Here is a 72,089-nt window from a genome sequence, read left to right on the forward strand (position 1 = left end):
AGGCTGGCCTGCTGTAACAGCATTATGCCAGCCTGTTTTATCTGTGCTCCTAATACAATATAACATGACAGCCTCTGTCTGTCAGCAGGCAGCCAAAACTGTGAAAACCTCTTCATGCCAGCTGCTCACGAGACAAATGCGCGCGACAGCGCGCACTGACCCAACAGCGTCATGCTAGCCGCTCACGAGACAAATGCGCGCGACAGCGCGCACTGACCCAACAGCGTCATGCTAGCGCTCACGAAACAAATGCGCGCGATAGCGCGCACTGACTCATATGTTTTCCACTATGATCAACACATCAGCTATCATAACAGCGAGACAAATGCGCGCGACAGCGCGCACTGACTCATATGTTTTCCATTATGATCAACACATCAGCTGTGATAACAGGTCCGTGCCACTCACGAGACAAATGCGCGCGATAGCGCGCACGGACTCATATGTTTTCCATTATGATCAACACATCAGCTGTGATAACAGGTCCGTGCCACTCACGAGACAAATGCGCGCGATAGCGCGCACGGACTCATATGTTTTCCATTATGATCAACACATCAGCTATCAACAGCGTCATGCTAGCCCTCACGAGACAAATGCGCGCGACAGCGCGCACGGACTCATATGTTTTCCATTATGATCAACACATCAGCTATCAACAGCGTCATGCTAGTCCTCACGAGACAAATGCGCGCGACAGCGCGCACGGACTCATATGTTTTCCATTACGATCAACACATCAGCTGTGATAACAGGTTCGTGCCACTCACGAGACAAATGCGCGCGACAGCGCGCACGGACTCATATGTTTTCCATTATGATCAACACATCAGCTGTTTTAACAGCTTCATACCAGACGCCGACGACATACGTCAGCAATTCCACTGTTTTCATTGGTTGTTGGATCGTCACTTCGCCCCTGGTTCTTCGAATATTCTTGAGTAGTCTTTCTGTCTGGCGAGCTTTGTTCAGGTAAGACCTATTTTTTGCTTGGTTTGGTTATATTGAACATTATCTGTCGTTGATCGTGGCGGAAATATGACCGTCTTCCAGTTAAATAAAGACGAGGTATTTGCTAATTTTCCTTCCGCCGATGTTTCGGTGTGACTGCCTTGTTTAGCATGCTACACTATTAGCCCGCTGTCTGGCGTGGAATGCTGTGAAAGCTATGAATTTACGTTGTGGTTATATTGAACATTATCTGTCGTTGATCGTGGCGGAAATACGACCGTCTTCGAGTTAAATAAAGACGAGGTATTTGCTAATTTTCCTTCCGCCGATGTTTCGGTGTGACTGCCTTGTTTAGCATGCTACACTATTAGCCCGCTGTCTGGCGTGGAATGCTGTGAAAGCTATGAATTTACGTTGTGGTTATATTGAACATTATCTGTCGTTGATCGTGGCGGAAATACGACCGTCTTCGAGTTAAATAAAGACGAGCTATTTGCTAATTTTCCTTCCGCCGATGTTTCGGTGTGACTGCCTTGTTTAGCATGCTACACTATAAACCCGCTGTTTGGCGTGGAATGCTATGAAGGCTATGAATTTACGTTGAGTGGTTATATTGAACATTATCTGTCGTTGATCGTGGCGGAAATATGATCGTCTTCGAGTTAAATATAGACGAGGTATTTGCTAATTTTCCTTCCGCCGATGTTTCGGTGTGACTGCCTTGTTTAGCATGCTACACTATAAACCCGCTGTCTGGCGTGGAATGCTATGAAGGCTATGAATTTACGTTGAGTGCTTATATTGAACATTATCTGTCGTTGATCGTGGCGGAAATATGACCGTCTTCCAGTTAAATAAAGACAACGTATTTGCTAATTTTCCTTCCGCCGATGTTTCTGTGTGCCTGCCTTAGCTTAGCATGCTACATTGTTAGCCCGCAGCCTGAACTTGAACGCTCTCGACGGCAAAAGCTATGTGCTGGTGTCGAATGAGTCAGAATGTGAATGCATTGTGATTTGAACAGAATATGGCTTGTGTTCAGTGCTCATTTAGCTTATTTATCCATTTTTATGTCTATTTATTCATCTATTTATTCGTCTATATATTCTCAAATCATGAGCACTTTTGAATTATAATCATGGTATTTTATTTGACAGTTGGCAATTATGTTAATTATTGTACATATCTTCCAATCAGTGAAATATGAACTTTGAGGATCATGGCTTAACTAGTAGAGTGTGATTCCTCCTGATTGCTGTACCGTGCTGGCACGGTGATGCTTTGACAATTAGTTTATCATCCTTGACCATGTTTTTGTGAGAAGAGTATCATGAGTTTGTTCAGTCGGAGAGCTACACCACCAGTGATGAGAAGCTCAGAGAAGGCAGACAGGACAGAGACGGAGCAGCTTCAGTCAGACAGAGAAAAAGATGAAACTGAGGTAAATGTTGGAGTCAAAGGTTCAGAGTTACACCTCACACTTCACTCTGTTTAACGTGAATCCTTAACTCATAACATCACCAGATTGTTCCATTTATTCATTAGAAGTTATCATGCTTTTGTTTTTCTTCTGTCAGAGAAACCAAACACCCCCCCCCCCCCACCAGAAAACACTGATGCAGCATCTTTGTTTGGAGAAGCAGGACCTCATTAGATGTAACGCTGCACTTACAGGTGAGACTTCTACATGTATGAAGACAGTTTCAGTGCTTTTCATCATGTGTGCTTGGTGCTAATTTCATGATTGTTGTCTCCAGCTTTTAAAATATGAGCAACCAGATGGAAACCAGCATGAATCCAGACTACAGTCATCATGCAGATGCTGCAGAGACAGACAAAAAGGTCTAAAGTAAGTACTGACACTTCCCCTCACAGCTCACATACAGTAAGGATGTCTGTTTATGATTAATGCTGTTAATGATTGTGTGTCCAGCTTTCCATCTGAGGTCCTGCTGAACCGAACACCTGCGCTTCCACAGGAGGATTCAAAGCAGAATGAAGCAGAGAAAGACTCCCATCAGCTGCAGCGACCCAAACAACCTTCAGCAAACACAGATATCACCGAGGACTCCGATGAAGACTGGAGTTTCTATCACCATAGGACAGAGGTAAGATTTGAATGTTGTTGGGTTTAATGTCCTCATGTCTTCCTCTTACTGTGATGGTGAATGCTTACAGATATTTCTCTACACAGGGACCCCTATTATAGACTGTGACATGTTAAAGTTTATCAAAACTGCCTGAATTATAATGAGCTGTTGTTGCTAAATAAACACATTTAAACTGTCAGTATGTCTGAACATTACTTTCTGTCCTCCTCCTCTGGGATCTCTGCTTCAACCCCCCCAAAAGGGGACTCGGTTGGCTAAAAGACCAGTAACTGAGCAGGTGATTGGCTGTTTAAACTCTCCTCCTTAATCAGGTAAACATAATGGCTGCCACCATGTAAAGTGTAAAGTGGTTCATTGTGTGATTAAGACATTAAAAACCTTGTTTAAGCCATCTATTAAGCCAGCCGTCTGTCCCTCATGCTGCCCAAAGCAGGCAGGTTTCACCACAGCAGGCCAGGATCTGAAATGTTAAACTATGTTTCAGCTTATCTCTGTACCTTAGTTTAATACTGAAATACCTAATGCTTGACTGGCAACTAGCAGGTCTCTCAGCACAGCACAGCTCTCATCTGTGTGTGTGTGTGTGTGGACGGGCAGAAGACGGGCAGCAGCTGGGCACCCATCAAAATTTCTTCAGAAATTTTCTAGTTATTATGGGTGCCCCATGCCAAAGGCAGGGCACACATATTACTATTGCTCATACTTATTATTATTCTTCCGTTTCCGCCCGTTTTTCGGCGCGCTACTCGTCCCACAGCGAAGGTCCGACTGAAATAAAAAATACATGGCTGCGTGCGCGCCGATCGGGAGAGGTGTGCTTGTATTTTTCTCTCTCATTACTCGACCGGAATAGCGGATAAATGGGAAAAAGCGGGCAAATTGTCAATGGGAAAATGAATGGAGAAGGCCTTAACGAGGCAGTTTTGGGCTCGAAGAGCCCAAAACTGCCTCCCCTTGGAGGCCTCTGAACTCAGCCATACAAGGTCATACACACATCATTCAAAGTTTGTGTGTGACAGGAAAGACTCAGCTTTAACTGGTGTAAAGGGCTTGTTAATAGCTTATACGGCTTTGACACAACGGCAGTTTACGTTTTAGGTGTCCAGAGGAGCTCATTTTGTGCCTCTGCACTCTACCTCTCACTCTAAAAATCTTTAAAAAATTATTTTTCAAACAAATGCCTCTCACGTCCAAAATATCTGCCTGATCTGGATAAATTATACATCAAAACGTAGGTATTTTAGTTGTCTTTCACCCAATGTGACTGTCATTGAGCTGGGCCTCACAGATTTCTCACAAATCCCCTCTGAGCGCAGAGAGGGAACATTAAATCCCATTATAAAACGGGCGAGGCCTGAAATCAGTCGGAAAAATCATTTTAAAACTGCCATAATAAAGGAGCCACGGGGGTTAGAACAATAAAAATTACACCGCTGGCTTCCCCCGGGCCTTCTGGCGCTCACGGTCAAAGAATTATTCGGATACGACTTCTACTTTTCGAACAGCGAGCGTTTGTTCCAGATTTCCTGCTCAAAATGAAAACCCCATGATTTTAAGGGGACAAAGTGAGGTGCAGAATGGCAGTTGGCAGGCACAGCTGTTGCCCATAGCAACTAATTGGGAGCTCACTCAAGATGTCTGCCCTGTTCTATCACAGCTGATGAAGCCAGAGCCAAGCAGGCTGGCCTGCTGTAACAGCATTATGCCAGCCTGTTTTATCTGTGCTCCTATTACAATATAACATGACAGCCTCTGTCTGTCAGCAGGCAGCCAAAACTGTGAAAACAGCTTCATGCCAGCTGCTCACGAGACAAATGCGCGCGACAGCGCGCACTGACCCAACAGCGTCATGCTAGCCGCTCACGAGACAAATGCGCGCGATAGCGCGCACTGACCCAACAGCGTCATGCTAGCGCTCACGAAACAAATGCGCGCGATAGCGCGCACTGACTCATATGTTTTCCACTATGATCAACACATCAGCTATCATAACAGCGAGACAAATGCGCGCGACAGCGCGCACTGACTCATATGTTTTCCATTATGATCAACACATCAGCTGTGATAACAGGTTCGTGCCACTCACGAGACAAATGCGCGCGACAGCGCGCACGGACTCATATGTTTTCCATTATGATCAACACATCAGCTATCAACAGCGTCATGCTAGCCCTCACGAGACAAATGCGCGCGATAGCGCGCACTGACTCATATGTTTTCCATTATGATCAACACATCAGCTGTGATAACAGGTACGTGCCACTCACGAGACAAATGCGCGCGACAGCGCGCACGGACTCATATGTTTTCCATTATGATCAACACATCAGCTGTGATAACAGGTTCGTGCCACTCACGAGACAAATGCGCGCGACAGCGCGCACGGACTCATATGTTTTCCATTATGATCAACACATCAGCTGTGACAACAGGTTCGTGCCACTCACGAGACAAATGCGCGCGACAGCGCGCACGGACTCATATGTTTTCCATTATGATCAACACATCAGCTGTTTTAACAGCTTCATACCAGACGCTGACGACATACGTCAGCAATTCCACTGTTTTCATTGGTTGTTGGATCGTCACTTCCCCCTGGTTCTTCGAATATTCTTCAGTAGTCTTTCTGTCTGGCGAGCTTTGTTCAGGTAAGATCTATTTTTTGCTTGGTTTGGTTATATTGAACATTATCTGTCGTTGATCGTGGCGGAAATATGACCGTCTTCCAGTTAAATAAAGACGAGGTATTTGCTAATTTTCCGTCCGCCGATGTTTCGGTGTGACTGCCTTGTTTAGCATGCTACACTATTAGCCCGCTGTCTGCCGTTGAATGCTGTGAAAGCTATGAATTTACGTTGTGGTTATATTGAACATTATCTGTCGTTGATCGTGGCGGAAATACGACCGTCTTCGAGTTAAATAAAGACGAGCTATTTGCTAATTTTCCTTCCGCCGATGTTTCGGTGTGACTGCCTTGTTTAGCATGCTACACTATTAGCCCGCTGTCTGGCGTGGAATGCTGTGAAAGCTATGAATTTACGTTGTGGTTATATTGAACATTATCTGCCGTTGATCGTGGCGGAAATACGACCGTCTTCGAGTTAAATAAAGACGAGCTATTTGCTAATTTTCCTTCCGCCGATGTTTCGGTGTGACTGCCTTGTTTAGCATGCTACACTATAAACCCGCTGTCTGGCGTGGAATGCTATGAAGGCTATGAATTTACGTTGAGTGGTTATATTGAACATTATCTGTCGTTGATCGTGGCGGAAATATGATCGTCTTCGAGTTAAATATAGACGAGGTATTTGCTAATTTTCCTTCCGCCGATGTTTCGGTGTGACTGCCTTGTTTAGCATGCTACACTATAAACCCGCTGTTTGGCGTGGAATGCTGTGAAAGCTATGAATTTACGTTGTGGTTATATTGAACATTATCTGCCGTTGATCGTGGCGGAAATACGACCGTCTTCGAGTTAAATAAAGACGAGCTATTTGCTAATTTTCCTTCCGCCGATGTTTCGGTGTGACTGCCTTGTTTAGCATGCTACACTATAAACCCGCTGTCTGGCGTGGAATGCTATGAAGGCTATGAATTTACGTTGAGTGGTTATATTGAACATTATCTGTCGTTGATCGTGGCGGAAATATGACCGTCTTCCAGTTAAATAAAGATAAGGTATTTGCTCATTTTCCTTCCGCCGATGTTTCTGTGTGACTGCCGCAGCCTGAACTTGAACGCTCTCGACGGCAAAAGCTATGTGCTGGTGTCGAATGAGTCAGAATGTGAATGCATTGTGATTTGAACAGAATATGGCTTGTTTTGACTGCTCATTTTGCTATGTGCTGGTGTTGAATGAGTCAGAATGTGAATGCATTGTGATTTGAACAGAATATGGCTTGTTTTGACTGCTCATTTTGCTATGTGCTGGTGTTGAATGAGTCAGAATGTGAATGCATTGTGATTTGAACAGAATATGGCTTGTGTTCAGTGCTCATTTAGCTTATTTATCCATTTTTATGTCTATTTATTCATCTATTTATTCGTCTATATATTCTCAAATCATGAGCACTTTTGAATTATAATCATGGTATTTTATTTGACAGTTGGCAATTATGTTAATTATTGTACATATCTTCCAATCAGTGAAATATGAACTTTGAGGATCATGGCTTAACTAGTAGAGTGTGATTCCTCCTGATTGCTGTACCGTGCTGGCACGGTGATGCTTTGACAATTAGTTTATCATCCTTGACCATGTTTTTGTGAGAAGAGCATCATGAGTTTGTTCAGTCGGAGAGCTACACCACCAGTGATGAGAAGCTCAGAGAAGGCAGACAGGACAGAGACGGAGCAGCTTCAGTCAGACAGAGAAAAAGATGAAACTGAGGTAAATGTTGGAGTCAAAGGTTCAGAGTTACACCTCACACTTCACTCTGTTTAACGTGAATCCTTAACTCATAACATCACCAGATTGTTCCATTTATTCATTAGAAGTTATCATGCTTTTGTTTTTCTTCTGTCAGAGAAACCAAACACACACCCCCCCCCAGAAAACACTGATGCAGCATCTTCGGTTGGAGAAGCAGGACCTCATTAGATGTAACGCTGCACTTACAGGTGAGACTTCTACATGTATGAAGACAGTGTCAGTGCTTTTCATCATGTGTGCTTGGTGCTAATTTCATGATTGTTGTCTCCAGCTTTTAAAACATGAGCAACCAGATGGAAAGCAGCATGAATCCAGACTACAGTCATCATGCAGATGCTGCAGAGACAGACAAAAAGGTCTAAAGTAAGTACTGACACTTCCCCTCACAGCTCACATACAGTAAGGATGTCTGTTTATGATTAATGCTGTTAATGATTGTGTGTCCAGCTTTCCATCTGAGGTCCTGCTGAACCGAACACCTGCGCTTCCACAGGAGGATTCAAAGCAGAATGAAGCAGAGAAAGACTCCCATCAGCTGCAGCGACCCAAACAACCTTCAGCAAACACAGATATCACCGAGGACTCCGATGAAGACTGGAGTTTCTATCACCATAGGACAGAGGTAAGATTTGAATGTTGTTGGGTTTAATGTCCTCATGTCTTCCTCTTACTGTGATGGTGAATTCTTACAGATATTTCTCTACACAGGGACCCCTATTATAGACTGTGACATGTTAAAGTTTATCAAAACTGACTGAATTATAATGAGCTGTTGTTGCTAAATAAACACATTTAAACTGTCAGTATGTCTGAACATTACTTTCTGTCCTCCTCCTCTGGGATCTCTGCTTCAACCCCCCCAAAAGGGGACTTGGTTGGCTAAAAGACCAGTAACTGAGCAGGTGATTGGCTGTTTAAACTCTCCTCCTTAATCAGGTAAACATAATGGCTGCCACCATGTAAAGTGTAAAGTGGTTCATTGTGTGATTAAGACATTAAAAACCTTGTTTAAGCCATCTATTAAGCCAGCCGTCTCTCCCTCATGCTGCCCAAAGCAGGCAGGTTTCACCACAGCAGGCCAGGATCTGAAATGTTAAACTATGTTTGAGCTTATCTCTGTACCTTAGTTTAGTACTGGATTTGAAATACCTAATGCTTGACTGGCAACTAGCAGGTCTCTCAGCACAGCACAGCACAGCTCTCATCTGTGTGTGTGTGTGGACGGGCAGAAGACGGGCAGCAGCTGGGCACCCATCAAAATTTCTTCAGAAATTTTCTAGTATTACCATTACAACTGAAAGTTCCATCACGTGTCACCACGGTCGACGCGCTTCTCCTCCCACAGTTTTCGCCAAACCCATACACATCATACATCAAAACGTGCGTCTGGGTCTGCAGAAGTGTGCTTGTATCTTTCTCTCTCATTACTAAAATGGTTTTTGAGAAATTGACCTTAGAATCAGCACTGTCCCTCTCCATTAGAAATACAGGGAAATCCACAGAAACCACACTAATCACAGGCCCAAACCTCCCTAGCATCCACTATTTTTGTTAAAACTGGATAAATTCTTGCTCAAAATGAAGCTATTTATGTCTTCTTTCCACATTTGTGCTATAAATTATGCTTTTTCTTTCAAATCACCTCAGATTCAGAGCAAAGTCACACATTTTCATTAAAAACAGGCCCTCTCCATTAGAAATCCACAGAAACCACACTAATCACAGCCTAAAACCTCCATAACATCCACAATTTCTCTTAAAACTGGATAAATTCTAGCTTAACATGAAGCTATTTATGTCTTCTTTCCATATTTGTGCTTTAACTTATGCTTTTTCTCTCAAATCACCTCTGATTCAGAGCAAAATCACACATTTCCATGATAAACAGGCCCTCCTTCACTCATTTAAAGTGACAGTGAGGGCTGCATTCAAACTGCTATAAAACCTATATTTTACACAGGACCTTGATATAAATCACATCAGTGTCTTCAGCAGACCTTTCTCTTACTGAAAAGTTAATTTTTTTTTAAATTTTGACTTATAAATCCATTGAAACAGCTGTTTGTTCTCAGGGGACACAGCCTGTCCTCCTCTGTCTCTCTCTGGCTCCTGTGTGGTTAACCTCACTCATGCTGTATAAAGCAGGCAGGTTTCACCAGAACAAGCCAAAATCTCATTTTTCAGACTGGATTTGAAATATCTGGCAACTAGTAGGTCTCAGCTCTCATCTGTGTGTGTGTGTGGACGGGCAGAAGACGGGCAGCAGCTGGGCACCCATCAAAATTTCTTCAGAAATTTTCTAGTTATGGGTGCCCCATGCCAAAGGCAGGGCACACATATTACTATTGCTCATACTTATTATTATTCTTCCGTTTCCGCCCGTTTTTCGGCGCGCTACTCGTCCCACAGCGAAGGTCCGACTCAAATAAAAAATACATGGCTGCGTGCGCGCCGATCGGGAGAGGTGTGCTTGTATTTTTCTCTCTCATTACTCGACCGGAATAGCGGATAAATGGGAAAAAGCGGGCAAATTGTCAATGGGAAAATGAATGGAGAAGGCCTTAACGAGGCAGTTTTGGGCTCGAAGAGCCCAAAACTGCCTCCCCTTGGAGGCCTCTGAACTCAGCCATACAAGGTCATACACACATCATTCAAAGTTTGTGTGTGACAGGAAAGACTCAGCTTTAACTGGTGTAAAGGGCTTGTTAATAGCTTATATGGCTTTGACACAACGGCAGTTTACGTTTTAGGTGTCCAGAGGAGCTCATTTTGTGCCTCTGCACTCTACCTCTCACTCTAAAAATCTTTAAAAAATTATTTTTCAAACAAATGCCTCTCACGTCCAAAATATCTGCCTGATTTGAATAAATTATACATCAAAACGTAGGTATTTTAGTTGTCTTTCACCCGATGTGACTGTCATTGAGCTGGGCCTCACAGATTTCTCACAAATCCCCTCTGAGCGCAGAGAGGGAACATTAAATCCCATTATAAAACGGGCGAGGCCTGAAATCAGTCGGAAAAATCATTTTAAAACTGCCATAATAAAGGAGCCACGGGGGTTAGAAGAATAAAAATGACACCGCTGGCTTCCCCCGGGCCTTCTGGCGCTCACGGTGAAAGAATTATTCGGATACGACTTCTACTTTTCGAACAGCGAGCGTTTGTTCCAGATTTCCTGCTCAAAATGAAAACCCCATGATTTTAAGGGGACAAAGTGAGGTGCAGAATGGCAGTTGGCAGGCACAGCTGTTGCCCATAGCAACTAATTGGGAGCTCACTCAAGATGTCTGCCCTGTTCTATCACAGCTGATGAAGCCAGAGCCAAGCAGGCTGGCCTGCTGTAACAGCATTATGCCAGCCTGTTTTATCTGTGCTCCTAATACAATATAACATGACAGCCTCTGTCTGTCAGCAGGCAGCCAAAACTGTGAAAACAGCTTCATGCCAGCTGCTCACGAGACAAATGCGCGCGACAGCGCGCACTGACCCAACAGCGTCATGCTAGCCGCTCAGGAGACAAATGCGCGCGATAGCGCGCACTGACCCAACAGCGTCATGCTAGCCGCTCACGAAACAAATGCGCGCGATAGCGCGCACTGACTCATATGTTTTCCATTATGATCAACACATCAGCTATCATAACAGCCCTCACGAGACAAATGCGCGCGACAGCGCGCACTGACTCATATGTTTTCCATTATGATCAACACATCAGCTGTGATAACAGGTTCGTGCCACTCACGAGACAAATGCGCGCGACAGCGCGCACGGACTCATATGTTTTCCATTATGATCAACACATCAGCGATCATAACAGCGAGACAAATGCGCGCGACAGCGCGCACTGACTCATATGTTTTCCATTATGATCAACACATCAGCTGTGATAACAGGTTCGTGCCACTCACGAGACAAATGCGCGCGACAGCGCGCACGGACTCATATGTTTTCCATTATGATCAACACATCAGCTGTTTTAACAGCTTCATACCAGACGCTGACGACATACGTCAGCAATTCCACTGTTTTCATTGGTTGTTGGATCGTCACTTCGCCCCTGGTTCTTCGAATATTCTTGAGTAGTCTTTCTGTCTGGCGAGCTTTGTTCAGGTAAGATCTATTTTTTGCTTGGTTTGGTTATATTGAACATTATCTGTCGTTGATCGTGGCGGAAATATGACCGTCTTCCAGTTAAATAAAGACGAGGTATTTGCTAATTTCCCTTCCGCCGATGTTTCGGTGTGACTGCCTTGTTTAGCATGCTACACTATTAGCCCGCTGTCTGGCGTGGAATGCTGTGAAAGCTATGAATTTACGTTGTGGTTATATTGAACATTATCTGTCGTTGATCGTGGCGGAAATACGACCGTCTTCGAGTTAAATAAAGACGAGGTATTTGCTAATTTTCCTTCCGCCGATGTTTCGGTGTGACTGCCTTGTTTAGCATGCTACACTATTAGCCCGCATTCTGGCGTGGAATGCTGTGAAAGCTATGAATTTACGTTGTGGTTATATTGAACATTATCTGTCGTTGATCGTGGCGGAAATATGACCGTCTTCCAGTTAAATAAAGACGAGGTATTTGCTAATTTTCCTTCCGCCGATGTTTCGGTGTGACTGCCTTGTTTAGCATGCTACACTATTAGCCCGCTGTCTGGCGTGGAATGCTGTGAAAGCTATGAATTTACGTTGTGGTTACATTGAACATTATCTGTCGTTGATCGTGGCGGAAATACGACCGTCTTCGAGTTAAATAAAGACGAGCTATTTGCTAATTTTCCTTCCGCCGATGTTTCGGTGTGACTGCCTTGTTTAGCATGCTACACTATAAACCCGCTGTTTGGCGTGGAATGCTATGAAGGCTATGAATTTACGTTGAGTGGTTATATTGAACATTATCTGTCGTTGATCGTGGCGGAAATATGATCGTCTTCCAGTTAAATAAAGACAAGGTATTTGCTCATTTTCCTTCCGCCGATGTTTCGGTGTGACTGCCTTGTTTAGCATGCTACATTGTTAGCCCGCAGCCTGAACTTGAACGCTCTCGATGGCAAAAGCTATGTGCTGGTGTCGAATGAGTCAGAATGTGAATGCATTGTGATTTGAACAGAATATGGCTTGTTTTGACTGCTCATTTTGCTATGTGCTGGTGTTGAATGAGTCAGAATGTGAATGCATTGTGATTTGAACAGAATATGGCTTGTGTTCAGTGCTCATTTTGCTTATTTATCCATTTTTATGTCTATTTATTCATCTATTTATTCGTCTATATATTCTCAAATCATGAGCACTTTTGAATTATAATCATGGTATTTTATTTGACAGTTGGCAATTATGTTAATTATTGTACATATCTTCCAATCAGTGAAATATGAACTTTGAGGATCATGGCTTAACTAGTAGAGTGTGATTCCTCCTGATTGCTGTACCGTGCTGGCACGGTGATGCTTTGACAATTAGTTTATCATCCTTGACCATGTTTTTGTGAGAAGAGCATCATGAGTTTGTTCAGTCGGAGAGCTACACCACCAGTGATGAGAAGCTCAGAGAAGGCAGACAGGACAGAGACGGAGAAGCTTCAGTCAGACAGAGAAAAAGATGAAACTGAGGTAAATGTTGGAGTCAAAGGTTCAGAGTTACACCTCACACTTCACTCTGTTTAACGTGAATCCTTAACTCATAACATCACCAGATTGTTCCATTTATTCATTACAAGTTATCATGCTTTTGTTTTTCTTCTGTCAGAGAAACCAAACACCCCCCCCCCCCCACCAGAAAACACTGATGCAGCATCTTCAGTTGGAGAAGCAGGACCTCGTTAGATGTAACGCTGCACTTACAGGTGAGACTTCTACATGTATGAAGACAGTTTCAGTGCTTTTCATCATGTGTGCTTGGTGCTAATTTCATGATTGTTGTCTCCAGCTTTTAAAACATGGGCAACCAGATGGAAACCAGCATGAATGCAGACTACAGTCATCATGCAGATGCTGCAGAGACAGACAAAAAGGTCTAAAGTAAGTACTGACACTTCCCCTCACAGCTCACATACAGTAAGGATGTCTGTTTATGATTAATGCTGTTAATGATTGTGTGTCCAGCTTTCCATCTGAGGTCCTGCTGAACCGAACACCTGCGCTTCCACAGGAGGATTCAAAGCAGAATGAAGCAGAGAAAGACTCCCATCAGCTGCAGTGACCCAAACAACCTTGAGCAAACACAGATGTGACCGAGGACTCCGATGAAGACTGGAGTTTCTATCACCATAGGACAGAGGTAAGATTTGAATGTTGTTGGGTTTAATGTCCTCATGTCTTCCTCTTACTGTGATGGTGAATGCTTACAGATATTTCTCTACACAGGGACCCCTATTATAGACTGTGACATGTTAAAGTTTATCAAAACTGACTGAATTATAATGAGCTGTTGTTGCTAAATAAACACATTTAAACTGTCAGTATGTCTGAACATTACTTTCTGTCCTCCTCCTCTGGGATCTCTGCTTCAACCCCCCCAAAAGGGGACTCGGTTGGCTAAAAGACCAGTAACTGAGCAGGTGATTGGCTGTTTAAACTCTCCTCCTTAATCAGGTAAACATAATGGCTGCCACCATTTAAAGTGTAAAGTGGTTCATTGTGTGATTAAGACATTAAAAACCTTGTTTAAGCCATCTATTAAGCCAGCCGTCTCTCCCTCATGCTGCCCAAAGCAGGCAGGTTTCACCACAGCAGGCCAGGATCTCAAATGTTAAACTATGTTTCAGCTTATCTCTGTACCTTAGTTTAATACTGGATTTGAAATACCTAATGCTTGACTGGCAACCAGCAGGTCTCTCAGCACAGCACAGCTCTCATCTGTGTGTGTGTGTGGACGGGCAGAAGATGGGCAGCAAAACCCATACACATCATACATCAAAACGTGCGTCTGGGTCTGCAGAGGTGTGCTTGTATCTTTCTCTCTCATTACTAAAATGGTTTTTGAGAAATTGACCTTAGAATCAGCACTGTCCCTCTCCATTAGAAATACAGGGAAATCCACAGAAACCACACTAATCACAGCCTAAAACCTCCTTAAGATCCACAATTTCTCTTAAAACTGGATAAATTCTAGCTTAACATGAAGCTATTTATGTCTTCTTTCCATATTTGTGCTTTAACTTATGCTTTTTCTCTCAAATCACCTCAGATTCAGAGCAAAGTCACACATTTTCATTAAAAACAGGCCCTCTCCATTAGAAATCCACAGAAACCACACTAATCACATCCTAAAACCTCCTTAACATCCACAATTTCTCTTAAAACTGGATAAATTCTAGCTTAACGTGAAGCTATTTATGTCTTCTTTCCATATTTGTGCTTTAACTTATGCTTTTTCTCTCAAATCACCTCAGATTCAGAGCAAAATCACACATTTCCATGTGAAACAGGCCCTCCTTCACTCATTTAAAGTGACAGTGAGGGCTGCATTCAAACTGCTATAAAACCTATATTTTACACAGGACCTTGATATAAATCACATCGGTGTCTTCAGCAGAGCTTTCTCTTACTGAAAAGTTAATTTTTTTTAAATTTTGACTTTTAAATCCATTGAAACAGCTGTTTGTGTTCAGGGGACACAGCCTGTCCTCCTCTGTCTCTCTCTGGCTCCTGTGTGGTTAACCTCACTCATGCTGTATAAAGCAGGCAGGTTTCACCAGAACAAGCCAAAAGCTCATTTTTCAGACTGGATTTGAAATATCTGGCAACTAGTAGCTCTCAGCTCTCATCTGTGTGTGTGTGTGTGTGGACGGGCAGAAGACGGGCAGCAGCTGGGCACCCATCAAAATTTCTTCAGAAATTTTCTAGTTATGGGTGCCCCATGCCATAGGCAGGGCACACATATTACTATTGCTCATACTTATTATTATTATTCTTCCGTTTCCGCCCGTTTTTCGGCGCGCTACTCGTCCCACAGCGAAGGTCCGACTAAAATAAAAAACACATGGCTGCGTGCGCGCCGATGGGCAGAAGTGTGCTATTACTTTTCTCTCTCATTACTCGACCGGAATAGCGGATAAATGGGAAAAAGCGGGCAAATTGTCAATGGGAAAATGAATGGAGAAGGCCTTAACGAGGCAGTTTTGGGCTCGAAGAGCCCAAAACTGCCTCCCCTTGGAGGCCTCTGAACTCAGCCATACAAGGTCATACACACATCATTCAAAGTTTGTGTGTGACAGGAAAGACTCAGCTTTAACTGGTGTAAAGGGCTTGTTAATAGCTTATACGGCTTTGACACAACGGCAGTTTACGTTTTAGGTGTCCAGAGGAGCTCATTTTGTGCCTCTGCACTCTACCTCTCACTCTAAAAATCTTTAAAAAATTATTTTTCAAACAAATGCCTCTCACGTCCAAAATATCTGCCTGATCTGGATAAATTATACATCAAAACGTAGGTATTTTAGTTGTCTTTCACCCAATGTGACTGTCATTGAGCTGGGCCTCACAGATTTCTCACAAATCCCCTCTGAGCGCAGAGAGGGAACATTAAATCCCATTATAAAACGGGCGAGGCCTGAAATCAGTCGGAAAAATCATTTTAAAACTGCCATAATAAAGGAGCCACGGGGGTTAGAAGAATAAAAATTACACCGCTGGCTTCCCCCGGGCCTTCTGGCGCTCACGGTCAAAGAATTATTCGGATACGACTTCTACTTTTCGAACAGCGAGCGTTTGTTCCAGATTTCCTGCTCAAAATGAAAACCCCATGATTTTAAGGGGACAAAGTGAGGTGCAGAATGGCAGTTGGCAGGCACAGCTGTTGCCCATAGCAACTAATTGGGAGCTCACTCAAGATGTCTGCCCTGTTCTATCACAGCTGATGAAGCCAGAGCCAAGCAGGCTGGCCTGCTGTAACAGCATTATGCCAGCCTGTTTTATCTGTGCTCCTAATACAATATAACATGACAGCCTCTGTCTGTCAGCAGGCAGCCAAAACTGTGAAAACCTCTTCATGCCAGCTGCTCACGAGACAAATGCGCGCGACAGCGCGCACTGACCCAACAGCGTCATGCTAGCCGCTCACGAGACAAATGCGCGCGACAGCGCGCACTGACCCAACAGCGTCATGCTAGCGCTCACGAAACAAATGCGCGCGATAGCGCGCACTGACTCATATGTTTTCCACTATGATCAACACATCAGCTATCATAACAGCGAGACAAATGCGCGCGACAGCGCGCACTGACTCATATGTTTTCCATTATGATCAACACATCAGCTGTGATAACAGGTCCGTGCCACTCACGAGACAAATGCGCGCGATAGCGCGCACGGACTCATATGTTTTCCATTATGATCAACACATCAGCTGTGATAACAGGTCCGTGCCACTCACGAGACAAATGCGCGCGATAGCGCGCACGGACTCATATGTTTTCCATTATGATCAACACATCAGCTATCAACAGCGTCATGCTAGCCCTCACGAGACAAATGCGCGCGACAGCGCGCACGGACTCATATGTTTTCCATTATGATCAACACATCAGCTATCAACAGCGTCATGCTAGTCCTCACGAGACAAATGCGCGCGACAGCGCGCACGGACTCATATGTTTTCCATTACGATCAACACATCAGCTGTGATAACAGGTTCGTGCCACTCACGAGACAAATGCGCGCGACAGCGCGCACGGACTCATATGTTTTCCATTATGATCAACACATCAGCTGTTTTAACAGCTTCATACCAGACGCCGACGACATACGTCAGCAATTCCACTGTTTTCATTGGTTGTTGGATCGTCACTTCGCCCCTGGTTCTTCGAATATTCTTGAGTAGTCTTTCTGTCTGGCGAGCTTTGTTCAGGTAAGACCTATTTTTTGCTTGGTTTGGTTATATTGAACATTATCTGTCGTTGATCGTGGCGGAAATATGACCGTCTTCCAGTTAAATAAAGACGAGGTATTTGCTAATTTTCCTTCCGCCGATGTTTCGGTGTGACTGCCTTGTTTAGCATGCTACACTATTAGCCCGCTGTCTGGCGTGGAATGCTGTGAAAGCTATGAATTTACGTTGTGGTTATATTGAACATTATCTGTCGTTGATCGTGGCGGAAATACGACCGTCTTCGAGTTAAATAAAGACGAGGTATTTGCTAATTTTCCTTCCGCCGATGTTTCGGTGTGACTGCCTTGTTTAGCATGCTACACTATTAGCCCGCTGTCTGGCGTGGAATGCTGTGAAAGCTATGAATTTACGTTGTGGTTATATTGAACATTATCTGTCGTTGATCGTGGCGGAAATACGACCGTCTTCGAGTTAAATAAAGACGAGCTATTTGCTAATTTTCCTTCCGCCGATGTTTCGGTGTGACTGCCTTGTTTAGCATGCTACACTATAAACCCGCTGTTTGGCGTGGAATGCTATGAAGGCTATGAATTTACGTTGAGTGGTTATATTGAACATTATCTGTCGTTGATCGTGGCGGAAATATGATCGTCTTCGAGTTAAATATAGACGAGGTATTTGCTAATTTTCCTTCCGCCGATGTTTCGGTGTGACTGCCTTGTTTAGCATGCTACACTATAAACCCGCTGTCTGGCGTGGAATGCTATGAAGGCTATGAATTTACGTTGAGTGCTTATATTGAACATTATCTGTCGTTGATCGTGGCGGAAATATGACCGTCTTCCAGTTAAATAAAGACAACGTATTTGCTAATTTTCCTTCCGCCGATGTTTCTGTGTGCCTGCCTTAGCTTAGCATGCTACATTGTTAGCCCGCAGCCTGAACTTGAACGCTCTCGACGGCAAAAGCTATGTGCTGGTGTCGAATGAGTCAGAATGTGAATGCATTGTGATTTGAACAGAATATGGCTTGTGTTCAGTGCTCATTTAGCTTATTTATCCATTTTTATGTCTATTTATTCATCTATTTATTCGTCTATATATTCTCAAATCATGAGCACTTTTGAATTATAATCATGGTATTTTATTTGACAGTTGGCAATTATGTTAATTATTGTACATATCTTCCAATCAGTGAAATATGAACTTTGAGGATCATGGCTTAACTAGTAGAGTGTGATTCCTCCTGATTGCTGTACCGTGCTGGCACGGTGATGCTTTGACAATTAGTTTATCATCCTTGACCATGTTTTTGTGAGAAGAGTATCATGAGTTTGTTCAGTCGGAGAGCTACACCACCAGTGATGAGAAGCTCAGAGAAGGCAGACAGGACAGAGACGGAGCAGCTTCAGTCAGACAGAGAAAAAGATGAAACTGAGGTAAATGTTGGAGTCAAAGGTTCAGAGTTACACCTCACACTTCACTCTGTTTAACGTGAATCCTTAACTCATAACATCACCAGATTGTTCCATTTATTCATTAGAAGTTATCATGCTTTTGTTTTTCTTCTGTCAGAGAAACCAAACACCCCCCCCCCCCCACCAGAAAACACTGATGCAGCATCTTTGTTTGGAGAAGCAGGACCTCATTAGATGTAACGCTGCACTTACAGGTGAGACTTCTACATGTATGAAGACAGTTTCAGTGCTTTTCATCATGTGTGCTTGGTGCTAATTTCATGATTGTTGTCTCCAGCTTTTAAAATATGAGCAACCAGATGGAAACCAGCATGAATCCAGACTACAGTCATCATGCAGATGCTGCAGAGACAGACAAAAAGGTCTAAAGTAAGTACTGACACTTCCCCTCACAGCTCACATACAGTAAGGATGTCTGTTTATGATTAATGCTGTTAATGATTGTGTGTCCAGCTTTCCATCTGAGGTCCTGCTGAACCGAACACCTGCGCTTCCACAGGAGGATTCAAAGCAGAATGAAGCAGAGAAAGACTCCCATCAGCTGCAGCGACCCAAACAACCTTCAGCAAACACAGATATCACCGAGGACTCCGATGAAGACTGGAGTTTCTATCACCATAGGACAGAGGTAAGATTTGAATGTTGTTGGGTTTAATGTCCTCATGTCTTCCTCTTACTGTGATGGTGAATGCTTACAGATATTTCTCTACACAGGGACCCCTATTATAGACTGTGACATGTTAAAGTTTATCAAAACTGCCTGAATTATAATGAGCTGTTGTTGCTAAATAAACACATTTAAACTGTCAGTATGTCTGAACATTACTTTCTGTCCTCCTCCTCTGGGATCTCTGCTTCAACCCCCCCAAAAGGGGACTCGGTTGGCTAAAAGACCAGTAACTGAGCAGGTGATTGGCTGTTTAAACTCTCCTCCTTAATCAGGTAAACATAATGGCTGCCACCATGTAAAGTGTAAAGTGGTTCATTGTGTGATTAAGACATTAAAAACCTTGTTTAAGCCATCTATTAAGCCAGCCGTCTGTCCCTCATGCTGCCCAAAGCAGGCAGGTTTCACCACAGCAGGCCAGGATCTGAAATGTTAAACTATGTTTCAGCTTATCTCTGTACCTTAGTTTAATACTGAAATACCTAATGCTTGACTGGCAACTAGCAGGTCTCTCAGCACAGCACAGCTCTCATCTGTGTGTGTGTGTGTGTGGACGGGCAGAAGACGGGCAGCAGCTGGGCACCCATCAAAATTTCTTCAGAAATTTTCTAGTATTACCATTACAACTGAAAGTTCCATCACGTGTCACCACGGTCGACGCGCTTCTCCTCCCACAGTTTTCGCCAAACCCATACACATCATACATCAAAACGTGCGTCTGGGTCTGCAGAGGTGTGCTTGTATCTTTCTCTCTCATTACTAAAATGGTTTTTGAGAAATTGACCTTAGAATCAGCACTGTCCCTCTCCATTAGAAATACAGGGAAATCCACAGAAACCACACTAATCACAGGCCCAAACCTCCCTAACATCCACTATTTTTGTTAAAACTGGATAAATTCTTGCTCAAAATGAAGCTATTTATGTCTTCTTTCCATATTTGTGCTATAAATTATGCTTTTTCTTTCAAATCACCTCAGATTCAGAGCAAAGTCACACATTTTCATTAAAAACAGGCCCTCTCCATTAGAAATCCACAGAAACCACACTAATCACAGCCTAAAACCTCCTTAACATCCACAATTTCTCTTAAAACTGGATAAATTCTAGCTTAACATGAAGCTATTTATGTCTTCTTTCCATATTTGTGCTTTAACTTATGCTTTTTCTCTCAAATCACCTCAGATTCAGAGCAAAATCACACATTTCCATGTGAAACAGGCCCTCCTTCACTCATTTAAAGTGACAGTGAGGGCTGCATTCAAACTGCTATAAAACCTATATTTTACACAGGACCTTGATATAAATCACATCAGTGTCTCCAGCAGACCTTTCTCTTATTGAAAAGTTCAGTTTTGTTTTCATTTTGACTTATAAATCCATTGAAACAGCTGTTTGTTGTCAGGGGACACAGCCTGTCCTCCTCTGTCTCTCTCTGGCTTCTGTGTGGTTAACCTCACTCATGCTGTATAAAGCAGGCAGGTTTCACCAGAACAAGCCAAAATCTCATTTTTCAGACTGGATTTGAAGTATGTAATGCTTAACCTTCACCATAGCCTCTCTGTGTGTGTGTGTGGACGGGCAGAAGACGGGCAGCAGCTGGGCACCCATCAAAATTTCTTCAGAAATTTTCTAGTTATGGGTGCCCCATGCCATAGGCAGGGCACACATATTACTATTGCTCATACTTATTATTCTTCCGTTTCCGCCCGTTTTTCGGCGCGCTACTCGTCCCACAGCGAAGGTCCGACTAAAATAAAAAATACATGGCTGCGTGCGCGCCGATGGGCAGAAGTGTGCTATTACTTTTCTCTCTCATTACTCGACCGGAATAGCGGATAAATGGGAAAAAGCGGGCAAATTGTCAATGGGAAAATGAATGGAGAAGGCCTTAACGAGGCAGTTTTGGGCTCGAAGAGCCCAAAACTGCCTCCCCTTGGAGGCCTCTGAACTCAGCCATACAAGGTCATACACACATCATTCAAAGTTTGTGTGTGACAGGAAAGACTCAGCTTTAACTGGTGTAAAGGGCTTGTTAATAGCTTATACGGCTTTGACACAACGGCAGTTTACGTTTTAGGTGTCCAGAGGAGCTCATTTTGTGCCTCCTCCACTCTACCTCTCACTCTAAAAATCTTTAAAAAATTATTTTTCAAACAAATGCCACTCACGTCCAAAATATCTGCCTGATCTGGATAAATTATACATCAAAACGTAGGTATTTTAGTTGTCTTTCACCCAATGTGACTGTCATTGAGCTGGGCCTCACAGATTTCTCACAAATCCCCTCTGAGCGCAGAGAGGGAACATTAAATCCCATTATAAAACGGGCGAGGCCTGAAATCAGTCGGAAAAATCATTTTAAAACTGCCATAATAAAGGAGCCACGGGGGTTAGAAGAATAAAAATGACACCGCTGGCTTCCCCCGGGCCTTCTGGCGCTCACGGTGAAAGAATTATTCGGATACGACTTCTACTTTTCGAACAGCGACCGTTTGTTCCAGATTTCCTGCTCAAAATGAAAACCCCATGATTTTAAGGGGACAAAGTGAGGTGCAGAATGGCAGTTGGCAGGCACAGCTGTTGCCCATAGCAACTAATTGGGAGCTCACTCAAGATGTCTGCCCTGTTCTATCACAGCTGATGAAGCCAGAGCCAAGCAGGCTGGCCTGCTGTAACAGCATTATGCCAGCCTGTTTTATCTGTGCTCCTAATACAATATAACATGACAGCCTCTGTCTGTCAGCAGGCAGCCAAAACTGTGAAAACAGCTTCATGCCAGCTGCTCACGAGACAAATGCGCGCGACAGCGCGCACTGACCCAACAGCGTCATGCTAGCCGCTCAGGAGACAAATGCGCGCGACAGCGCGCACTGACCCAACAGCGTCATGCTAGCCGCTCACGAAACAAATGCGCGCCATAGCGCGCACTGACTCATATGTTTTCCATTATGATCAACACATCAGCTATCATAACAGCCCTCACGAGACAAATGCGCGCGACAGCGCGCACTGACTCATATGTTTTCCATTATGATCAACACATCAGCTGTGATAACAGGTTCGTGCCACTCACGAGACAAATGCGCGCGACAGCGCGCACGGACTCATATGTTTTCCATTATGATCAACACATCAGCTATCATAACAGCGAGACAAATGCGCGCGATAGCGCGCACTGATTCATATGTTTTCCATTATGATCAACACATCAGCTATCAACAGCGTCATGCTAGCCCTCACGAGACAAATGCGCGCGACAGCGCGCACGGACTCATATGTTTTTCCATTATGATCAACACATCAGCTGTGATAACAGGTTCGTGCCACTCACGAGACAAATGCGCGCGATAGCGCGCACGGACTCATATGTTTTCCATTATGATCAACACATCAGCTGTGATAACAGGTTCGTGCCACTCACGAGACAAATGCGCGCGATAGCGCGCACGGACTCATATGTTTTCCATTATGATCAACACGTCAGCTGTTTTAACAGCTTCATACCAGACGCTTGACGACACACGTCAGCAATTCCACTGTTTTCATTGGTTGTTGGATCGTCACTTCGCCCCTGGTTCTTCGAATATTCTTGAGTAGTCTTTCTGTCTGGCGAGCTTTGTTCAGGTAAGATCTATTTTTTGCTTGGTTTGGTTATATTGAACATTATCTGTCGTTGATCGTGGCGGAAATATGACCGTCTTCCAGTTAAATAAAGACAAGGTATTTGCTAATTTTCCTTCCGCCGATGTTTCGGTGTGACTGCCTTGTTTAGCATGCTACACTATTAGCCCGCTGTCTGGCGTGGAATGCTGTGAAAGCTATGAATTTACGTTGTGGTTATATTGAACATTATCTGCCGTTGATCGTGGCGGAAATACGACCGTCTTCGAGTTAAATAAAGACGAGGTATTTGCTAATTTTCCTTCCGCCGATGTTTCGGTGTGACTGCCTTGTTTAGCATGCTACACTATTAGCCCGCTGTCTGGCGTGGAATGCTGTGAAAGCTATGAATTTACGTTGTGGTTATATTGAACATTATCTGCCGTTGATCGTGGCGGAAATACGACCGTCTTCGAGTTAAATAAAGACGAGCTATTTGCTAATTTTCCTTCCGCCGATGTTTCGGTGTGACTGCCTTGTTTAGCATGCTACACTATAAACCCGCTGTCTGGCGTGGAATGCTATGAAGGCTATGAATTTACGTTGAGTGGTTATATTGAACATTATCTGTCGTTGATCGTGGCGGAAATATGACCGTCTTCCAGTTAAATAAAGACGAGGTATTTGCTACTTTTCCTTCCGCCGATGTTTCTGTGTGACTGCCTTGTTTAGCATGCTACATTGTTAGCCCGCAGCCTGAACTTGAACGCTCTCGACGGCAAAAGCTATGTGCTGGTGTCGAATGAGTCAGAATGTGAATGCATTGTGATTTGAACAGAATATGGCTTGTTTTGACTGCTCATTTTGCTATGTGCTGGTGTTGAATGAGTCAGAATGTGAATGCATTGTGATTTGAACAGAATATAGCTTGTGTTCAGTGCTCATTTAGCTTATTTATCCATTTTTATGTCTATTTATTCATCTATTTATTCGTCTATATATTCTCAAGTCATGAGCACTTTTGAATTATAATCATGGTATTTTATTTGACAGTTGGCAATTATGTTAATTATTGTACATATCTTCCAATCAGTGAAATATGAACTTTGAGGATCATGGCTTAACTAGTAGAGTGTGATTCTTCCTGATTGCTGTACCGTGCTGGCACGGTGATGCTTTGACAATTAGTTTATCATCCTTGACCATGTTTTTGTGAGAAGAGCATCATGAGTTTGTTCAGTCGGAGAGCTACACCACCAGTGATGAGAAGCTCAGAGAAGGCAGACGGGACAGAGACGGAGCAGCTTCAGTCAGACAGAGAAAAAGATGAAACTGAGGTAAATGTTGGAGTCAAAGGTTCAGAGTTACACCTCACACTTCACTCTGTTTAACGTGAATCCTTAACTCATAACATCACCAGATTGTTCCATTTATTCATTAGAAGTTATCATGCTTTTGTTTTTCTTCTCTCAGAGAAACCAACACAACCCCCCCCCCCCGGGAAAAACACTCATGCAGCATCTTCGGTTGGAGAAGCAGGACCTCATTAGATGTAACGCTGCACTTACAGGTGAGACTTCTACATGTATGAAGACAGTTTCAGTGCTTTTCATCATGTGTGCTTGGTGCTAATTTCATGATTGTTGTCTCCAGCTTTTAAAACATGAGCAACCAGCATGAATCCAGACTACAGTCATCATGCAGATGCTGCAGAGACAGACAAAAAGGTCTAAAGTAAGTACTGACACTTCCCCTCACAGCTCACATACAGTAAGGATGTCTGTTTATGATTAATGCTGTTAATGATTGTGTGTCCAGCTTTCCATCTGAGGTCCTGCTGAACCGAACACCTGCGCTTCCACAGGAGGATTCAAACTGCATCGTGACGTGTCCAAGGAGAAGAACTATGAAAAAAGATGAGTGTTTTTATCTTTACTCAATACATTGATTGTACTTTAGATATTTTTTGTGATGAATCAAAAACAAGAAAATTTATCTACATGAAACTCAACATTTGGTTTCCTCTCTTTTTGTCTTATGAAGCAGAGAAGGACTCCCATCAGCTGCAGTGACCCAAACAACCTTGAGCAAACACAGATGTGACCGAGGACTCCGATGAAGACTGGAGTTTCTATCACCATAGGACAGAGGTAAGATTTGAATGTTGTTGGGTTTAATGTCCTCATGTCTTCCTCTTACTGTGATGGTGAATGCTTACAGATATTTCTCTACACAGGGACCCCCCCCACACACGCAGAGCAGAGCCTGGAGGGACATGAGGATCATCAATTTCTGTTTTCCAATCATATTTGTCATTGTTTCATTGTATCTACATTTATAGACTGTGACATGTTAAAGTTTATCAAAACTGACTGAATTATAATGAGCTGTTGTTGCTAAATAAACACATTTAAACTGTCAGTATGTCTGAACATTACTTTCTGTCCTCCTCCTCTGGGATCTCTGCTTCAACCCCCCCAAAAGGGGACTCGGTTGGCTAAAAGACCAGTAACTGAGCAGGTGATTGGCTGTTTAAACTCTCCTCCTTAATCAGGTAAACATAATGGCTGCCACCATTTAAAGTGTAAAGTGGTTCATTGTGTGATTAAGACATTAAAAACCTTGTTTAAGCCATCTATTAAGCCAGCCGTCTCTCCCTCATGCTGCCCAAAGCAGGCAGGTTTCACCACAGCAGGCCAGGATCTGAAATGTTAAACTATGTTTGAGCTTATCTCTGTACCTTAGTTTAATAGTGGATTTGAAATACCTAATGCTTGACTGGCAACTAGCAGGTCTCTCAGCACAGCTCTCATCTGTGTGTGTGTGTGGACGGGCAGAAGACGGGCAGCAGCTGGGCACCCATCAAAATTTCTTCAGAAATTTTCTAGTTATGGGTGCCCCATGCCATAGGCAGGGCACACATATTACTATTGCTCATACTTATTATTGTGAGAATGCTTTAAGGCATTCTCACTATTGTTTTCCTGTTTCCCTTTATTATTATTATTATTATTATTGTGAGAATGCATTAAGGCATTCTCACTATTGTTTTCCTGTTTATCTTTATTATTATTATATTTTCCGTACGTTTTTTGCCGTTTAACTACTTCCACACACTTTAAGCAAATTAAACCATTTTTGCACAAAACGTTCAGCTCATTCTGGACATGATGGCTATGACTTTTGGTGTTTCTAACGTTTATAGTTTTTAAAATATTAAGGTTTTTGTGCAAAATTTTCTCCCTTTAAAAGTAATGGTAAATCCTTTCAAATCATTCAAAGAGCTTCCTCCTCTTTCAAATTTAACTACTTCAGCATACGTTAAGATAGAGACACCATTCAAACTTTAAAATGTTCACAAGACATTCAACTATTACTGAATGATTGAGCTTTTTAAAATATTCAGCCAATTTTGAACTATCACAGTTTGAAAATGTACTAAAATCCTTGATGATTTCTGAGTTTACAATGCATTCCAATGACACGGAATGTTCATGTGTAGAGTGGAGGCTCCAACTGGCAGAGTGGAAGAATACAGCAAGATTCTTCAGAAAAAAAGTTTTTAACCTGTCACTGTTTTCAAAATATTTAAGCCACAGAAATAATTTTAGCATTAAAACGTAGGTCATTTTGTCCTCTTTCAGCCAATGTGACTTTCATAGCCTTCAGGACTTTACTTTTTTAATTAGAAGCCTTTGAATCACAGCAGTACCTTCCAACTGCCAGTCCTTTTTGCATGGTTCTTCTCTTTCCTGTATGTTTCTGCCTTCATACAGCTCCACATCCTTTCAATAATGCATTTCAGGCCTTTTGAAGCTTCAGCAAATGAATTTCTACTAAATTTTCACAATTTTTCTATAGTGTTTCTCTTCTTTTTGAATTTATTCACTTTTTGTTTAGCATTTTTCTTCTCTGTCCTGTACATTTCTCAGGTCCTTCAGGTCCTTTCAAAAATACATTTCAGGCCTTTTCAAACTGCAGCAAATGACTTTCTACTAATATTTCACATTTTTAGCAATATTTAACATAACTAACTGCACATTTTTCCACAAAAATTTTAAATCCTTTAAATCTTTCTGTTGTTTTTAACCTTTCAACTTCTTCAACTAAGACTTCTGCAGTTTTTTGGACATTAACTACTGCATATTCTTCACCGATTTCTACAACTTTGGTATCAAAATGTTCAGCTATTTTAGGAGATTACTGCTATATCTCTTGGAATTATCTTATTGAATTAAATTGGAATTAGTTTTGACTTTTGGTGGTTCTAACTTTTATACTTTTAAAATGATTTAAAATAACTAACCGCACATTTTTCCACAAAAATTTTAAATCCTTTAAATCTTTCTGTTGTTTTTAACCTTTCAACTTCTTCAACTAAGACTTCTGCAGTTTTTGCCAACAGGTTTAAATTATTCCACTATTTTATTTTCACCTTCAACCTGCTTCAACCAGGATTTCAGCAACTTGCTTTCAGCTAAACTTTCACTCTTTCTAGTTTTAGAAATGTCACACTTTAGAAATGTCAAGACATTTCACTTATTATCTGCTTGAAACCCTTTTGTTGTTCTTAACCCTTCAGCTTTTCTTTGCTGACAGTTACTCCAGCACCTTTGAATTGTTCCACTATTGTCTTTTTGACCTTCAAATTCCTTCAACCAGGACTAACAAGTACTCAGTACACACAGGACAACAAAAACGGAACGGAAAATACATTCAGAAAAATACACCTACGCCATTACTTCGGCCTAAGCTCCCTTTCCTTTTCTTCCTCCTCATTAATGAGCTTAATGGATAGGGAAATAAATGAGTAGTTGAGGCGATTATGTTTACAGAGTGGAACCCTGTACGTTCTTCCTGACTTTAATAATGTGTTCTGGACTGAGCACATGTGATGTGCCAGTTGGAAACTCTGACGTTCTTTTGCACATTTTCAGCTGCTGAGTTCAGGTGGCCTGAAGTGATTGAAGCAATAAAGAGACAGCAAGGAGAACAGGTTGATTTTGAATCACTTGACTGGACTGTAAAGTGTGAGATTCTGCGATCCAACCCTGTCACCTGCATGCGCTTGTTTGATTAGCGTGTTGAGGCACTATTCAGAGATCTGCTGCTCTCAGATGCTCAGCCACTGGGGAAAGTGATTGACTTTTTCTGCAGAGTTGAGTTTCAGCACAGAGGAAGTCCACATATTCATGCAATGCTTTGGGTTGACGGAGCACCTGAACTGGATGTTTGTGATGATCAGACTGTGTGTAATTTTGTAGACAGATATATCTCAGCACAACGGCCTGACCCAGAAACACAACCCGAACTGTTCCAGAAAGTCTCTGAGGTTCAGAAGCACAGTAAGAACCACACTAGGGGCTGATTCAAGAGTGTGAACTCTGGTTGTCGGTTTGGTTTTCCAAAGCCACCCTGCAGAATCAGCAGAGCTTTGGTTGTAAAAAAGGATTCAGACCCAGATGTGTTATGAGATGAATACATACAGATGAGAGATCAACATAGTTTAAGTGACAGCAGTTCATTTTTCAACAACCTGAAGTATCAGAAACAAACATTTCAATCAAAGGTAAATTCATTTGTGTTTGCCATACTGTAAGTTTTTAAAAAGTATTATTGAAAGGAGCTGGAGCTGTATGAAGACAGAAAAGTAGAGAATAGAGAACATGCAAAGAAAGTGTTTTGTTGCCTGAACTAGCATTAATATTACTGGACTCGTCCAGTTTAAGCTCTCAATTATTCCTTTCTTTCTAATATCAGAGTGCATTCCAATGGTCATATTAGCTTCTTTAAATGTTTATATGTTTCACAGCTGAACTTCTTTACATGGTCGTGTTCAGCACTGTTCTTTTTACATGTTCAAGTCGCTGTTTGTTTTTCTAATCCTCTCAGCTTTTATTCAGCTCCAGGTCCTTCAATAATTGTTTTTCAGCCCTTTTTCCAACTAATTTTCTGCTAAGTTGTTTCCATCTTTTCAACTCCTTCTTCTTCTCAACAACTTTAGGTGCCATCATTCTATTATGATTGAAAGAGAATTTAAAACTATCAACTGAATTCTTCTCCTTCTGTTCTTAATCAGGTCTTCAACCAAGACCAGGTCCTTTCAAAAATACCTTTCAAGTGCTTTGAAGCTTCAGCTAATAACTTTGTGCTAAAGTTTCAGCTTTTTTAGCATGGTCAGCTATACCCATTCAGCGAATAAGCATTCTCACTGCTGTTTCGCAGGAACAGCTCTTTCTAGTTATTATTATTATTATTATTCCGCCGTTTTTTGTAGCTTAACTACTCCTGCAATCTTTAACCGATTTCAACAATTTTGGTATCAAAACGTTCAGCTTGTTCAGGAGATTTGTGCTATGACTTTTGGTGTTGATATCTTTTACACTTTTTAAACTATTCAACTTCTATTCAACTTTTTTCCTCATTCAAATGAATGGGAATTTCTTTCAACTCTTCAAAAGCTTCCTCCTCTTTCCAACCTAACTAGTTGAGCATACGTTCAGCTAGAGACACCATTCAAACTTTAAAATGTTCACAAGACATTCAGCTATTACCAAATGTTTCAGCTTTTTCAAATATTCAGCCAATTTTGAAATATGACAGTTTCAAAATCATGAACATTTTTGCTCCTTCATGATTTTCATGCATGAAAATAGGACAGTTTGGGGCTTAACGAGCCCCAAACTGCCCTATTTTAGAGGGCTGTAACTCAGCCATACGGTATCACAGAGACATCATTCAAAGTTTGTATGTGACAGGAAAGACTCAACTTTAACTGTGGTAAAGGGCTTGCCAATAGCTTATACAGCTTTGACACAACGGCAGTTTACGTTTTATGGAGCCAGAGGACTTCGTCTGATGGAGCGCACACTCTAATTCCCACTCTAAAATGATTTAAAAAGAACTTCCTCAAACAAATGCCTCTCACGTCCAAAATGTCTGCCTGATCTAGACAAATTATACATCAAAACGTAGGTATTTTAGTCCTCTTTCACACAAAGTCACTCTCATTGAGCTTGGCCTCACAGATTTCTCACAAATCACCTGTAAGCGCAGAGAGCAGCACTCCAGCTCACATACTTTTCCATTATAAACAGGCTGAGCAATGAAATCAGTGAGAAAGACTCGTTTTAAAACTGCCATAAAAAACAAACCTTACACAAGATCAGAATAAAAATTACACCTCTGGCTTCCCACATCCCTTCTGGCGCTCACGGTGAAAGAATTATTCGGATACGACTTCTACTTTTCGAACAGCGACCGTTTGTTCCAGACTTGTCGTTCATTATTAAACCCCTAGATTTTAAGGGGACAAAGTGAGGTGCAGATTTGGCAGTGGGCACGTGCAGCTGTTGCCCACAGCAACTAATGAGGAGGCCACACTCAACGAGCCCCAAACTGTCCTATTTTAGACGGCAGTAACTCAGCCATACGGTATCACAGAGACATCATTCAAACTTTAAAATGTTCACAAGACATTCAGCTATTATCTGATTATACAGATTTTTCAAATATTCAGCCAATTCTCAAATATGACAGTTTAAAAAACATGAAAATTTTTGCTCCTTCTTCATTTTTATGAATGAGAAGATTAGAGTGGCAGACTGATCATTTTAACTTTTTCTCATATTCAAACAAATGCCTCTAACTTTCATGCTGTTTAACTCAGACAAACAAATTATACCTTAAAATGTAGGTACACGTGTCCTCTTTCAGCTGATGTAACTACTAAATAGCTCACATTTACAGAATTTCAGCTATGAGCCTTGAAGCGAGAGAAACCTTTCAATTTCTCTCACTAACTCCAATGTAAATTTGGTGGAACGCCAGAGACAGGTTCAACTGTGTTCAACCTGCTGCCGTTTAATTTTTTTTCACTCCATTGAAATAAAAACTACATTGCTGCGTTCCTCCAAGCCTTCTGCTTCTTACGGTCTTCAAATTATTTTCCTCGCTCTAACGGTTTTCTCACAGGAGGTCATAGTATCCAAAATGCAATTTCTGCAGGTTATACAGGGAGAGAGCTGCAGCTGTTGACAAACATTGCTGTCACTGATGACATCACTCTTCCACTCCCTGCTGTATATTACACTGAAGCCATTTTAACTATTACTCACTTGATTTCTGATAAATTTCCACTAGATTCAGCTATTTTGAGCATGTTCAACTAATCCCATTCAGCTACTTTTCTGCCTTCTTAAAGCTCCAGCTCCTTTCAAAAAGACATTTCAGGCCTTTTGAAACTGCAGCAAATTACTTTTTACTAATATTTCAACTGCACATTTTTCCTCAGAATTTTTTAACCTTTCAACTTCTTCAACTAAGACTTCTGCAGTTTTTTCCAAAAGGTTTAAATGATTCCACTATTTTATTTTCATCTTCACTGCTTCAACCAGGATTTCAGCAACTTGCTTTCTGCTAAGCTTTCACTATTTTTAGTTTTAGAAATGTCACACTTCAGAAATGTCAAGACTTTTCACTTATTACCTGCTTGAAATCCTTTTGTTGTTTTTAACCCTTCAGCTTTTCTTTGCTGACAGTTACTCCAGCCAACATGGCAGCCCTAATGTAAAAGCTTTATGCCAGCCTGTGTTATGTGTGCTCCTAATACAATGTAACATGGCGTTATCTGTCTCTCAGCCATCACAGCACAAACTTCCATGATAAAGAAGCTGCACTTCTCTCCTTTAAACTGACAGTGAGGTCTGTGCTAAAACTGCCATAAAACCTGTATTCTACACAGGACCTTGATAGAAATGACTTAACTGTCTGCAGCATACCTTTCTGCTATTAACAGATTAAAATTGTCTTTTACTATGACTTATAAATCTATTGAAGCAGCTGATTGTTCTGAACAGGCACAACCTGTCCTCCTCTGTGTCTCTGGCTTAGGACGTCCTTCTGTGTGCTTTCCCTCATACTGGCCTGGTAAAACCTTACTGCTTTTGGCATCATGACTGTCATATTTCAGACTGGATTTGCCATATTCAATGCTTGACTGGTAACTAGCTGGCCTCTCAGCACAGCATCTTCCAACAACCAGTCCTTTTTGCATGTTTCTTCTCTTTTCTGTACTTTTTTGACTTCATAAAGCTTCAGCTCCTTTCAAACATACATTTAAGGCCTTTTGAAACTCCAGCAAATCATTTTCTGCTAAATATTCACATTTTTCTTTTTTGTTTGTCATCTTTATGATTGTTTTCCTTGCATATTTCTTCTATTTTCTGTGATTTTCTGCCTTCATACAGCTCCAGGTATCAAACCGTTCAGCTACTTCAGGAGATTTATGCTGTGACTTTTGGTGTTTCTAACTTTTAAACTTTTTAAACTATTCTACTTTTTTCCTCATTCAGGAGAAACAGGTCACGAGACATTTGGCTATTACCAAATAGGTCAGCTATTTCAAATATTAAGCCAATTTTAAAATATGACTGCAGCCATTTTAACTATTACTCTAACTAACTATTGCTGTGCATTAAACCATTTCTTTTTTTCTTCTCTGTGTGTTTCTCTGTTTCCCATTTAAGATCAGTGTTCTGGTGATCCATTTAACCTTCCTTTTCACACTGATGGACTGTTTTGAACCGTTTCCCACCACTGAAGCCATGTCACACTGAGGGACATAGTGTCCATCAGTTTCAAGTCCTTCAGTTGTTTTTAACTCTTCAGCTTTTTTTGCTCACATTTCTGCCATTTTCTTATGCAATTTCATCAATTCTGTAGTTTTATATACAATGCTCGAAAAAATAAAGGGAACACTGAAATAACAATTCCTAGATCTCAATGAATGAAATATTCCAGTTGAAAATCATTATTCGTTACATTGTAGAATGCGTTTAGAACAAAATAACATAAAAATGATTAATGTCAATCACAATGATTATCCCATGGTGGTCTGGATTTGGAGTCATACTGAAAATAAAAGTGCAAAATCACATTACAGGCTGATGCAACTTCAGTGGAAATTCTTCAAGACAAGTCAAAATGAGGCTCAGTAGTGTGTGTGGCCTCCACCTGCCTGTATGACCTCCCTACAATGCCTGGCCATGCTCCTGATGTGGTGGCGGATGTTCACCTGAGGGATCTCCTCCAAGACCTGGATTAAAGCATCAGTCAACTTCTGTCTGTGCTGCAACGTGGCGTTGGTGGATGGAACGAGACATGATGTCCCAGATGTGCTCGATTGGATTCAGTTCTGGGGAACGGGCAGGCCAGTCCATGACATCAATGTCTTCATCATGCAGGAAGTGCAGAAACATGCATATTAGTGGCCTGCTGGAGGTAATTTTGCAGGGTTCTGGAAAATAGACAAAGGTGGAACTAGCGGCCCTGTCGCTGGGTTGTTGCCCTGCTACGATACCCTTTACATCTTGTGGTAAATGGTAAATGGACTTGTACTTGTATAGCATAGCGCTTTTCTAGTCTAACTGACCACTCAAAGCGCTTCACTACATGCCACATTCACCCCACTCACACACACTCATACAGCACGTCTTAAGATACATAACTACGTGCTTTCTAATCATTCACACACATTCATACCCCAATGAAACACTGGGAGGCAATGTGGGGTTCAGTGTCTTGTCCAAGGACGCTTCGACATGTAGCCCGGGGAAGCCAAAGTCGACCTTCCCATTAGTGGGCGACTGCTCTTCCTGCTGAGCTACAGCCGCCCCCAGTGGTATCTCCTCCATGCTCTGGATACTGTGCTGAGAGACACAGCAAACCCTCTTAGCACAGTTCACATTTGTGTGTCATCCTGGATGAGCTGCACTACCTGAGCAACTTCTGTGGGTTGTAGACACCACCTCATGCTACCTCTAGCGGTGAGAGCACTGACAAAATACAAAAGTGACCAAAACATCAGCCAGAAAGGATGAGAACAGAGAAATGGTCTCTGGTCACCACCTGCAGAAACACTCCTTTGTAGGGCTTGACTTGCTAATTGCCTCTCATTTCCAGCTGTTTGTCTGTACAAATGTCTCAACATTTGGAAAGTGTTAAGACTCTTATGAAGTACGTTCCTAACTGCATTCACCATGTTTTGTCCTTTTTTGTTCTTTTAAAACATAATAAGAATCCCAAAAATTCCTGTTATCTCAGTAGTCAAAGAGCAAAGCAATGCACACACATGCCCACACATGTAGATCATTAGACGGGTACATACTCTGTGGTAAGTTCAGGTTTTAGCTTTAGATGACGACATTTAGGACGAATCCCTCAAGAAAAATATATTGGTGTTTTAGTTTGTTTTTTAGACATAGACAATATTCATTCAAAGTGTGCAAAGAATGGGGAACTGATGAAAATTAATATGATTCTTACTCATCTATGTTAGCAGATTTGAACAAACGCAACAGATGAAACTGTCACCCCTTCTCGCATCTTCGTCTTGATCCCACTGAGCACGGATGACCACAACTACCCTCAATTCACTCAAAGCCGTGGCATCACAGGAGCATGCTCAAATGTTGACTGCCAGGCTACAGTTAGAGCTTTGACGGATGAGTGCACACAACTCTAACACTCGAACACAACGACTACTGTAATTCCTTATTATTGGGCTGTCCCACATATTCTCTGAAAAGCCTCCAGCTGATCCAAAATGCTGCAGCCAGAGTTCTGATGAGAACTAACAGGAGAGATCATGTTTCTCCAGTTCTTCTCTGTCCTCTCAAACCCCAGCTGGTCGAGGCGGATGGCCACCCTTCCTGAGTCTGGTTCTGCCAGAGGTTTCTTCCTGTTAAAAGGGAGTCGTTCCTTTCCACAGTCGCCACAGGCATGCTCAGGGGGGGTGCACGAGTGACAAGCACATCACAGAAAACTGTGGCTATCTGGACAAATTATTACCAGGAGATGTCATTCTTCTGTGTCAAAAATACAGTATGCCTCTATTGTGCACAGCTAAAAATACCAGCATTCACCAAAGGCAAGCAACAACTACATCCACTGGAACAACAAGGGGACTTGCAGCCGTCAGGATCCTTGTGGAAAGGGTCATTGGCCTCGTCAGGAACAAATACACTATCCTTCAAACCACCATCCCACTGTCTCTGCCAGGCAGCTGCATGAGGACAGCCTACCTCGCTTGACAAGATGGTTACAGTCTGATCCGCGACACATTACTCACACAATAGATTGCGGACAGACAAATGCATCGTGCCCAAAGCTGACATTGTGTCACGGAACATCAAATACATTAATTACTAAACTAAATATTCAGCTTACATTGCTGTTTTGGGGCACTATTGAGAGATTGAATGCATGCTGAGGTTGGCCTGATAAACATCTGCCTGTTTCAGGATTCATTCCATATATTAAAGGTTAATTCTATCTCTCTCTATATATATATATTCACTCTCTCTCTCTCTCTCTCTCTAGGATTCATTCAATATATTAAAGGTTAATTCTATCTCTCTCTCTATATATATATATATATATATATATATATATTCTCTCTCTCTCTCTCTCTCTCTATTCAAATTTCATTCAATATATTCAGGATTCATTCCATATATTAAAGGTTAATTCTATCTCTATATATATATACTCACTCTCTCTCTCTCTCTCTCTCTAGGATTCATTCAATATATTAAAGGTTAATTCTATCTCTCTCTCTATATATATATATATATATATATATATATATTCTCTCTCTCTCTCTCTCTCTCTCTATTCAAATTTCATTCAATATATTCAGGATTCATTCCATATATTAAAGGTTAATTCTATCTCTATATATATACTCACACACTCTCTCTCTCTCTCTCTCTCTCGGATTCATTCCATATATTAAAGGTTAATTCTATCTCTCTCTATATATATATATATTCTCTCTCTCTCTCTCTCTCTCTATTCAAATTTCATTCAATATATTCAGGATTTATTTCATATATTAAAGGTTAATTCTATCTCTATATATATATACTCAATCTCTCTCTCTCTCTCTCTCTAGGATTCATTCAATATATTAAAGGTTAATTCTATCTCTCTCTATATATATATATATATATATATATTTTCTCTCTCTCTCCCTCTCTCTCTATTCAAATTTCATTCAATATATTCAGGATTCATTCCATATATTAAAGGTTAATTCTATCTCTATATATATACTCACTCTCTCTCTCTCTCTCTCTCTCTCTCTCTCTAGGATTCATTCCATATATTAAAGGTTAATTCTATCTCTCTCTATATATATATATATTCTCTCTCTCTCTCTCTCTCTCTAGGATTCATTCCATATATTAAAGGTTAATTATATGTCTCTCTCTCTCTCTCTCTCTATCTTTGTCCACACTCTGTACCTTTCCCGCCGGTAAAGATCAAAAGGTTGCCGACCAGCACTGGACAGTGTACAGTAAGTACAGCACAGTACAGTTTCATTCATTCACCATTGGAGCTGGACGACTTACAAAGGTAAGTTCTTAAGTTCGGGTTTTAAAACATGTTTAGTACCATATATGAGGGTTTCCTTAATCAAGAAAGTATTATGTCCATTTAATATAAATAAAATTCATTACCAACTTTTGTCGGGGGACAAATGTCTTTGTCTTGACACAAGACAAATACATTTTCCTGGGCTAGCTTAAGCAGGTTTCCAATTATGCTGAAAAGAATTGTCCATTCAGACGAACATAACTTTATTTGGGTAATGTATTTCATAAACTACAGGGGAAGAAAGAATTATATTCCACAAGTTAAAGTTTTTTTTTTGACACCAGAGGGCGTCACGGTCAGGGCAGCCGACCAATTAAATGTTCTTCGACAGTTAACCGCTTTGAAGAAAATGGTAGCCCACAATATTTGCAAAAGCTTTTGTTTAACCTAATGGTGTACTATAAATTATTAGAGGTATTTGGGCGCTGTACAGTGGTGTGGTGGTTAGCACCACCAGTGTGCGAACTGTACCGCGGCTTTCCGGGGGGCTCACTTACGTGCGCGTGCCTCAGAGCGAGGACTTACTCAAAACACATCAATTATTACAAACCTCCTTGTAGCCTACGCCTATTTATGAGCAAATATCTCATCCAACCTCAACACACGCATAAAATATGAAATAAATCAAAACCAAAACGTCCCAGTGTGGGTGTTGCCCGGGTGTTGGTGGGCTTTCACCGGCAGCAGGTTTCCCCGCAGGTGCAGCGGTGGTGTCGGTGTCCCTCAAGAAAGCTTCATCAGCCGAAGAACTTACCTCTTGCTGCTCCTCAGAGTCATTCGTCTTCGATTTCTTAGTAAATCCAAAATGTGAAAGTAGATTTGCCTGTCTTCTCTTAGACATAATTAATTTATTATTTAGCACCGATAGTGAGCGTTTTCTTCTTCTTCTTTAAAGACTAAGTAACGTTCGGTTCAAGACACAGCGCCACACGCTTCAATGGTGAGGACAAGAACTGCATACAGGCCGGCATATTAAAAACTCTCATGCACAAATCATACATTAAAAATAGCCTAATTTTACACATGATCCATGATTATGACAGTACAAAAAGAACAAAAAGGAAATGCTTGGGAAAAAACAGCATTTTGCCAATATTTTAGAGACCCCCCCAAAAAAATTTCACAAATCATGTTTTCAGGGGAGCTCATGTCTCATTAAGGGGGGCTGAGACCCCCCTGGCTCCCCCATAGTTCACACTCTGAGCATCACAGCGAGTGGGTTCCAGGTTCAACTCCCGGCTGGGGCCTTTCTGTGTGGAGTTTGCATGTTTCACCCCGTCCCCGGATACTCCGGCTTCCTCCCATCGTCCAAAATCATGCATGTTAGATTGGTGTCTCTAAAATTGTCCTTAACAGTGAGTGTGAGCGTGTGTGTGTGTGGTTGTTTGTCTCGTTTGTCTCTGTGTGTCGCCCGATGACCGCTGGGATATGCTCCAGCCCCTCCGCGACCCAACCGACGAATTAAGTGGGTATAGAAAATGGATGGATGGATGAATGGATGGATTTTAAATAAAATGCAAAACCAGTTTGGTATAATTTATGCCCAGTTAATTTCAAGCACTATGAAAATGAACTGCTCAGTCAAGCAATGTATGATGGGAAATATATATATATATATATATATATATATACACTTGTAAATATTTCACTCATACCTTTTTCTGTGTTCTTCTTGTCTTTGCAGAATGGCACTAAAAGAGGTCCTACAAAAAAAGACCCTCGAGCCATATTATAAGCCCCCCACCATCCACATACACATAATGTGCAGTAAAGTACAGGCGAGGGTGGTTGCTTGGGACTTCACTGATGTCTCAGCAAGCCCCCGCTGTTCTAAGCTGAATAAGACTGTGGTCATCTCTGATGGCCACAGTCTTGCTAAATTGACCCTTATGGAGGAATTCAGCTGCAAAGTGGAAGACGGGAAGGGCTACATGATGCGAGGCTATTGTTTGAAAGGTGTGTCCCCTCCACGAAGCATCTGGGTGACCAGAGAAACACAGTTTTTCCGTAGCTCCCCAATTGCCATTTCAGCGGAGCTTCAAAATAAGGCTCAGGCTCTGATCAACCCAGAGTCCAACATGACATCCATTGGACAGATCAGGGAGGCAAAGGGTCTCATTACAGTTGTGGGGCAGGTCATAGAGGTAAGTTAGTTCTATGTAAAGATGTTTATGTTTATGTATTTAGCAGATGCTTTTATCCAAAGCGACTTACAAATGAAGATATAACAGCTATATAAAAGCTAACAATAAACTACATAGAAGGAACTCACGAGTCCGACTCTGTCAGAGGTGACAGAGTAGAGATAGAGTGCAGGCATAGAGGAAAATACAGAAAGATAAAGTGCAAAGATAGAGGGGGTAGGTAAGTACAAGGTAAAGATAAACCATCATAATACACAGACATAAATCAACATTACCAGTTATCAGCACCTGCTGTCAGCAAACTTTGATAATCCTCTTGCAGTTTAAGGAAAAAGAGTATTTGATAAGATTAAACAGTAAAAATATGTCATTTCATCATAACAAATAACTAGAACACTATAATTATTCATCAGGCCTGGATAAAATTATGTAATTGACTGACTATTGTAAGTATGAATAGTGTTATTAATACTTTCATCCATTTTGTTTTTTAGTTGTCTGCCATTAAAAAAATAACAATCGGGAGAGAGCAGGTCCCTATGAGGAACATGCAGCTTCAGGAGGTAAGACAAAACATTGTGAAGAAGAGAAGGATTGGGTGGGAGAAAGATGTTCTCTGACTTCTAAACAATTGTTTCAGAAATTCTTTCAATACTAATTACAGTGGTAGCAAAACACTGAACTTAATAAACATATCAGTCAACTAATGTTGTCAGATCTGCTTTTTAAAGCACACAAGTTTAATATTTTACAACAGTTGGCATGGAATTGTGGCATGTGCTAAAGTAATTTTAATAAGAATATAAAAATAAAACACTAACCCTTTACTTAAGCCACATGTATTATAATTACAGAGCAGTACTCTATGAAGACTATTACCATATCAATTTATTTTATGTACAGGGTGCTGCAAAGGTTGATGTAGCCCTTTGGAGGGAGGTGGCCATCTCCAAGGTGGAAGTTGGAGAAAGTGTCAGAGTGACACATTTAAAAATGGGCATCTCAGCCTACAAGGACCAGCTCCAGAGCACTACTTTTTCAATGTTGGAGGTGAATTTTAAATTATAATAACATAAATCATTTATAACAATAAAGTCACCACAGTAAATTGTACTTCTTTTCAAATATTGTCAATACCAAATACACATTACTTATTCTTTGGTGCATATGCAATCTTTAAATGCTTTACAGCCACCAAAATACTCCATAATTCATTCAAAACTGACTTGTGCTGGCATGATTATGATAAAAAAATAACATAGTCCAGCAAAACTATCCATTCATTCATTTTCTACACCCGCTTAATCCAACTCAAGCTCATTGGGAGAGTGTCACCTGTCCCAGATGTCATTGGGAGAGAGATAGAGTGCACCCTGGACAGGTGGCCAGTCCATCACAGGGCCACACAGAGACAAACGAGACACACAAAGTCACTCTCAAGGACAATTTTAGAGTCACCAATTAACCTGACATGCATGTTTTTGGATGGTGGGAGGAAGCCAGAGTACATGGAGAGAACCCACGCATGCTGACATACAAACTTACAGAAAAAAAATTGAAGATGTAACCCTCTTGTTGTGAGGTGACAGTGCTAACCACCACACCAACATGCAACCCCAGCAAAACTAGTCGAGAACTAAATGTTTACCAGGCTAAAGCAAACTAACATGTATAAGCACTATACATTACAAATGTAAACAGGGCTTGTATCTCCCATTTTGTTGATATGAGATGACATATATTATTATGTTGATAAGACTAATTTGTTGTCTCCTTCACAGATGATGAGTGTCCTTCAAAAGTCTGCCTTGGCCATAGAGGTGCTCGGGGTTCTGGAGGGCGAAGAGGAGGGAATCCTCGAACTCATCCTGGGAGACGACTCCCAGGTGAAGATAAAAGCATCGCTCTGGGAGCCTATGGAAGACATGCTTGCGAAAGGGAGGGTTTTTGCAAATCTTGAAATGGTTGGGAAGAATGTTGTGTCAATTAAAGTTGTGGAGGCCCCTCTTGTTTAGTTTTCATTAAGTTATTTTTTTGTGTGTGCGCCCATTTTGCAAATCGAAATCGAAGATTTGTTGTTTATAAATGTTTTATGTATTAATAAATGTTTATTCAGTATTAGGTTCAGCTGTTTTTTTCACTCATCTAATAACACACCTCTCAGAAAAGGTTCAAATTAACCAGTAATGCATCATAAAAAGAGCAGTTCCACAGTGGCAGAGTGCATAGGGACATAGTAATACACATCGGTCACATTATTTAATTGAATGAAATATCAAAATGATGTATTTACAAAAAACAATTGTGTTTCATACTTAAAGCAATGGAAAAACATTTTCAATTTAACGATTTCAAAAATATTTGCGCCACATAGTCATCACTTCTTGGAACTTTCGAATGCCCTGTGAACGATTTTATTTGTGTTCTTCTCCCTCTGCTTCAGGTTAAATATGTTAAAATGTTTAAACTCAGGACTTGTCAGACTATAATTTTTTCTAAATTATTTTTGAAGGTGAACATTAAAATATAAATAATTGTAACATGATTTCATTAAAAGCAAATTTTGTATTTGGCATACCAATCATTTCAAAGAAATTTCTGAGTGCCCCTGAACGTCTCTGAACATCAAACGAGTCATTGATGGATTAGCTCATTAGCTCACTCTTCTTCCTCTGTTCAGGTAAGACGCTGTCGAACTCTGTCTGTCCCAAATGAGAAATTTATGAACTCTTAAACACTGTTGCTGTTTAAATCAATGACATAAATGGTTTTTGACAGCAACTGAATGAACGTAAAGCAAGTAACAGCTAAATATCTTGTTCTGTGAGCCACTGTAACATCTAACGTTTTGACTCGCTATTGTTAGCATCGTTGCTAACGTGAAAGGGTCGCTTTGTAAAGCGGCTCGGATCAATGGAGAGGTATTAACAAGTAATATGATCTAAAACTAATGGTTTCTTCTTAGTTTTAATCAACAATTCTAGGCCATGTTCGGTTTACTAAAGGAATAATGAATAATGTTAGAGCTAATGTCTGTTTCTGAGCGTTTATCGTGTGTCAGTTCAAGCTGAGCCTGTCAGCCGAAGGTATTTTCATGGAGACTCTGTCATGAAAGTTCATCCATCCATCCATTTTCTATACCGTCAATCCGTTAATCGGGTAGCGGGTGGGCTGGAGCCTATCCCAGCAATGAAAGTTCATGTGACATAAAATAATAAACACAGACTCAGTAAAGCTCACGAAGTAAACAACTGGTCCTATTAAATAACATGCACCAGCTTATGTTAATGTCCCAGTAACTGAGACGCTATAGTAAATCTATTTAAATTCATGATCAGAGAGACAGGCAGCTGATAATGAGCAGTACTCTCCCTCTGTGTTCTGTGGTTCAGGTATATTCAGTCTTTATACTTGGATAACTAACTGACTATGTGTCTTTTCTCAGACTGAGAGAGAAAATTGATTCAGATCCCTGGTTTGGCTGGTAAGTACAGAGTTATTGTAAAGTTAAACAGACTGTAGATCACATAAGCTGACTGAGTTAAAGGGGAACTTAAGTATTTTTAAACCTAGACCTTATTTCTGGCATGAAATACGTTTTTCTACTCACCAAGAACAGTTTGGTGAAAGTCGGCGTCCTTCGGAAGCTATTTAGATAATATTGTGTTTCCAGTTAAAGTGAGTCTCCCATGTCAGCAGAAAGTATTTATTTCTGCATATCTCCATTTTAGCTGTAATGTTATATCTTCATTTGTACATTTTACTGTGCTGTTGCTGTGGGCGGTGTCAGTGATTGACAGATAAAGCAGCCAATCACAGCAGCTCAGCACATGATGTTCACTGAAAGGCAGCTGACAGAAGATGAGACTTTGTGCTACTTCTAACTTTGTCTCATCAGTCATTTTCTCTGGAAATAAAGCTGAAATGACAGCACAGCTGTGCTCTTTACATGATCTGGATGCTGATGGAACAGCTGAGTTAGAAAAGCCCACAACAACAGCAGCTCCATGTCCCAGTGACACACAATTTAAGCTGCAGTGTCATTACATGGTGTTTTATTGTCTCCCTGTTGGTGAACCTGCTGTGTCCTCAGCTGGAAGAATTTAACTGACAACTCTTTTTTCCTCCTTTCTTTAGACTACCTGAACTCTGACCCCTGCTCCTGACTGGTGAGGACAAACAGTTAGTTCTTTGATGGATGTGTTTCTGATACCTGCTCTGCTTCCTGTCTGTGTGCAGCTGTGTAACATCTGGCAGACCTGTCCTTCTCAAACTGCATGAATGAAGTGAAACATTGATCATTAGTCAGAGAACAGATTTCACAGCTGATGTGTTACTGCTCTGATTTCCACCTGATCTCTGATCCCCAAAGCTTTGGATGGTCTCTGTGAGCAGAACTGGGAAAGTTTCCATGTTTCTGATCATGAACACATTCAGACTCTCTGAAGTGATCATCAACCAACAACATTTAACTACTTAAAGTCCACAAAAGTCTGGACCAAAGCTCATCCTGTACAGACAGAAACAGAACCAATCAGCTGTGAGATCAGATGATGTGTGTGTTCAGAGTCTTCTGATCAGCTACTAATAAACTGTTTCTCCTCTCAGACCCAGAGAGAACAGGACCAGAACTCCTGCTTTGCTGGTGAGTAGATTTCTAGTCAGTGAGGTTCAGTTCATCACATCACTGAGTGTAGGAGTGTTTCACATTTTAATCAGTGTCTTTGTGGTTTATCACAACTGCTGAGTTGAATATAAATGTAGTAAAAATGGTAAATGGACTTGTACTTGTATAGCGCTTTTCTAGTCTAACTGACCACTCAAAGCGCTTCACTACATGCCACATTCACCCCACTCACACACATTCATACAGCACGTCTTAAGATACATAACTACATGCTTTTTCTAATCATTCACACACATTCATACCCCCAATGATACACTGGGGGAGCAACGTGGGGTTCAGTGTCTTACCCAAGGACGCTTCGACATGTATCCTGGGGAAGCCAGAGTCGAACTACCGACCTTCCGATTGGTGGGCGGCTGTAGCTTAGGAGGAAGAGCAGCCGCCCTAAAAACAGAGCTGTAAACACTGACTGGAGTCATGTTAGAGCCATGTGAACTGAGCTGTTCTGCCTGTAAAGTGGATCAGAACAGGTCCCAGCAGCAGAGTCTAACAGTTTTAATGGAACATCACTAAAGGCAGACTCTAAAGGTTTTTCTGACAACAAGCTGTGATCAATCTGCTGAAGCTTCATCCTGGTTTATTAATCTATTCAATGAGTTCTTCATCACATCAATAAGCAGCTGTTTGACCCGCCCCTCTCAAACTATCTTTAGGGACTGAAAACATGACTCAGCAGAATAACAACCCAGGACTGGAGCTCTGATATGTTCTGTGGAGTCATTTTGATGTGATGATACTGTCAATCCCATTAAGCTCTGTGATCGACCAAAAACATTTTTAAGGTCCAAAGTCCTCATTAAACATTCCTCTGAGCCAATCTGGTGTTTACTGTGGAGAGCATCTGGATTGTTCTGATGCAAAGACTGCAGCTGCTCTCTGTGGTGGTCTGTCAGGGTCCAGTTACACTGTAATGTGTGCAGAACATGTTGTGCAGTGATCACAGTTCTGTACCTTTCTGCTTCATGTTGAACAAGTCAGATTGGGTCTGACATTCTTTTAATGAAGTCCACATTTCATGGTGTCAGCTGTTTTCACACATCTCAAAACTTCTATCAATGTTTTGGACTAAAAAGTAAAAAAGAAAAAAGTCCAGGGGCCTCATGTACAAAGACTTGTGTGGATTTCCTACTGAAAGATGGCGTACGCTCAAACCAAAATGCCCTCCAACATACAAAAATATCAGGATGTGTGTGCACGCATCAATCTAAGCACATTTCGTTTGTACATCCCAAACAAAGTGGAATTGAGCGCACATGTCGGAGTACCCGACTCCTCCCTGTCCACGCCCCTATTTCAATATGCAAATAATATTTAATTGAGCCCTGCACCTGCGATTCCCGTCTCTGCACAATCAGAAAATAAAGAGAAAAGAATGAGTAAGATGGGGGAAAAAGAATAACTTCACGGAAAGGTGCTACTTTCTGAAGTGGAGGCGCAGAAATGTGCTCTTTGGAAGGCTGTCCTACGATATAAGCAATAAACGTAAGAGGAGTGGGTGGGAGAGCGTGAGCGAGGCCTTTAATGCTGTGGGGTCTGAGAAGTGCACACAAGCAGAGGTGAAAAAGAAGTGGTCCGATATTAAGGTGGATGTGAAGCGGAGACTGGCTGCCCACTGCCGAAATGTGGCCAAAACAGGCGGGGGAGGGGGGGGCTGTTTGAACAGAGAGCAAAACTATGGGTGACGCTGCTCTGTCAGGGGTGGTGGGTGTGGGAGTGATTACCCCCAAGGTAAATACCTATAGGTAGACAAATAGTGTAACTAACAATAAACATATTCATACAGTAACCAGAGCAGAAGTGCGCCGGGGAAAAGGTGAGGCTGATTAAGACATTTCCCACTTTACGCACAGGGTTACTAACATTTGCACACAGAGACGATCAGGGGCTTGTTAGAAAGATCTTGAGCTGTTGTTTAACCAGCAAAAAAACAGCAAGTTACTAACTTTAACCACCAACTATGATACTGTGAAGACGGGATAGAAATTGGGGGCACACATGCTCAATGCACGTCACGGGGAATAATATTAGGACAATTACAAGCAGCGCATGGCTCCTCGCTGTGTTGCGCTCCAACACCGGCCGCAGCTCTGCGCACAGTTCCAGGAGGATTGCCCTCAAAACGGCTGATGAGCCAGTTGTCATCATGTGCCAGCAAATCCTCTCAGTCCCTGAAAACACGCTTTCTTCCAATTGTACCATTTACAATGTCTTCCAACACCGCTAAAGCAGCCATTGTTTTTAATGGTATGCACTGCAACACTTTGCGCATGCTTTTAAATCCACTCATGTAATTGCAGACACATGGGTTCATGTAATTCTGTTCATGTGTCTCAAATGTGCACATCACTCAGTCTGAGGACAAATTGTGTTCACATTTATTTATTATAACACTTTCCCAACATCACCTCTAAGTGTTGCCAAAGAATCAACAGCTGTAGAAAAGTGCTTACGGCAGCCCTGAAGTTGGCATGAGACACCGCACATTTTCATAGTTATTTTGCTCTTGATGCATCTGATCGTTGACCTGAAAAAGACACTTTTTTGTGCGTACGCTCCCTTAATACATGAGGCTCCTGGTCATTTGAAGACATGAATTGCAGCACAGTTTAATGTGTTTTGATCTTTGCTTCATCAAACTGTGTCTAACTGTTATCTCTTTGTGTCTTCCAGGTGTCCTGCTGTCCACCACCTCTCCTCCTTCTCCTCTATCATTATTGGCTGCTCTATCTCTCCTGTCCCATCTCCAAACTCTACCTAATTTATTGGAATTCTGTCTCGTATCCATCTATCCCCCCTCTATCTGTTTTGAGACCTTTGAGAACTTGAGAACTTTGAGAACTTAAGAACCGATTTTCAGAACCTAAGAACCGATTTTGAGAACCTGATTTTCAGAACCTGATTTCCAGAACCTGATTTTCAGAACCTGAGGTTGATTGGAACCTTGTCTTGCTGTTTTTGGAATCTGAGACTCTACTCTCACTGCTCTCTCTGTCCTGTCTACCTCTCTCATACATACTCTGATAAACTTTGAAATTGGAAAAAAAAATTGGCACATTTTCATTCAAATTTGGCTAAAGTTTAAAATATTATTATACAAACTTGATTCTTAAAGAGAAATCTTGATCTTGACAGATTTCTAGATAAAATCAAACAGTAACTATTTTGACACTAACTGACAAGTAATTGGCTAATTTTAGGTAGATCAATCAAAAGATTCTTGATCTTTGAATCTATAAATTCCTATCTGAAAACAGTGCTTACAGAAATTTAACAGTTCATTCTTGTTATAGACACAAATAAACACATTTATTAAAGTGAAATAAAAGCACTGCATCTGTTCCTGTGCTGCTGACTCACTGCAGGTTTGTTCATACAAGTGTTGAAATAAAACACATCTGTAAGGAGGATTGGAGTGTCTGTTTGCTGTCTGCTCTGAACTGACCAGACGTGGAGTCCAGCTACCAGAAGCATCTGTCATCCTGCTGCTGCTGAGATCCTGATCTGCATCACAACGCTTCATATATATATATAAGAGCTTTCAGAGATTTGAATTCAGCTTGTTGTCATTAAATCTGTCTGAAACACAGAATCCATCTGTGATTCAGAAGCTAAGAAGCTAATAATAGTGAGAGTACTTCAACAGATTGTAGCTGATTGAACTACTGATCATTTATCTTTGAAGGTTTGTTCATTCTGTAACACACATTACTTTTGAGATCCTGCTAACATTTTCATAGCTGATCTTTTCTGCTACATTTCAGTGTTACAACTGCAGTTTTTGCATAATAATAGTTATAATTTGGAAGAAAATAAAGAACCACTGAACGTAATTCTAACCTGACATTTTAAAAATTGGAAAGAAGTGAAACAAGTTAAAACTTTTAATTGGATATTTTTTTATTCCATAAAAGTAGCTGAGGTTTTGGTCTGTTGGAATCTTCAGATTAAAGTTTAACTTCTCTGTGTCATAATAAACATCTGTTTTTCTATTTGATAAGAATTTTTCTGCTGTTGATATTTTCCAAGGTAGACATAACGTGTAAATCTGTTAACTGAAAAGAGCATTGATACTGATAAACTACACAGAACTACATTTGAAATATCACAACTGTGAATAAAACCTGTGTTGGTGACATCACTACAAATAAAGTTTTAAGGTTCTGAAACTCAGCAACAATGCCAAGGAAGGGTCAACGTTCTCAGGCTCAGAAGCTCAGGTGGCAGAAGGAGAAAGCATCTCAGAGTGAACAAGCAGAAGGTATCAGCTGTCAGAGCAGCAATCTGGTGTCACAGAAGGTATCTTATGCTGAGGTTGTAAAGAGAGATCATCACAGTGATGGTGTGTGTGTTGGAGAGTCTTCTGATGGACAGCAGGGAAACAACAGAGGTCAGAGTGCAGTTTCTGATGGGAACACTGTCATGAATGCTTTCCAGCATGATAAAGACCAACAGGTAAAGCAGAGTGTGCCTCAGGTATCTTATGCAGACATGGTAAAGAGAGGACGTGATGCAGCTGGAGCGTCTCATCAACACAGTGTGAATGTGGAACCTCAGCCATCAGTGACACATGTCTGTGCCTCACGCAGTCAGGCTTCATTAAAATATGGAAAATACAGGAACAGTCAGTGTGTGGCCAACAGTTTGGTGTTTCTGTCCTTTTTTCATGAGAATGAAAAGATTAGCAGAGCAGATCTTGACCTAGTTCTGGATAAAGGTGATGCTGTGTACAGACAGGCCAGAGAAAGGTTTCCTAACAGTGTCCATTTGGCATCTGATGAACTTCCAGATGAAGTTAGTGCACGCAGGTCAAAGTATCAGGTGGACTTCGCTCAGCTGTCGGTGTATGGAACATTTGGAGGTGGAGAGAGGCTTCTCAGCCTTGAACATGGACTGAGCTTTTTGTCATCAGATGTACAGTATGGGCTGCTGATCATGGCAGGGTTATGTGTCGCAGTTTTCAGATGTAGATCTGGTCAGTACGGATACTTTGACCCACACTCCAGGAACAAAGATGGACTGCCACTGTCACCCAGGCTGTTGAACTTTGGTACTGCTGTGATGCTGAAATTCACACATCTGAGAGACATGATTGACAGGATCAAGTTGTGCAATACAATGTTTGATATCCAGTTATCTTGTATGTATGAACTCAAGCCTCTGTCATTTCACAGTGTGAACACAGCCAACCAGAGAAATGCTGTTTCAGACACAGACTGCAGACACACAGCTGTTGATGCACCTCCTCTGTTACAGGAAGCTGTCAATGAATCACACAGACACACTGCCACTGATCAGTCTGAGAACATTTCACCAGAAATGTCAAATCAAACAAATGTTGAACAAGTTGAAGTGACAACGTTCCCATCACAGAATTTTCCTCAGAATGAGCCAAACTTATCTGCCTCAGTGATGCCCACTGTTCTTAATGATCTCTGTTGCAATGTTTTGGAGGAATTATCCACTGATATCACTTCTCCAGCATCTGTGAGACGAGAACAGAACACAGTTCCCTGTGCCCAAGTTGAACATGAACCATGTGTTGAAATCATTTGCCCTCCAAATGATGCTTCTCACAGTGGATCAAATATCTGTCACAGTGATCTTCCAGATAATGGTTTGAAGGGAATCTCATGTAATCTGTCCAAACTTAGTAAACAGCAGAGGATAAAAATGAAAAGGAGAATGATGGCAAGAAATATACCTCAGCAGAGAAAAGTGAATAAAAAAAGGAGAGAAAGGGAAATGTATGCGTGTAATGAAATGCAGAGAGAAAAGAAAAGATCACGCATCAAAATGTTATATCAAAAGAATGCAGAATTCAGAGAGAAACAAAAGTCATATATCAGGAGATCTTACAGAGAAAAAGAAGGATTCAGAGAGAAACAAAAGTCATATATCAGGAGATCTTACAGAGAAAAAGAAGGATTCAGAGAGAAACAAAAGTCATATATCAGGAGATCTTACAGAGAAAAAGAAGGATTCAGAGAGAAACAAAAGTCATATATCAGGAGAGCTTACAGAGAAAAAGAAGGATTCAGAGAGAAACAAAAGTCATATATCAGGAGAGCTTACAGAGAAAAAGAAGGATTCAGAGAGAAACAAAAGTCATATATCAGGAGAGCTTACAGAGAAAAAGAAGGATTCAGAGAGAAACAAAAGTCATATATCAGGAGAGCTTACAGAGAAAAAGAAGGATTCAGACAGAAACAAAAGTCATACGTCAGGAGATCTTACAGAGAAAAAGAAGGATTCAGAGAGAAACAAAAGTCATACATCAGGAGATCTTACAGAGAAAAAGAAGGATTTTCACAAAGACAAAAGATGTACATAATAAACCGTTACAGACAGAGTGAAAGCTTTCGACAGAGGCAGAGAAGTTATATTACTCAACGTTATGCGAATGACAGACTATACAGAATCAGACACAGACAGCTGATGAAAAAAATCATGAGAAACAGATACAGGAACAGTCAGTCATTCAGGATGATGGATAACATCAGACGTGCTATGAGCATTAAAAGAAAATACAGACAAATGAACAGAAACACTCAAACAGAGACCAGAGAAGCACAGAGTCTGCAACACGAGACAGTTGAAAGCAGATTGATCAATGAAGCCATATCTGTGTTCAGAGCTAATATTAAGGCTGGTCCCACTTATGTCTGCACTGTGTGTCATAAGGCCTCGTTTCCCAACCAGGTACGAACCTGCACAAGGTCAAATTATGGCAAAAATCCTAATGTGGTTTCACAGTGTCTGACAGGAAAGTATGTTCATGTTTGTGATGAAGCCTGCAGAAATGAACCATGCACAGTTCCTGATGAGAGAAGGAAAGAGTGGATTTGTCACACGTGCCACGCTCATCTAAAAAAAGGATGCATGCCAAACCTCGCAGCAGCTAATAAACTCCAGTTGTCTGAAATTCCCAGCGAACTGTCAGATCTGAATATTCTGGAAAGACATTTGATTGCTAAGTGCATACCGTTTGCAAAGATCATTCCTCTTCCAAGAGGCAGACAAAGACTGATCAGGGGAAATGTTGTGTGTGTGCCATCTGAGGTCCAAGAAACAGTCAATGCATTACCCAGACTGAGGAGTGAGTCTCAGGTGATGAGAGTGAAACTGAAAAGACGTTTGTCTTACAGAGGGCATCAGCTTTTTCAGACAGTAACCTGGCCTAAACTAGTCTCTGCATTACTGAAACTGAAGCAGGTTCATCCAGAGTATCAGGACGTTACTATCAGAGATGAAGCGGAACTCTGTGACCCAACACTTCCTGATGATGATGATGAGGATGATGATGAGGATAGTGATGTCAGCATGGGGGAGGATGACTATGATGATGCAGATTTGATGGAAATTGACATGTGTGAGAGAAATGCACTGTGTGAGGCAGAAAATGAGCCTGAAAATGATCAGAACTGTGAATGTGAACAACCACAGCAGCAGAGAGATGATGGAGATGAAGGTGATCTGCCAAATGGAGGGTTTGCTTTAGAATCATGCCTTCAGCCTCTTGACATATCAGAAGAGATCCTCTGTTACAGTGATAACACTTATTGTGTGGCACCTGCCCAGAGAAATAGTCCAGTTAGCTTCTTCAGGACTCCAAATTTGGAATCCATGTCATTCCCTGTACAATTTCCTACGGGTGAGAACACATTGGACCAAATGAGACACATTAAAGTCAGTCCAAGTGGATATTTCAAGTCAAGGCTTTTTAATGTGGATGATCGTTTTGCCAGAGACCCAAACTACTTGTTCTTTGCACAGTTTGTGATAGAGATACACTTGGCTAATAACAGTATGACGATACAGCTGAGAAAAGGTAAAACAATGACCAGAGATGGACGCATGATAACCTCGGGCATGTTACAAGACAAACGAGAGGTTGAGAGACTGGTGAGAAATAAAGATGCAGTCAGATTCATGCAGCCACTGAGAGGGACTCCAGTATACTGGGAGAAAACAACTAAAGATTTGTTTGCCATGATCAGACAGTTGGGAACTCCGACGTTCTTCTGCACATTTTCAGCTGCTGAGTTCAGATGGCCTGAAGTTATTGAAACAATAAAGAGACAGCAAGGAGAACAGGTTGATTTTGAATCACTTGACTGGACTGTAAAGTGTGAGATTCTGCGATCCAACCCTGTCACCTGCATGCGTTTGTTTGATAAGCGTGTTGAGGCACTATTCAGAGATCTGCTGCTCTCAGATGCTCAGCCACTGGGGAAAGTGATTGACTTTTTCTACAGAGTTGAGTTTCAGCACAGAGGAAGTCCACATATTCATGCAATGCTTTGGGTTGATGGAGCACCTGAACTGGATGTTTGTGATGATCAGACTGTGTGTGATTTTGTAGACAGATACATCTCAGCACAACTGCCTGACCCAGAAACACAACCTGAACTGTTCCAGAAAGTCTCTGAAGTTCAGAAGCACAGTAAGAACCACACTAGGAGCTGCTTCAAGAGTGTGAACTCTGGTTGTCGGTTTGGTTTTCCAAAGCCACCCTGCACAAACACAATGATCACCAGACCCGGTGAGGATGATAACACTGGAACTGCAAAGAGCAAACTCAGACCTCTGCTGCAGCTGCTGAATGAACCTGAAATTGCTTCCTTGAGTCTAGAGCAGGTCCTCTCTCGATGCAACTTGACGCTGGCAGAGTATGAACGGTGCCTTCAGAGTATGAACAGAAAGACTGCAATCTACCTGAAGCGTGATCCCAAAGACAGCTGGATAAATGGGTACAACCCACATCTGCTTAAAGCCTGGGACAGTAACATCGATGTGTCCTTCATTCTGAATGCTTACTCGTGTATACAGTATCTGACCAAATACATCACAAAGAAGGAAAGTGGTCTGTCAGAGTACCTGAAAACTGTCATGGAGAATTCCAACATGGACAGAGTTAATGAGTGTGATGAGATGAGAGCTGTCATGCAGGCTTACTCAAAAAAGAGAGAGATCAGTGCTCAGGAGTGTGTGACTCGTGCATGTGGAATAAAGATGAAAAAGTGTTCACGCAGTGTTGTGTTTGTTCCTACTGATGACAATCCAGTGAAAATGAGCCGCCCCATGTCATTCTTGGAGGACACCCCGTCAGAGTCTTGTAATGTGTGGATGACGAGTTTCAGTGACAAATACAAAGCCAGACCTGAGACACCAGAGTATGAGGAGATGTGCTCGGCTGATTTTGCTGCCACCTGCAGGTTTGTCAGTGCAGACCACTCAAAGCGTGATGGTGTTTTACCACTTCTGAATGAGCTGGGATTTGTCCAAAGGAGGAAAAATGATAAGCCCTCTGTCATCAGATATTACCACTGTTCAAAGGAGAAACACCCTGAGCAATTTTATGCCAGATTACTGAGACTGTACCTTCCTCACCGATCTGAGTATGAAATACGAAGTGCCGATCTTCCGACCTACGAGTCTTTTTACAGCTCTGGCTGGGTCCAGCTACCAGGCTCAAACCGTCCTGAGAGTGTGAAAAGTATTGTCAAAGCAAACAGAGACAAATATGAGAAAAACACTGAGGAGATTGAGAATGCACTTGTAGAGTTTGAGGAGAGCAGAGACCATGTGATCGATGAATGGTGTAATCTTGCTCCTGAATCTGAAGTTGTGAGGTTGCAGTGTGATGATGATCTGCAGGAAAGAGAGCCAGACGATGAACAGGAAAATGTGCCCGACTATTGTCCTCAGTCTGATGCTGTAACAGAAATGAGAGCCACCAGAGAACCCCCCGCTATGGATCCAGCTGTGCTACGACAGATGTATCAGAACCTGAACCAGAAGCAGGCCTGTGTGTTCTATGCAATCAGAGACTGGTGCAATAAACTTGTGTGTGGCCTAAATCCAGAGCAGTTTTTCTTCTATGTCAACGGTGGTGCAGGAACAGGAAAGTCACACCTGATCAAATGCATTTACTCAGAGGCATCTAAGATACTGAGCAAACTGCAGCTCTACTCAGAGGAGTTTGACATATCAAACCCAACTGTTTTACTCTCTTCTTTCACTGGAACTGCAGCTTTCAACATCTGTGGCACAACACTTCACTCTCTCCTGAAGCTTCCACGCAGTCTGAAACCACCAATCCAAGGACTTGGTAACCAACTGGATGAACTCAGATCTGAACTGTTTAATGCTCAAATCATCATAATCGATGAGATCTCGATGGTTTCAAAGCCTCTTTTTGCATATGTGGACGCACGACTGAAACAGATCAAAGGCAATCAGAGAGCGTTTGGTGGAATGTCAGTTTTAGCTGTTGGAGATTTTTATCAGCTGCCACCTGTGCGACAGTCTAAACCGCTCTGTGTGCACGATCCAGCAGATATTGACCTGTGGCAGGAACATTTCCAGATGATCACTCTGACTGAGATCATGAGACAGAAAGATGATGTTGCCTTTGCAGACGTGCTGAACAGGATTCGGGTGAAACAAAAGGCAGATGAGCTGTCTCAGGCTGACAGAGATTTGTTGTCACAGGCCATCAGTGAACCAGCTCGTTGTCCCACTGAGGTTCTGCACATTTTCCCCACAAATAAGTTGGTTGATGAACACAACTCAGCAACACTGACTTTGTTCCATTCCAATATTATAACCATAGATGCAGATGACTTCCAGAAAGATCCCCGAACAGGCAGAATGGCACGAAAAGACACGCCATGTAAGGGAGGTCGAAATGATTTAGCAGACACTCTGAAAGTTGCTGAAGGTGCTCGTGTCATGCTCACCAGAAACTTTGATGTTCAGAATGGTCTGGTTAACGGTGCTTTTGCCACACTGATGAGCGTAGTGACTTCTGAGGATGATCAACACATCACTAAGCTGGGCCTAAGGATGGATAATCAGACCGGTGTAACAAGAGACCACAGTGGAGCTCCAGAATCTGCCAATCTGGTTTACATCGAGAGAGCAGAGGAGAAGCTGAAACAGAACGGAGTGGTACGTAGACAGTTTCCTGTCAGGCTGGCGTTTGCGTGCACTGTCCATAAAACCCAGGGCCTCACAACACGTGCAGCTGTGGTGTCACTGCAGAAAATCTTTGAAGCAGGTATGGCTTATGTAGCTCTCAGCAGAGTGACGTCTCTCAGTGGTCTTTATTTACTAGATTTGGATGAAAAGAAAATATACGCCAATCCTGAAGTGACTGCAGCGCTCGAGACCATGAGACAAGCCCATGTGGATCACATGATGCCTCTTCTTCAGGTGAGAGAAACAGTAAACAGGCCCGACACTCTGACCCTTGTTCATCACAACACAGAGGGACTGCCATCTCACATCGGTGACATCAAGAGACATCATGAGCTGTGTCTAGCAGATGTTCTGTGTCTGACAGAGACTCACCTGCAAGGCTCCTTTGTTGCAGACAGTCTTCAGCTGGATGGCTACAACATGTTCAAACGCAACAGACACACGTCCTACACTAACTATCCTCAGATGGCCAGCAAAGGAGGTGGTGGAGTTGCTGTTTATGTGAGAAACCACATCCAGGTACGTGAAAGACAGTATTTGCATAATGTGACTGATCTTGAGTTTGTGGCTTTGAAGGTTGAGGCTCCATTCTGTGCAGTGATTGCAGCTGTGTACAGACCTCCTGACTACAGTCTGAGACCGTTCCTGGAAAACCTGGTAAGCCTTTTGGATGCACTTGAGGTGTTGGACTGTCACCCTGTTATTGTGTGTGGAGACTTCAATGAGAATCAGCTGCACGGGTCAACAAAGCCAATTCTAGAACTGTTTCAGTCTAAGGGATATATACAGCTGATCACCTCTGCTACCACTGACAAGAACACACTGCTTGATCTCATTTTCATTTCCCAGCCACAGCGATGTCTCCAGTCAGGTGTCATGAGAACGTATTACAGCTATCACAACCCGGTGTTCTGTGTCCTGTCCACCAGTGAACCATGAAGAGGTCGGTGAGTCTTAGAAATCATGGAAAATATAAGAAATTATCGTCTGAAGTTTGAATTTTTGGTGAAGAGGTAATAATGTTTTCTTTACAATGCTTTGATAAAGTCAAAATGTGTTTAACATGATGCCTGCTGATGATTTCTGAGAATAATGAGCATTAACTTTGAACGACTCTCTGTATGTTGTCTGAGTTTTAGGCTGACGGCTGAGGTATGTCTGTTCCTATTTAATGTATTTTGTATTTGTCTGAAGATAATCTGATTTTGGTGTCACACTAGTATCAGTTTGGTGTTTTCATTTTTTAACTGTTGGATGAAATTATGGGATTTAATTACTTTAATCAGAAAGACACATTTTACCCGATATTGAACATTTTTCAGACACTGATAGTTTTCCAGAAATAGATGTTTTTCCAGAATTGTATTTAGATAATTTACAGATATTAAATTAATAATAATAAAACTACATCTTATAATAATGTATAATATAGACTATAGTAATATAAATATAATATTATATAGACAGATGATATCAATAATATAATAACAAATAATACAGTATATAATCATATATACTCATATGCTATATCAATACTTATAATATAAATAGTATAAATTATACAAATAATAATAAAATAATATAGAATATCGTAATAATAAAATAATAGTATCTATTATACTATATACTATATAGTATATATAGTATACTATAAATAATATAATATATAACACAGTATATGATAATATTTATACATATAGAATCATATAAATACATTTATAGGAACTTCTTCATGTTGTGGCCTGTGCATTTATCTGGGTGGGTTGGGTCAGGATTGATAAATGCACAGGCCACAACTGTCTGAGCAGCTCTATAAAAGCTGCTACATTTACCAGTATATAGAAGAAACATCAGAAAGCATGAGCTCTACGTGCAGCACATGCTTTCTGATGTACCAGCAATACCAGCTGATACCCCACTGGGGTGGAGGGCAAAGTGGGGTGGGGGTGGGGTGGGCGATCAAAGAACTATAACTATGTTTTATAACTAAAACTGTTTAGATGTTTAGCTTTATTTCCTCCAGACAGGAGACATGTTCTCCTGTATCCTCCTTGACAACATCCTCCATGACAACATCCTCCAGCACCAACTCCAGCACAACAACACACACTTCAACATCATCTTCATGAACTGTCAGTCCAAACCAGAGCCATCACAGAGAAACTTCCACATCCTGCCATCCCAGTCTTTCTTCAAAGCAGAGGACAAAATGGCCCCTGTTAACCCTCACCCGACCACCTGGCTGACCCTGAGAAAAACCACACATCATGCTGCCTCAGACCACCAGCAACAGTGAACTCAGCACTGCTGCATCACACAGAGACATGTCCTCCTCCTGCCAGAGACCAGGGTTCTTCTCAGCTGACAGAAGGTAGAGTGGAGATCTTCTCTTTAGAAAGACAAAATATTAACTGAAATACTCTGAGTATGCTGTTTGTTCATCTGTTAATATCATGATTATGAATCTCTTCATTCATATTACAGACCACAGTATCTAATTCACAGTTCCCTTGTCTTTCTTCAGGCCTTCCTGTCCTGTGAATCCTTCATAGCTGAGACCCTCACAGATGAACAGAAAGTTATCATCAACACTTCTGAAACATCCACATGTTAAACCTCACTGACAGGAGATGGTTTATGCTCTGCAGCACTGTTCGAGGTATATACTTATCATGCATCATGTGACCTTTCACCTTGTGTTTTTAAAGACTAAAGTTCATGACGATATTTGTCTTGTGTTGTTTCCTCAGGATCAGTTCCACCTTCATGGCTGCATGTCATCATCTTCCTCTCCAGCAGAGACAAACTGCTGTTGACTCTTTGGTTGGTGGTCAGATGTCTTTCCCACGTCTTCACACACATCCATAAAGGACGTGAAGGGGACCAAGGGCCTCCTCACGATGAAGGGGAAAATTGTGCAAGTATGTTGATTCTGTTCATCACAGTAACACACTGATGCACTAACTTTGATCAACATTCCCAGTAATTACAACGTGTGCACTGATCTTCTGTAGTTTTATTGTTGAATCAAACCAGAATTATAAATGTTTTACTAAATAAAAGCTGTCACTATGACATGTTTCATTCTAACCACATTAATAAGTGATTCACTGTTTTATTTAGCTGTCATCTGTGAGGATGATTTGCATCAGGAGAGAGGAGGTCCCACTGCGTCAGCTAAAGCTGCAGCAGGTCCTCTGTGCAGCATCAGGCCTTCATAATGAGGCTCAAAGGTAAAAACACTCCTGGTTTCCTCTTGAAGGACTGTACCTATCTTTCCAGTGCTGCAGCGAACACTGAGCAGGTACATGGAGGCAGCAGTTCAGCAGCCAGTGAAAATGAAAAAGGTCACATGGTGAGAACACTTTACATCTTCACACTGACTCTGTGCTTCTTTGACTCTTTAGTTTGCACCGTCACATTCAACAAACAGCAACCACATAAAACTGAACTGTGGACAAAATGGAGGACTGTAACAACACTCACTTTATCCTGTCCATCTGTGTAAATGTGTTTATTTCATGTTTCAGAACAATGCATGAGTGTGTTTACTCATATCTGGTCACTGTTCAGTAGAAGGTTTTACTCCTTCAGATGTCGTGTGCAAATGTACTCGTGAGCACACCTGAGAGAACTGATTCAGTCGTACCTGTAGCAGGAATAAGACAGGACTCACACACAGGTTGTGTTGAGTCATTATGGAGAGCAATGTGTAATATTTGGTCACCTGATTAGATTGTTGATGATGTTGCTTTTTAAAAGTTGATCTTTTCTCAACTCTCCACCATATTCTAAACAAATAAAAAAATCTTCTCAATGCTAAACAACTGTAAAAATGAAAATGGATGAAAACATAAACTGTTGAAGTTTGACACATGATTGTGTGAATCCTGTCTTAGTGTGGGGTATCAGCTGGTATGTTGCTATCAGAAAGGCTTCCCACATTGTGCAGTTAGACCAGGCTAATATAAACTCCTAATATATATATAGCTAATATAAATGTAAAGACATTGGTCATACATACAGACTTGAAAACTGAACCTCTTGGTGTTCACAGATGTTTTCAGAATGACCCCCAGATCACACAGGCCACATGTAATGATGTGAGTGTTCCTGTGTTTGTCATTTTAGTAAAAAGGTGACTCAGATCTTTGTGCAACACTATAACATGATTAATGCACAGATTGAATCTGACTTTTAGTCAATCTGAGCTGGAGTTGGACACATGAACCAGTGTGAACATCAACCCTGGACTGAGCACCATGTGAAAAGCTTTTAGAGATACAGCTGAACAACACTGTGAGTCATTGAGATTGTTGTATCTTTGTTTATCAGTGTTCAATAAAACACTGATAAAAAAAACATTGTTTATCAGTGTATTTGGACAATAAGTAATAATTTAAATGATACAGGATATTGGTGACTTACACTGTTCAGCCCTGCCTTTCAATATGATCACAGAAACTAATAATGGGAATTTAGTTTTTTTACTAATTTATTTGTCTTCTTTGTGTTATTTGTTTTTTCTTATCTAATATATCCAACAGTTTTAGGGTGAGACGTAAAGAAATATTCTTGGAACATGTTCACATAGAACTACTTACAATCCAAATAATAACTTTTTATTTGATATATTTAAGTTTGTCCTTTTATATTTTCCACACGAAGAAGATCATTCCATTACTTTCACTGTTGGATACCAAACTTTACCAAATGACAGAGCTTATCCCCTCAACCCACAAACTTCTGTTGTTGTTGAAACTCACATGTTGTGTCATTCACCAAAGCTGCTGGTTTTACCATGTGTGTCTGTACATGTGAAGTTATCACTGACAGTAAGATACTGTGATCCATTCAGCAGTTTTCTAAATCCTGAATGAGTCATCTTACCTGTTTGACTTTATACTTATGTATGTGACTGTTTTATTTTCATGGATATTTTCTATTTTTAATATCTGTTAAAGCAGAGCATGTTTAGTTCATGTTTCAGAACAGTGTATTAGTCTTCTTTTGTTCTCCATCATGTTTTCCTGTATTTTGGTTATCACTGAGAGAATGACGTAGTTAAAGTAAATAAACTGACTTCTTCAGTGATCGCATATAAATGTACACATGAAGTAAGTGGATAGGATGGATTTAGTAGTAATTATAGCAGGAATAAGACAGGACTCACACTCACGTTGTGTTGACTCATTATGGAGAGCATTCCTTACATTTGGGAATGCTCTCCATCATGGCTACCTGCATTGATGATCAGGTTATTATTTAATAAGTAAAATATTTTTCAACTGTCCATCGTATGGAAACTAATAATAGCAGAACAGATTATAGAACATTTTATTTGGCCATTCTAAAGACCCCCAAAAATTGCAAATGGATGAAGAAACACACTTTTGAAATGGAACACACAATTGAGTGAATCATGTCTTAGTGTGGGGTATCAGCTGGTATTTTGCTTTGGGAATAATGTTTTATTATAATAAATGTTCATATTAGTAGTTTTGCAAGTTTTCTTTTTTGTAAAAAAGATTAACATAAGAATATACATTTGATTAATAATATCATTGTTGAAATATTATCACATGATAATGGACATTTAAAATCCATAACAGAACATGACAGAACCTTGTGTTTGTGAGGTTTTGTAATAACCCAAAAATATACCTTCTGATTAAAAAAATGGGCTGTATTGTTAATATTTTATTAAATTTTTTCTTATGCTTTAAAAAACAATTATTGTGTCGTCTTCATAAAAACTGAACAATTATTAATCTTACTGGATTTGTCCAGTTTAAGCATTTATTCCTTTCCTTCTAATATCAGAGTACATACCAATAGTCATATTGGCTTCTTTAAATATATATTTGTTTAACAGTTGAACTTCTTTACACTGTATTGTTCAATTCAATTCAATTCAGTTTTATTTATATAGCACCAGATTACAACAATCGTCATCTCAAGGCACTTAAATAATATAGTCCAATTCAAGCCAATTGGAATTCAATTCATTGTAATCATAATCCAATGAAATCCAATTAATTAATTGGATTAAAAAGGATTGTTCAGCACTGTTCTTTTTTACATGTTTTACAGTAGTTTGTTTTTCAATGCTAATTCAGCTCCACGTCCTTCCACATATTTTCCAGCTCTGAAAAGAGTTACAGCAACTACATTTCTGCAAATTTTTTGCTTTTCTCAACTTATTTAGAATCTTTTGGTTACTACATTTTATAAGGGTTGAAGATTAATTCAAAATATGAACAGAATTCATCTCCCATCTCCTTCTTTAAACCTTCAACTTTTTCTGCAAGGACTTGCAACTTTTTTTCCGACATTCAATCAATTCTGCCTTTTTTCAAGTAAGTTCGTCATTCCAATGTTGTCCTTTCACCTTCAAATTCTTTCAACCCTGACTTCAGCAACTGGCTTTCTGCTAAATTTTCACTATTTTCAGCTTTTTTAGCATGGTCAGCTATCCCCATTCAGCTAATAAGCATTCTCACAGCTGTTTCGCAGGAACAGCTTTTTTTCTAGTTATGGGTGCCCCATGCCATAGGCAGGGCACACATATTACTATTGCTCATACTTATTGTGAGAATGCTTTAAGGCATTCTCACTATTGTTTTCCTGTTTCCCTTTATTATTATTATTATTATTATTATTCCGCCGTTTTTTGTAGCTTAACTACTCCTGCAATCTTTAACCGATTTCAACAATTTTGGTATCAAAACGTTCAGCTTGTTCAGGAGATTTGTGCTATGACTTTTGGTGTTGATATCTTTTACACTTTTTAAACTATTCAACTTCTATTCAACTTTTTTCCTCATTCAAATGAATGGGAATTTCTTTCAACTCTTCAAAAGCTTCCTCCTCTTTCCAACCTAACTAGTTGAGCATACGTTCAGCTAGAGACACCATTCAAACTTTAAAATGTTCACAAGACATTCAGCTATTACCAAATGTTTCAGCTTTTTCAAATATTCAGCCAATTTCGAAATATGACAGTTTCAAAATCATGAACATTTTTGCTCCTTCATGATTTTCATGCATGAAAATAGGACAGTTTGGGGCTTAACGAGCCCCAAACTGCCCTATTTTAGACGGCTGTAACTCAGCCATACGGTATCACAGAGACATCATTCAAAGTTTGTATGTGACAGGAAAGACTCAACTTTAACTGTGGTAAAGGGCTTGTCAATAGCTTATACAGCTTTGACACAACGGCAGTTTACGTTTTATGGAGCCAGAGGACTTCGTCTGATGGAGCGCACACTCTAATTCCCACTCTAAAATGATTTAAAAACAACTTCCTCAAACAAATGCCTCTCACGTCCAAAATGTCTGCCTGATCTAGACAAATTATACATCAAAACGTAGGTATTTTAGTCCTCTTTCACACAAAGTCACTCTCATTGAGCTTGGCCTCACAGATTTCTCACAAATCACCTGTAAGCGCAGAGAGCAGCACTCCAGCTCACATACTTTTCCATTATAAACAGGCTGAGCAATGAAATCAGTGAGAAAGACTCGTTTTAAAACTGCCATAAAAAACAAACCTTACACAAGATCAGAATAAAAATTACACCTCTGGCTTCCCACATCCCTTCTGGCGCTCACGGTGAAAGAATTATTCGGATACGACTTCTACTTTTCGAACAGCGACCGTTTGTTCCAGACTTGTCGTTCATTATTAAACCCCCAGATTTTAAGGGGACAAAGTGAGGTGCAGATTTGGCAGTGGGCACGTGCAGCTGTTGCCCACAGCAACTAATGAGGAGGCCACACTCAACGAGCCCCAAACTGTCCTATTTTAGAGGGCAGTAACTCAGCCATACGGTATCACAGAGACATCATTCAAACTTTAAAATGTTCACAAGACATTCAGCTATTATCTGATTATACAGCTTTTTCAAATATTAAGCCAATTCTCAAATATGACAGTTTAAAATACATGGACATTTTTGCTCCTTCCTGATTTTTATGAATGAGAAGATTAGAGTGGCAGACTGATCATTTTAACTTTTTCTGATATTCAAACAAATTACTCTAACTTCCATGCTGTTTAACTCAGACAAACACATTATACCTTAAAATGTAGGTACACTTGTCCTCTTTCAGCTGATGTAACTACTAAATAGCTCACATTTACAGAATTTCAGCTATGAGCCTTGAAGCGAGAGAAACCTTTCAATTTCTCTCACTAACTCCAATGTAAATTTGGTGGAACGCCAGAGACAGGTTCAACTGTGTTCAACCTGCTGCCGTTTAAATTTTTTTCACTCCATTGAAATAAAAACTACATTGCCGCGTTCCTCCAAGCCTTCTGCTTCTTACGGTCTTCAAATTATTTTCCTCGCTCTTCCAGTTTTCTCACAGGAGGTCATAGTATCCAAAATGCAATTTCTGCAGGTTATACAGGGAGAGAGCTGCAGTTGTTGACAAACATTGCTATCACTGATGACATCACTCTTCCACTCCCTGCTGTATATTACACTGAAGCCATTTTAACCTATAACCTCCTTAACATCCACAATTTCTGTTAAAACTGGATAAATTCTTGCTTAAGATGAAGCTATTTATGTCTTCTTTCCATATTTGTGCTTTAACTTATGCTTTGTCGCTCAAATCACCTGAGATTCAGAGCAAAATCACACATTTCCATTATAAACAGGCCCTCCTTCGCTCCTTTAAGCTGACAGTGAAGGCTGTATTCAAACTGCTATAAAACCTATATTTTACACAGGACCTTGATATAAATCACATCAGTGTCTTCAGCAGAGCATTCTCTTACTGAAAAGTTAAATATTTTTAAATTTTGACTTTTAAATCCATTCAAACAGCTGTTTGTTCTCAGGGGGCACAGCCTGTCCTCTGTCTCTCTGTGGCTCAGGCCTTCATTCCGTGTACTTTCCCTCACTCATGCTGTCTAAAGCACACATATGATACCTCAAAACGTGCGCCTGGGTCTGCAGAAGTGTGCTTGTATTTTTCTCTCTCATTACTAAAATGGTTTTTGAGAAAATGACCTTAGAATCAGCACTGTCCCTCTCCATTAGAAATACAGGGAAATCCACAGAAACCACTCATCCTCCACACTAATCACAGCCTAAAACCTCCTTAACATCCACAATTTCTCTTAAAACTGGATCAATTCTAGCTTAACATGAAGCTATTTATGTCTTCTTTCCAAATGTGTGCTTTAACTTATGCTTTTTCTCTCAAATCACCTCAGATTCAGAGCAAAATCACACATTTCCATGTGAAACAGGCCCTCCTTGGCTTCTTTAAGCTGACAGTGAAGGCTGTATTCAAACTGCTATAAAACCTATATTTTAAACAGGACCTTGATATAAATCACATCAGTGTCTTCAGCAGAGCTTTCTCTTACAGAAAAGTTCAATTTTTAAAAATTTTGACTAAGCCAATTCTCAAATATGACAGTTTAAAAACATGAACATTTTTGCTCCTTCTTGATTTTTATGAATGAGAAGATTAGAGTGGCAGACTGATCATTTTAACTTTTTCTGATATTCAAACAAATTACTCTAACTTTCATGCTGTTTAACTCAGACAAACAAATTATACCTTAAAATGTAGGTACACTTGTCCTCTTTCAGTTGATGTAACTACTAAATAGCTCACATTTACAGAATTTCAGCTATGAGCCTTGAAGCGAGAGAAACCTTTCAATTTCTCTCACTAACTCCAATGTAAATTTGGTGGAACGCCAGAGACAGGTTCAACTGTGTTCAACCTGCTGCCGTTTAAGTTTTTTTCACTCCATTGAAATAAAAACTACATTGCTGCGTTCCTCCAAGCCTTCTGCTTCTTACGGTCTTCAAATTATTTTCCTCGCTCTTCCGGTTTTCTCACAGGAGGTCATAGTATCCAAAATGCAATTTCTGCAGGTTATACAGGGAGAGAGCTGCAGCTGTTGACAAACATTGCTGTCACTGATGACATCACTCTTCCACTCCCTGCTGTATATTACACTGAAGCCATTTTTACTATTATTCACTTGTTTCTGATAAATTTCCACTAGATTCAGCTTTTTGAGCATGTTCAACTGATCCATTCAACTTTAAATGCATTCTCACAGCTGTTTCGCAGGAACAGCTTTTTTTCTAGTTGTGAGAATGCTTTAAGGCATTCTCACTATTGTTTTCCTGTTTCCCTTTATTATTATTATTATTATTATTATTCCGCCGTTTTTTGTAGCTTAACTACTCCTGCAATCTTTAACCGATTTCAACAATTTTGGTATCAAAACGTTCAGCTTGTTCAGGAGATTTGTGCTATGACTTTTGGTGTTGATATCTTTTACACTTTTTAAACTATTCAACTTCTATTCAACTTTTTTCCTCATTCAAATGAATGGGAATTTCTTTCAACTCTTCAAAAGCTTCCTCCTCTTTCCAACCTAACTAGTTGAGCATACGTTCAGCTAGAGACACCATTCAAACTTTAAAATGTTCACAAGACATTCAGCTATTACCAAATGTTTCAGCTTTTTCAAATATTCAGCCAATTTTGAAATATGACAGTTTCAAAATCATGAACATTTTTGCTCCTTCATGATTTTCATGCATGAAAATAGGACAGTTTGGGGCTTAACGAGCCCCAAACTGCCCTATTTTAGAGGGCTGTAACTCAGCCATACGGTATCACAGAGACATCATTCAAAGTTTGTATGTGACAGGAAAGACTCAACTTTAACTGTGGTAAAGGGCTTGCCAATAGCTTATACAGCTTTGACACAACGGCAGTTTACGTTTTATGGAGCCAGAGGACTTCGTCTGATGGAGCGCACACTCTAATTCCCACTCTAAAATGATTTAAAAACAACTTCCTCAAACAAATGCCTCTCACGTCCAAAATGTCTGCCTGATCTAGACAAATTATACATCAAAACGTAGGTATTTTAGTCCTCTTTCACACAAAGTCACTCTCATTGAGCTTGGCCTCACAGATTTCTCACAAATCACCTGTAAGCGCAGAGAGCAGCACTCCAGCTCACATACTTTTCCATTATAAACAGGCTGAGCAATGAAATCAGTGAGAAAGACTCGTTTTAAAACTGCCATAAAAAACAAACCTTACACAAGATCAGAATAAAAATTACACCTCTGGCTTCCCACATCCCTTCTGGCGCTCACGGTGAAAGAATTATTCGGATACGACTTCTACTTTTCGAACAGCGACCGTTTGTTCCAGACTTGTCGTTCATTATTAAACCCCCAGATTTTAAGGGGACAAAGTGAGGTGCAGATTTGGCAGTGGGCACGTGCAGCTGTTGCCCACAGCAACTAATGAGGAGGCCACACTCAACGAGCCCCAAACTGTCCTATTTTAGAGGGCAGTAACTCAGCCATACGGTATCACAGAGACATCATTCAAACTTTAAAATGTTCACAAGACATTCAGCTATTATCTGATTATACAGATTTTTCAAATATTCAGCCAATTCTCAAATATGACAGTTTAAAAAACATGAACATTTTTGCTCCTTCTTCATTTTTATGAATGAGAAGATTAGAGTGGCAGACTGATCATTTTAACTTTTTCTCATATTCAAACAAATGCCTCTAACTTTCATGCTGTTTAACTCAGACAAACAAATTATACCTTAAAATGTAGGTACACTTGTCCTCTTTCAGCTGATGTAACTACTAAATAGCTCACATTTACAGAATTTCAGCTATGAGCCTTGAAGCGAGAGAAACCTTTCAATTTCTCTCACTAACTCCAATGTAAATTTGGTGGAACGCCAGAGACGGGTTCAACTGTGTTCAACCTGCTGCCGTTTAGTTTTTTTTCACTCCATTGAAATAAAAACTACATTGCCGCGTTCCTCCAAGCCTTCTGCTTCTTACGGTCTTCAAATTATTTTCCTCGCTCTTCCGGTTTTCTCACAGGAGGTCATAGTATCCAAAATGCAATTTCTGCAGGTTATACAGGGAGAGAGCTGCAGCTGTTGACAAACATTGCTGTCACTGATGACATCACTCTTCCACTCCCTGCTGTATATTACACTGAAGCCATTTAAACTATTATTCACTTGATTTCTGATAAATTTCCACTAGATTCAGCTATTTGAGCATGTTCAACTAATCCATTCAACTTAAAATGCATTCTCACTGCTGTTTCGCAGGAACAGCTCTTTCTAGTTATTATTATTCTTCCGTTTCCGCCCGTTTTTCGGCGCGCTACTCGTCCCACAGCGAAGGTCCGACTAAAATAAAAAATACATGGCTGCGTGCGCGCCGATGGGCAGAAGTGTGCTATTACTTTTCTCTCTCATTACTCGACCGGAATAGCGGATAAATGGGAAAAAGCGGGCAAATTGTCAATGGGAAAATGAATGGAGAAGGCCTTAACGAGGCAGTTTTGGGCTCGAAGAGCCCAAAACTGCCTCCCCTTGGAGGCCTCTGAACTCAGCCATACAAGGTCATACACACATCATTCAAAGTTTGTGTGTGACAGGAAAGACTCAGCTTTAACTGGTGTAAAGGGCTTGTTAATAGCTTATACGGCTTTGACACAACGGCAGTTTACGTTTTAGGTGTCCAGAGGAGCTCATTTTGTGCCTCCTCCACTCTACCTCTCACTCTAAAAATCTTTAAAAAATTATTTTTCAAACAAATGCCTCTCACGTCCAAAATATCTTTCTGATCTGGATAAATTATACATCAAAACGTAGGTATTTTAGTTGTCTTTCACCCAATGTGACTGTCATTGAGCTGGGCCTCACAGATTTCTCACAAATCCCCTCTGAGCGCAGAGAGGGAACATTAAATCCCATTATAAAACGGGCGAGGCCTGAAATCAGTCGGAAAAATCATTTTAAAACTGCCATAATAAAGGAGCCACGGGGGTTAGAAGAATAAAAATTACACCGCTGGCTTCCCCCGGGCCTTCTGGCGCTCACGGTCAAAGAATTATTCGGATACGACTTCTACTTTTCGAACAGCGACCGTTTGTTCCAGATTTCCTGCTCAAAATGAAAACCCCATGATTTTAAGGGGACAAAGTGAGGTGCAGAATGGCAGTTGGCAGGCACAGCTGTTGCCCATAGCAACTAATTGGGAGCTCACTCAAGATGTCTGCCCTGTTCTATCACAGCTGATGAAGCCAGAGCCAAGCAGGCTGGCCTGCTGTAACAGCATTATGCCAGCCTGTTTTATCTGTGCTCCTAATACAATATAACATGACAGCCTCTGTCTGTCAGCAGGCAGCCAAAACTGTGAAAACAGCTTCATGCCAGCTGCTCACGAGACAAATGCGCGCGACAGCGCGCACTGACCCAACAGTGTCATGCTAGCCGCTCAGGAGACAAATGCGCGCGACAGCGCGCACTGACCCAACAGCGTCATGCTAGCCGCTCACGAAACAAATGCGCGCGATAGCGCGCACTGACTCATATGTTTTCCATTATGATCAACACATCAGCTATCATAACAGCCCTCACGAGACAAATGCGCGCGACAGCGCGCACTGACTCATATGTTTTCCATTATGATCAACACATCAGCTGTGATGACAGGTTCGTGCCACTCACGAGACAAATGCGCGCGACAGCGCGCACGGACTCATATGTTTTCCATTATGATCAACACATCAGCGATCATAACAGCGAGACAAATGCGCGCGACAGCGCGCACTGACTCATATGTTTTCCATTATGATCAACACATCAGCTGTGATAACAGGTTCGTGCCACTCACGAGACAAATGCGCGCGACAGCGCGCACGGACTCATATGTTTTCCATTATGATCAACACATCAGCTATCAACAGCTTCATGCTAGCCCTCACGAGACAAATGCGCGCGATAGCGCGCACTGACTCATATGTTTTCCATTATGATCAACACATCAGCTGTTTTAACAGCTTCATACCAGACGCTGACGACATACGTCAGCAAATTCCACTGTTTTCATTGGTTGTTGGATCGTCACTTCGCCCCTGGTTCTTCGAATATTCTTGAGTAGTCTTTCTGTCTGGCGAGCTTTGTTCAGGTAAGATCTATTTTTTGCTTGGTTTGGTTATATTGAACATTATCTGTCGTTGATCGTGGCGGAAATATGATCGTCTTCGAGTTAAATATAGACGAGGTATTTGCTAATTTTCCTTCCGCCGATGTTTCGGTGTGACTGCCTTGTTTAGCATGCTACACTATTAGCCCGCTGTCTGGCGTGGAATGCTGTGAAAGCTATGAATTTACGTTGTGGTTATATTGAACATTATCTGCCGTTGATCGTGGCGGAAATACGACCGTCTTCGAGTTAAATAAAGACGAGGTATTTGCTAATTTTCCTTCCGCCGATGTTTCGGTGTGACTGCCTTGTTTAGCATGCTACACTATTAGCCCGCTGTCTGGCGTGGAATGCTGTGAAAGCTATGAATTTACGTTGTGGTTATATTGAACATTATCTGCCGTTGATCGTGGCGGAAATACGACCGTCTTCGAGTTAAATAAAGACGAGCTATTTGCTAATTTTCCTTCCGCCGATGTTTCGGTGTGACTGCCTTGTTTAGCATGCTACACTATAAACCCGCTGTCTGGCGTGGAATGCTATGAAGGCTATGAATTTACGTTGAGTGGTTATATTGAACATTATCTGCCGTTGATCGTGGCGGAAATATGATCGTCTTCGAGTTAAATATAGACGAGGTATTTGCTAATTTTCCTTCCGCCGATGTTTCGGTGTGACTGCCTTGTTTAGCATGCTACACTATAAACCCGCTGTCTGGCGTGGAATGCTATGAAGGCTATGAATTTACGTTGTGGTTATATTGAACATTATCTGTCGTTGATCGTGGCGGAAATATGATCGTCTTCCAGTTAAATAAAGACGAGGTATTTGCTCATTTTCCTTCCGCCGATGTTTCTGTGTAACTGCCTTGTTTAGCATGCTACATTGTTAGCCCGCAGCCTGAACTTGAACGCTCTCGACGGCAAAAGCTATGTGCTGGTGTCGAATGAGTCAGAATGTGAATGCATTGTGATTTGAACAGAATATGGCTTGTTTTGACTGCTCATTTTGCTATGTGCTGGTGTTGAATGAGTCAGAATGTGAATGCATTGTGATTTGAACAGAATATGGCTTGTTTTGACTGCTCATTTTGCTTATCCATTTTTATGTCTATTTATTCGTCTATATATTCTCAAATCATGAGCACTTTTGAATTATAATCATGGTATTTTATTTGACAGTTGGCAATTATGTTAATTATTGTACATATCTTCCAATCAGTGAAATATGAACTTTGAGGATCATGGCTTAACTAGTACAGTGTGATTCCTCCTGATTGCTGTACCGTGCTGGCACGGTGATGCTTTGACAATTAGTTTATCATCCTTGACCATGTTTTTGTGAGAAGAGCATCATGAGTTTGTTCAGTCGGAGAGCTACACCACCAGTGATGAGAAGCTCAGAGAAGGCAGACAGGACAGAGACGGAGCAGCTTCAGTCAGACAGAGAAAAAGATGAAACTGAGGTAAATGTTGGAGTCAAAGGTTCAGAGTTACACCTCACACTTCACTCTGTTTAACGTGAATCCTTAACTCATAACATCACCAGATTGTTCCATTTATTCATTAGAAGTTATCATGCTTTTGTTTTTCTTCTGTCAGAGAAACCAAACACCCCCCCCCCCCCCCCCACCAGAAAACACTGATGCAGCATCTTCAGTTGGAGAAGCAGGACCTCATTAGATGTAACGCTGCACTTACAGGTGAGACTTCTACATGTATGAAGACAGTTTCAGTGCTTTTCATCATGTGTGCTTGGTGCTAATTTCATGATTGTTGTCTCCAGCTTTTAAATCATGAGTAACCAGATGGAAAGCAGCATGAATCCAGACTACAGTCATCATGCAGATGCTGCAGAGACAGACAAAAAGGTCTAAAGTAAGTACTGACACTTCCCCTCACAGCTTTTGTTTAAGCCATCTATTAAGCCAGCCGTCTCTCCCTCATGCTGCCCAAAGCAGGCAGGTTTCACCACAGCAGGCCAGGATCTGAAATGTTAAACTATGTTTGAGCTTATCTCTGTACCTTAGTTTAATACTGAAATACCTAATGCTTGACTGGCAACTAGCAGGTCTCTCAGCACAGCACAGCTCTCATCTGTGTGTGTGTGTGTGGACGGGCAGAAGACGGGCAGCAGCTGGGCACCCATCAAAATTTCTTCAGAAATTTTCTAGTATTACCATTACAACTGAAAGTTCCATCACGTGTCACCACGGTCGACGCGCTTCTCCTCCCACAGTTTTCGCCAAACCCATACACATCATACATCAAAACGTGCGTCTGGGTCTGCAGAGGTGTGCTTGTATCTTTCTCTCTCATTACTAAAATGGTTTTTGAGAAAATGACCTTAGAATCAGCACTGTCCCTCTCCATTAGAAATACAGGGAAATCCACAGAAACCACACTAATCACAGCCTAAAACCTCCTTAACATCCACAATTTTTGTTAAAACTGGATAAATTCTTGCTCAAAATTAAGCTATTTATGTCTTCTTTCCATATTTGTGCTATAAATTATGCTTTTTCTTTCAAATCACCTCAGATTCAGAGCAAAGTCACACATTTTCATTAAAAACAGGCCCTCTCCATTAGAAATCCACAGAAACCACACTAATCAAAGCCTAAAACCTCCTTAACATCCACAATTTCTCTTAAAACTGGATAAATTCTAGCTTAACATGAAGCTATTTATGTCTTCTTTCCATATTTGTGCTTTAACTTATGCTTTTTCTCTCAAATCACCTCAGATTCAGAGCAAAATCACACATTTCCATGTGAAACAGGCCCTCCTTCACTCATTTAAAGTGACAGTGAGGGCTGCATTCAAACTGCTATAAAACCTATATTTTACACAGGACCTTGATATAAATCACATGAGTGTCTTCAGCAGACCTTTCTCTTACTGAAAAGTTAATTTTTTTTTAATTTTGACTTTTAAATCCATTCAAACAGCTGTTTGTTGTCAGGGGACACAGCCTGTCCTCCTCTGTCTCTCTCTGGCTCCTGTGTGGTTAACCTCACTCACTCTGTATAAAGCAGGCAGGTTTCACCAGAACAAGCCTGAATCTCATATATAAGACTGGATTATGATCATATAATGCTTGACTGGCAACTACCAGCTTCTCAGCTCTCATCTGTGTGTGTGTGTGGACGGGCAGAAGACGGGCAGCAGCTGGGCACCCATCAAAATTTCTTCAGAAATTTTCTAGTTGTGAGAATGCTTTAAGGCATTCTCACTATTGTTTTCCTGTTTCCCTTTATTATTATTATTATTATTATTATTCCGCCGTTTTTTGTAGCTTAACTACTCCTGCAATCTTTAACCGATTTCAACAATTTTGGTATCAAAACGTTCAGCTTGTTCAGGAGATTTGTGCTATGACTTTTGGTGTTGATATCTTTTACACTTTTTAAACTATTCAACTTCTATTCAACTTTTTTCCTCATTCAAATGAATGGGAATTTCTTTCAACTCTTCAAAAGCTTCCTCCTCTTTCCAACCTAACTAGTTGAGCATACGTTCAGCTAGAGACACCATTCAAACTTTAAAATGTTCACAAGACATTCAGCTATTACCAAATGTTTCAGCTTTTTCAAATATTCAGCCAATTTTGAAATATGACAGTTTCAAAATCATGAACATTTTTGCTCCTTCATGATTTTCATGCATGAAAATAGGACAGTTTGGGGCTTAACGAGCCCCAAACTGCCCTATTTTAGAGGGCTGTAA

The sequence above is a fragment of the Leuresthes tenuis genome, unplaced genomic scaffold (assembly GCF_036924035.1).
Source record: "Leuresthes tenuis unplaced genomic scaffold, fLeuTen1.0.hap1 SCAF_15, whole genome shotgun sequence".
In the NCBI taxonomy this organism is placed as follows: domain Eukaryota; kingdom Metazoa; phylum Chordata; class Actinopteri; order Atheriniformes; family Atherinopsidae; genus Leuresthes; species Leuresthes tenuis.